This window comes from Ptychodera flava, chromosome 9, assembly GCF_041260155.1.
Source record: "Ptychodera flava strain L36383 chromosome 9, AS_Pfla_20210202, whole genome shotgun sequence".
Lineage (NCBI taxonomy): Eukaryota > Metazoa > Hemichordata > Enteropneusta > Ptychoderidae > Ptychodera > Ptychodera flava.
The window spans coordinates 31,663,400-31,735,277 of NC_091936.1; the positions used below are offsets into that span (position 1 = coordinate 31,663,400).

General features: G+C 38.5%; 6 protein-coding genes across 9 annotated transcripts; 2 read left to right on the forward strand and 4 right to left on the reverse strand.

Moving 5' to 3' along the window:
* Nucleotides 1–1,635: 1,635 nt before the first annotated feature.
* On the reverse strand, nt 1,636–4,913 carry LOC139139659 (solute carrier family 35 member G1-like). Its single transcript, XM_070708527.1, has 2 exons — nt 4,646–4,913; nt 1,636–3,358 (listed from the first exon to the last, which is right to left on the reverse strand). Exon 2 carries the CDS (start codon nt 3,315–3,317, stop codon nt 2,598–2,600), a length of 720 nt encoding a protein of 239 aa, XP_070564628.1. The 5' UTR covers nt 3,318–3,358; nt 4,646–4,913; the 3' UTR covers nt 1,636–2,597.
* A 1,271-nt stretch (nt 4,914–6,184) lies between these two features.
* On the reverse strand, nt 6,185–10,089 carry LOC139139660 (solute carrier family 35 member G1-like). Its single transcript, XM_070708528.1, has 2 exons — nt 9,966–10,089; nt 6,185–8,947 (listed from the first exon to the last, which is right to left on the reverse strand). The coding sequence occupies exon 2, from the start codon at nt 8,904–8,906 to the stop codon at nt 7,809–7,811; it is 1,098 nt and encodes a 365-aa protein (XP_070564629.1). The 5' UTR covers nt 8,907–8,947; nt 9,966–10,089; the 3' UTR covers nt 6,185–7,808.
* A 4,108-nt stretch (nt 10,090–14,197) lies between these two features.
* On the reverse strand, nt 14,198–31,519 carry LOC139139661 (ly-6/neurotoxin-like protein 1). The gene is made up of 3 exons (XM_070708529.1): nt 30,984–31,519; nt 17,169–17,311; nt 14,198–16,140 (listed from the first exon to the last, which is right to left on the reverse strand). The coding sequence occupies exons 1-3, from the start codon at nt 31,018–31,020 to the stop codon at nt 15,799–15,801; spliced, it is 522 nt and encodes a 173-aa protein (XP_070564630.1). The 5' UTR covers nt 31,021–31,519; the 3' UTR covers nt 14,198–15,798.
* Nucleotides 31,520–42,609: 11,090 nt separating this feature from the next.
* Nucleotides 42,610–48,498, forward strand: LOC139140675 (ADP-ribosylation factor 1). Of its 3 annotated transcripts, none has more exons than XM_070710053.1 (5): nt 42,610–42,752; nt 43,702–43,892; nt 45,318–45,428; nt 45,697–45,821; nt 46,906–48,498. In XM_070710053.1, exons 2-5 carry the CDS (start codon nt 43,745–43,747, stop codon nt 47,065–47,067), a joined length of 546 nt encoding a protein of 181 aa, XP_070566154.1. In that variant the 5' UTR covers nt 42,610–42,752; nt 43,702–43,744; the 3' UTR covers nt 47,068–48,498. The 3 variants fall into 3 exon arrangements, with proteins under 3 accessions (XP_070566154.1, XP_070566155.1, XP_070566156.1); XM_070710054.1 differs by having other exon boundaries at nt 42,631–42,821; XM_070710055.1 differs by lacking the exon at nt 42,610–42,752 and adding an exon at nt 42,807–42,839.
* A 3,756-nt stretch (nt 48,499–52,254) lies between these two features.
* LOC139140674 (multiple myeloma tumor-associated protein 2 homolog) lies at nt 52,255–57,012 on the reverse strand. 2 transcript variants are annotated; one of them, XM_070710051.1, is made up of 7 exons: nt 56,834–57,012; nt 55,281–55,431; nt 54,817–54,862; nt 54,528–54,610; nt 53,771–53,929; nt 53,468–53,584; nt 52,255–52,920 (listed from the first exon to the last, which is right to left on the reverse strand). In XM_070710051.1, exons 1-7 carry the CDS (start codon nt 56,868–56,870, stop codon nt 52,302–52,304), a joined length of 1,212 nt encoding a protein of 403 aa, XP_070566152.1. In that variant the 5' UTR covers nt 56,871–57,012; the 3' UTR covers nt 52,255–52,301. The 2 variants fall into 2 exon arrangements, with proteins under 2 accessions (XP_070566152.1, XP_070566153.1); XM_070710052.1 differs by lacking the exon at nt 56,834–57,012 and adding an exon at nt 56,723–56,745.
* A 223-nt stretch (nt 57,013–57,235) lies between these two features.
* On the forward strand, nt 57,236–64,936 carry LOC139140673 (26S proteasome non-ATPase regulatory subunit 11A-like). The gene is made up of 11 exons (XM_070710050.1): nt 57,236–57,386; nt 58,525–58,626; nt 58,954–59,078; nt 59,595–59,724; nt 60,083–60,194; nt 60,705–60,787; nt 61,279–61,423; nt 62,098–62,221; nt 62,706–62,867; nt 63,527–63,578; nt 64,378–64,936. Exons 1-11 carry the CDS (start codon nt 57,305–57,307, stop codon nt 64,518–64,520), a joined length of 1,260 nt encoding a protein of 419 aa, XP_070566151.1. The 5' UTR covers nt 57,236–57,304; the 3' UTR covers nt 64,521–64,936.
* Nucleotides 64,937–71,878: the final 6,942 nt, after the last annotated feature.

Below are 71,878 nucleotides of genomic sequence, written 5' to 3' on the forward strand. Positions count from 1 at the left end.
GCTGTCAGGTAGACTGATTGTTATGGCGCACTGAGTTTGGGACAGATTTTGATTTACATCTTGACTTTACGTGTCCCCAGAAACGTTTACTTAGAAAGTTTTCACTTTGATTTCTAAACGGGGTCTAATGTAAATATAAAACTCAAGTGTGTAACATTTTCCATACGTGCTTGTAAACATTGATTTGTTTGTACCGCCATCACATAATCTTTTGGGAGTACAGAATCTGTAGAACACGTCGCGTCCTCTTTATTCCGGAGTAGAACCATGTAATAACGCTGGCCTTGGTATTTCAGTGCGTTCAGCAGTTCAGTTGTGCGTGTAAACTTTATTCAAAAAATTCATAAGCTCTGAGCAGTGTTGAGTTTCAAACCTGTTGTTGATAAAAAAGCTGGTTGACTGTGATTTACACCCTGGAAAAGGTCAGAAGGGTCAAATGCATTAAACCACAGTCCCTCTATCCATAGAGGGATAGAGGGTCAATGATTAAACCTTTCCGCACGTGACTATCGGACACCACACACTACACTTCCTCATAGCGATCTCATTAATATTTTCCATAAAATTATTGACTTCTTAATTTTAAGGGAGCTTTACATTATATAGATGGTTTCCCCATCTAGCCTATTCTAGATGAAGAAATGAAATACAATGACATACGTTTTCGTAAGCAATTTAAACATGGTGGTTCTACATTCCCTTTTGACATTCCCTGTTGATAGATTGAAAGATCCGTCGCTCGAGGGCGCTCGTAAGGGGAAGAGTAGAGAGCGACTGATCTTTCAGTGTGGGACCCTACGCCGTTTTGGCCATTCTGTACCTGTACAAGTTGTTTTGGTGAATTGATTTACGGAAACTTTCAGAGGGCCTGGTAATGTTTGCTTGTGACGGGTTCATAGATGACGTGTGTTGTTTACACGGTGACAGGAAGTTCGGTTGGTCTCACCTTGGTATTTACCAAGAGTGTCTAATTATAGAATGTAAATACAACGGTACACCTGCTACATTTCGTAAGATCTATATTACCATTGAGGGTGGTGTGTTACTTAACAACCTCTTTTATAAGAGAGAGAACTTTTCTTTCTTTATTCTTTGGACGCCAGACATCTCTGGTAATATACAATCACATATTTTTTCATGTGGACAGTAGAAACAATCGCATGTTTTTACGGCATGTTGGTAGAGAAAAGGTTTTAGAGACATGGTTTCCACTCAAGAAATACTGATATCATCAGAAATTCTGAGCGGCTTTAAGTGAGGTGGTGTCTGATCAACACTTCATGAGGGCAACAAGATCAGATTAGAATGATTTGAATCCCGTATATATATATATATATATATATATATTATATATATATATATATATATATATATATATATATATATATATATATATATATATATATATATATATATATATATATATATATATATATACGTATACGTATACGTATACGTATACTTGAGATGTAGCCTACACATAGCTCCCAGTGTTGTTCGTAGCGTGGTTTGGTAATAGCGGATGAATAAAATTGCACACGTTTACTGATCTGCTTGTATATTTTCTGTTTATTCTGTTGGTAATTTTGATACAACGTTTCGTCCTAAAAGTATATTTATATATAATCCCCCCGTATTCCGAACGAGTGTGGCTGCGTCGCGGACGAGTGATTCCCCGTGTAGCGGCCGTATCCCTCCGAGCCGTAGGCGAGGGGGGATACGGCCGCTACACGGGGAATCACGAGTCAGCGACGCAGACACACGAGTGAGGAATACGGGGGGATTATATATTTATCACATGCATAGACCCAGTTTTCCGTGAATAAACCTTCCAAAAATGATAATTACTGGGAAAAAACGAGAGGGAGTATTTTACAAAAATTCATACGCTAGTGTTATGCGGTCGTGGCTGGGTCACAGCTGACTTGACTGCGGTCAGCTCAACATGTCGAGGCACAGGGGCTCATAAGTGGCTATTTAAGTCAATATTACAGCGGTTTTTCTTTCTTTTTCAATGTTAAAAATAAACTAGCTGAAGAGCACAAAACTTGTTGGAGCACCGTCAGTGTCTCGTCTATTTGCTTAAATCCCCACTCGTATCAATATCTTTACTCTCGTGTCGGTTTTCCCTGAATGCTGCCAAGAAAGCTAAGAGCGAACTGAAAAGAACGAGGGCGGCTCCGATTAGTTCAAAATGGGTAGTAAGTTTGCCAAACAGGAATATATCAGCTAAAAAACCGGTAAAAATCTGCAAGTTGAAGAGCAGGGTGACTTTGGCGGCCGTCTCAAGTTGGAGAGCCCTATTGAAAGTATATAGGTAAAGTATGAAGGACGCAATCATTCCAGTCAAAAACCCGACATTGTTGGGATTACTTCGAAAAGCTTCAAGAAGGGTCATCGTGCTGAAGAAGTATGTTGTCGGGGCTGTGACCACAATGCCGCATATTCCGTTAAAAAGAATTACCACGAGAAGGGAAGTACCGTCGCTCATCATTTTGGTGGTTAGTGCAAGATGCGAGGTATAATGATATTCAAATATGCAGATTACACTAATGAGCATTGTTTCGGTATTAAAATTCTATGCTAATGACCCTTAATCAATGTGGAATATTCATGTACCTCGGATCTTGCATTGTATTCATTTTGGTGGAGAGTGCACCCAGTGACAGCGTCACTGCCGCAGCAAATGCTAGCAAGTAGCCCAGCGAGTCGTACTCCTTATGCGAGGCTTCTTTTCCGAAGACGAACTCTGGACGGGAAACGAGCACAATTCCGGTCAGATTGATGATGGTTATAATCATGTCCGTCACTTTACACTTCTCGGAGAGACAGAGACAGGCCAACAACGTTGTCATGATGGGTATGCACCCAACGGCGATGGTTGTCGCGTCGCCGATACCTATGTAGACTAGCGAGTAGTTGAAACATAGAGTGTTAGCAGCTTCCAAGGTGCCTTTCAGTATATTCAAGATAATGTCTTTTCTTTTCAATTCCAGTACGTTAACCGACTGATACATCATCAGAGGAACAAGTATTATTACCATGACAATCGATCTCACGAATAGTTGCTGAATGGGAAATATTCCTCCTTCATTACAGTACACCACAAAGACATCAACTGAGCCGAGGGACAAGCCACCGAGGAGCGCGTAAAAGGCACCAGCAATGGCACCCCAGCAACCTCGCGGTCTCTCCTTCTCAACGTTTCCGCTCTCTTGGTGATGCGAAGGCCGAAAGTTCTCATTTCCATTAAGGATGACATCGTTTTCGGTGGGTTCAGAAGTATCGCCATTTCTCCTACTAGCAACGTCACCCATACTTCCTTACTGGTACACCAAATGACATATACTTGACCTTTCTGTCAAAATGAAAAATAAGAGTTTTATAAATAATACTCACTAGTATTAAAAAATGCCATATTTCGCAAGTTTGAGCGTTACTGTTACAAACACAATACACAGGTATAGCATGCTGAGTACAGGTGTGTAGACTTATCAATTGGTGTACCCTTCATAAAATGGATTTTAATATTGACGGAACAAACGATGAAGCGATGATAGTATAACTTCAGAAGGAATGGAACCGAACACATTCCATTAGGTAATTATGACAAAGGTGTAGAAATTGTTCACTCTTTCGACCTTCTAGGCACGATTCTTTCGTAAGGTTTGAATCGGGGAAATAATATTGACCACATTGCGAAGAAAGCACAACAACGTATTTACTTCCTTTGCCGTTTCACAAAAGTTTGGGTTTCACAAAAGTTTGGGTTTTCACAAAAGTTTCACCAAAGATATTTCTATTACATTCTAACCATCTGTAATCGAGATAGCTGAAATAAGTGCAGCCAACACGACAGGAAAAGCCAGCGCACTGCCCGTCGGCTACAGTTATTGCAGCTAAATCGAGAGAGTTTTCTAACATTTTCAATCGAGCTATGGTTTTTAAGCACTACTCCGATCGCTCTAAATTAAGCAGATATTCAAACCATATCGCATCTCAATGGCACTGAACTTCAATCTCAATTATTTTTCCGGTGACGGTAAAAAGTCAAAAATGTATTATCAAGGATGTAAAACAGCCATCACACAAATTATTTGATATGCTTCCGCCAGGTAGGCGATAAAGATCACAAAACAAAAACGAATAATCTCAAAATCACTTTTTATACAACAGCTGTTCGCTTTTGAAATGAAAAGTAGCGTCCGTGTTGTCTTGTGACTGTATGCGAAAATATTTTTGGGATATTTTCAACCCGTTGGTGTTTTTACTAGATTTTACAAGATTTTCCTGTGGTATAAACAGTCACCTTGCATTCCAATCAATATTTTTATACGCATGGCAAATCAAGTACACAGTCAATGTTCATGTAGAAAGTGTAACAATAAGCATGTTTCTGGTCTAAGTAATTACTTTTAAAGTGGAATCTGGATAAAAATAATGGCTAAGAACAACGCTGGTACAATTTTCTGGCACATTGTACTAAGCATAAAACTTTAATACCTATACAAGAACGACAGACACAAGCATAGACAATAAACCAAATTGAAGAGAGACTGCAATGGTGCTTGTAGGTTTTTCGTAGGAGTTTCTCTCATAAGTTGCCGAAAGCCGCTGTTTATCATATCATCATACGCTCACCTACCTGGCCAGTTTCTTTGAAAAACCAAAGTTGATAGCGTTACGCCTGAAAACTTTCCTCCCAGCAGGAATTGTAGTGGACAGAAAGGGTATCTTTCATTTGTACACGTACGTGACTTTTGACCAAACTACCATACATGTGCACTCAGAATAGAGAGTGAACTCATTATGCGGTAGGTGTATGAATAGCATACAGTATTAAGGATGAAAGAGGCCTTGACATTTCATTCACGTCATACTGTCAAAGTACTTTGACCAGCGTCACTTCGAATTCAACAAATGGAATAAAGTTTCAAACGGACTATTTATGGATAATTCGCCTGGTTCAAATATCATATTTCAAATAATACGAGTGACAAGGTGTCTTGTGCTGAAATTTTTTCATGAGGTGTACTCTTGGTAAAAATATGACAAGGTCTGACTCACTCCTATTTTAATTTCACATATGCTAAAAATACCCATGTTGCAGCGTTTCTAAGTCTTCAAATAGCATTCTTTATAGCACAACAACATTGAATTTCGTTTCGAATAAACTAAAAACAGGTCGATAAAGTTTGCTCTTATCCAGACACATTCCGGGTATAGGTTATCATAAAATTCGACCATACAGATAGATCAATGCTCTACATATGCCCACTTTCCTTTTTATCGACAAATGTACTGCAGACAGCCGAACGATAGTTCATGACTGACGAGAGAGAGAGAGAGAGAGAGAGAGAGAGAGAGAGAGAGAGAGAGAGAGAGAGGGGTTGTATCTTGTTTCAAGATTAAAGAAGCAACATTTTGCACGCGTAATAGATGGTTGTGGTAGTTGCGGATCAACAACTCTCTTCTATATGTACACAGGTATAATCGCTAGAACGATTCTTCTTGTCAGGATTAGCTGAGGTCGCATATAACCATACATCAATAAGTTTGATATCTTGCGGCAACTTTTTAATTTACTATAACACTGAAACATAACTGAATACAGCATACGGCCATTCAGAATAACTATGAATCGGTACCGCATTTGGGTGTTCTAATTGGCGTATTTTCAGTACTCTAATTTTGATGGCTTATTGATTGTTATGCTAAATGATATTTAACCATCCGGATATTGAAAACTTGTCACCATGAAAGTCGGCATGTACAGTCATGTAATGATGCATTGTCGACTGTACTCTACAAGCAGACAACACGCAAAGTACCATAGAGTCAGGAACACTTTTTCGTGAGACAACGCACGGAAATGTATATCAGAAGACATTTTCGCTCCGCTGACCTATGCAAAAATCAATCGTTTGACGGGTAGCGCTGAGTTTTTGCCGTAAAGAGGCGCGTGGTTTACGACGATGATCAGACGAGAGGAAACATCGGACCTAGGCCGTTGAAATTGAAAACCGAGGCCACATGCATTTTCATTTGATTAAAAGCACAGACTAAAACAATATATATTAATTTTCATTGCTATGTCGCTGTTTTCACAAGATACTGGCCGTTTGATTAAAGTTGAGTTGCTTTTACGTGCAGCCAACGCATGCCGGTGCGGTGACAGACAGTTAATGTGATATCTATTTGGGCCAAAATTATCAACAAACTTACAAAAAATCAATCAATCAATAACATTTATAAAGCGCCAGGGTCACTAACCAAGTTATTTTCAAAGGCGCTGAGTTTTAACATTTGTGTTCATGCGTTTTAGCAAATAAATATGTCTTTGAGTTTTTGTTTAAAAAATTTAACACTTTGGGCCTGTCGAATGTCAGAATGTAGAGCATTCCAGAGTTGCGGTGCAGTGACGGAAAAGGCACGTCCACCATACATTTTAAGTCTGTAGTTGGGTACACACAGCAGGTTCTTGGAGTTAGAGGGTAGTGAACGACGGGGCCTGTATGGCTTGATAACATCCCGAATGTAGAATGGGATAAGACCGTTGAGATCTTTGTAAGGTAGCAGTAGAATTTTGTGGTCAAGTCTATACTGAACTGGCAATCAATGGAGACTCCGAAGTACTGTTGATATGAGATATTTTTTTTATTGAACGGGTGACGACTCAAGCTGCCGTATTTGAGCTGGTTGAATCAGTCTGATATTGGATCTCGGGAGTGAATTACAATAATCAAGTTTTGAGGACAGTACAGCATGTATTAATATCTACAAGTTTCCTTACTCAGATATTTCCTGATAGATACGATTCGACGTAGATAAGCATAGATTGACCGACAGGTTGATTGGATGTGCTTGTTAAACATATGAGTATCGTCAAAGATGGCTCCAATATCAAGGGCTGCTTTGACTGGTGTAATCACACTTGAACCAATGGCTAATTGGTCGACAAGATTTTGGGATTGGTCAAACTTCGAACGAATGACAAGGACTTCTGTTTTTGAGTCATTGAGTTGTAGTATATTTTTTGTCATCCAGTGTGTTTGATGTCACAGATACTGGCCTCAATAGAGCTGACAACTGACATGGAATCATTGTGAGAGAAAGACAGGTACAATTGATTGTCATCTGCATACTGATGAAATTCCAAGTTATGTTGACGAATGAGTTTCCAAAGTGGAGAGACAGACATAGTTAACAAAAGTTGACCAACGACTGACCCTTGAGGTAGGCCAAACTGAAGAAGATAGGGTTACTGGTAGCATTTTCAATTGTTACTGACTGGTGTCTGTCTGTAAGATATTATTCGAGCCATTTATGGGCAACAGCTGTAATGCCAAGGTCATAAAGCCGGTTCAACAGTACGATGTGGTCAGTGGTGTCGAATGTTGTCGATAGATCCAGGAGGACAAGTATAACACTCTTACCGGCATCAAGAGATAAACAGATACCATTGTGAACTTTCAAGAGAGCTGTCTCAGTACTGTGATATTGTCTGTATACAGCAGATTGTCGGGGCTATAGTAAGGAATTAGTAGTGAGATTAAATGAAAATTGATGAAATGTTGCATTAAAATTTTGGTTGGAAAAATTACGGCACTCAGAGATCGGAGAGTTAATCCTTTCCGCGCGTGATTTTGGGACATTACACACTAAACTTCCTCATAGCGCTGTCATAAGTGTTTTCCATGAAATTTTTGACTTTTAAATTTATGGGTGCTTTATAATACATAGATGGTCCACCCTGCGGGATATTCTTGATGAAGAAACGAAATATAGTAGGACCGTCAGTGTCTCGTCTATTTACTCAAAGCCTCATTCGTTTCAACATCTTTACTCTCTGTTCGGTTTTCCCTGAATGCTGCCAAGAAAGCTAAGAGCGAACTGAAAAGAACGAGGGCGGCTCCGATTAGTTCAAAATGGGTAGGAATTTTGCCGAACAGGAATGTATCAGCTATAAAACCGGTAAACACCTGGATGTTGAAGATCAGAGTGACTTTGGCGGCCGTCTCAAGTTGAAGAGCCTTATTGAAAGTATAGAGGTAAAGTATGAAGAATCCTGCCATTCCAGTCAAAAAACCGACATTGTTGGGATTATTTTGAAATGCTGCAAGAAGAGTCATCGGGCTGAAGAAGTATGACGTCGGGGCTGTGACCACAATGCCGCTTATTCCATTAAAAAGTAAAATCAAGAGAAGTGAAGTACCGTCGCTCATCATTTTAGTGAAGAGCGCCCCCAGTGAGAGCGTCACTGCCGCAGCAAATGCTAGCAAGTAGCCCAGCGAGTCATTCTCCTTATGAGAGGTTTCTGTTCCGAAGACGAACTCTGGACGGGAGACGAGTAGAATTCCGGTCAGATTTATGATGGTTATAATCATGTCGGTCACTTTACACTTCTCGGAGAGAAAGAGACAGGCCAACAACGTTGTCATGATGGGTATGCTCCCGATGTCAATGGTTGTCGCGTCGCCGATACCTATGTAGACTAGCGAATAGTTGAAACATAAAGTGTTAGCAGCTTCGAAGATGCCTTTCAGTATATTTAAGATGATGTCCTTTCTCTTGACTTTCAATAAGTTGACGGAGTGATACCTCATCAGAGGAACGACAACTATCACCATGATTATCGATTTCACCAGTAGTTGCTGAAGGGGAAATATCCCACCTTCAACGCCAAAGACCACAAAGACATCAACTGAGCCGAGGGACAAACCACCGATGAGTGCGAAGAAGGCACCAGCAATGGCACTCCAGCAACCTCGCGGTCTCTCCTCCTCAACATTTCCGCTCTCTTGGTGATGAGAAGGTCGAAAGTTCTCTTTTCCATTAATAAGAATGGAATCGTTTTCAGTTGGTTCAGAAATGCCGCCATTTCTTCTACTTGCAACGTCACCCATACTTCCTCACTAGTGCACCAAATGACATATACTTGACCTTTCTGTCAAAATGAAAACATACAGGTATATATAATACTGAGTATTTATTACTAAAATATGCCAGCATATGTTAGCTAACTTTGGGCAATATACATAGACAATGGATACTCCTCTGTCACTTGGTGCACCCGTAATAAAACTGATTTGAATTTTCTATACGTTCTAACCATCTTTTATCGAGACATCTGAAACAATTGCAACAAACGCGACAGAAAAAGCCGGCGCATGGACCGTAGCTACACTATTGCAGCTATAATCGAGAGTGTTTACTGACTCTTTCAATCGAGATTTGGTTTGGAAGCACTACTCCGATCGCTCTAAATTAAGCAATTATAGTCAAGCCATATCGCACCTCAATGGCATTGAACTTCCATCTCTCGACTGAATTTTTAAATCCGGTGCCAATAGAAAGTCAAGTGTGTAATATTAGGGATGTAAACCACCCACCAAGCTAAATCTCGGATATGCCTGGTAGTCATGATAGATATCCCAGACCAAAAACGAATCGTCTCAAAAACACTTTTTATCCAACAACTATTCGCTCCGTCAACGAAAATGGCGTCCAGCATGTTGTCTTTTGATTGTATGTGAAAATGTCAGTGGGATCCTGTCCAACCCGTTGGTGTTTCTACTAGATTTTACAAGATTTCCTGCGCTATGAACGGTCATCTTGCATTCCAATGAATATTTTTATACACATGGCAAATCAAGTGCCATTTTAGGTACACAGTCGATATACACGTGGAAATTGTAACATTAGGTACGTTTCTGGTCTCCTATATGTAATTGCTTTTAAAGTGGAATCTGGATAAAATAATGGCTCAGAACAACTCTTGTGCAATTTTCTCGCGCATTGTACTAAGCATAAAACTTTGATACCTATACAAGAAAGACAGGCACCAGCATTGACAATAAAACCAAATTGAAGAGAGACTGCAATGGAGGGTGTAGGTTTTTCGTAGAAGTTTGTCTCATAAGTTGCCCGCCGTTGTTTATCACTATCATCATACGTTCACCTACCTGGTCAGTTTCTTTGAGAAACAGAAGTTGACACCGTTACACTGATAGCTTTCCTCCCAGTAGCAAGTGTAATGGACAGAAAGGGTACCTTTCACTTGTACACTCACACAAATTTTGACCAAACTATCATACATGTGCTCTTAGGGAGCCTTCGGTAATCACAGTGGGGGTGGGCTTGGGGAATTCAGTGCACACCTGTACTGTAAAACGTGACCCCTCCGTATCCTCGTGTCTGAAGTGTGACACCCCCCTGTCCGACATTCTAAAACTTGCCCTCCCCAACCACTGCAGTTTTCTCCCCTGGAATTTCTGAAACAGTATAAGCTAATTTACATAATAATTTGTTTAATTGTTATGTAAGTTAGGCACAGAAATTACAGGGGGAGGGCCGGCGTTTTGGGAGGTAGGGAAGGAGGGTCACAATTTTCCACGCACGCATTTTTGAAGAGACATGATATTTGAACATGGCATTTGCGGGACGGTCACCATATTTTGCGCACCTACGGTTATAAGAAGGCAAGATGTAGTTGGTACAGTGCTTCCTTAAAAATCAAATCATAATACATGAGAGTCTATCAGACAAACTATTGACAATTTTCCCTCACACAACAAACTATATCTGTACATTTATATATGTTTGATAATATATGTAAATGTACTTTGCTGGAAGTGGGAAATAAAACGTCCACAAATTGGCTTCCTGAATTTCATCGAATATGTTGATTCGCTACACATGGTAGTCTATGAGAGAACTATGAACAATTTTTTTTCCAAAATAAAACAAACAATAGCTTTGTATTTATAGACGTTTGATAATTCATATATAAGTGTACTTGATTAGAATAGGGTGGTTGCAAGTCCATATGTGTGCAAGAAATTTGATTTTTGAATTTCACCGAAATGTTGATTCACTATACATGGTAGTCTATGAGGAAATTATGAACATTGTTTCCAATATAAAACTAACAATATCTGTGCATTTATAGACTTTTGATAATTGATATACACTTTGCCACCTGTCCCATATGCTTTTGTCTCTTGCTTTTCGTCATTTTTAACTGTGGAAGACGTTTTATGAAGGATACCACTGCATCTTCTTTGCTTGTGAAGCTTGTGGATAATGTGTATGTATTTAAAAGAATCGATATATTTCGTTAGTGATTTCCTATTCAGGAAATATAACACGGACAATAAAAGGTTAGGCTGTAAAATCAGCTTCTGTAAAAGTGACCCCCCCCCCACCCAAGATAGGTTTATAAAAGTGACCTCCCCCTTTGGCAGGTTTCTAAAAGTGACCCTCAACCTTATTCCCCCGGCCCACCCCCTGTAATTACTGAAGGCCCCCTTAGAATCGACAGTGTACTCATTATGCCATAGGTGTATAGAATAGCATACAGTATTAAGGATGAAAGCGGTCTTCAAATTTCATTTAGGTCATACTGTCACAGTAGTTTAACCAGCGTCAATGCGAATTCAACGAATGCAACCATGTTTCAATGGATAATCGATAATTCACCAGATTCGACTATCATATTTCAGAAAATACGATGACAAGGTGTCTGTCTGCTGATATTTTTCAAACCAGTGTACTGGGCATGACTCACTCTTATTTATATTTTACAAAGCTTAAAATACTCTAGCTGCTATGCTCATAATTCTTCAAATAGCATGCTTTATAACACAACAACAGGATAATTTCGAACAAACTGCAAACTTTAGACAGGTCGATAAAGGTTACTCTTATTCCGAGCATAGGTTATCTCAAAATTCGACCATACAGATAAGAAAGCTAGATCAATGCCAGACCGGGTATGTCTGTTAATGACTGTAAATGAACCCACTTTCCTTTTTATCGACAAAATCTACTGCAGACAGCCGAGCGATAGTTCATGACAGACGTTTACATGAAGTCACATCAACAGGTGATCCCCGGTGTAATGTGCCACATCGTCATGGCCAATAATGAGGCCAAGGTAGACATTATTACTTTCGCTTATTTTGTCCAACTTGACCAGATGCCGACCAATATAGCTCAAAATTCCATAGACCCACTAGTACACACATCTGAGAGAGAGAGAGAGAGAGAGAGAGAGAGAGAGAGAGAGAGAGAGAGAAAGAGAGAGAGTAAAGTTTTTTCTTGTTTCATGTTTAAAGAAGCAACATTTTGCACGCGTAATAGATGGTTGTGGTAGTTGCGGATCGACAACTCTCTCCCATATGTACACAGGTATAATCGCAAGAATGATTATTCTTGTCAGGAATAAGCTGAGGTTGTGTAACCATAAACCATATGTCCATAAGTTCGATATCTTGCGGGAACTTTTTTAATTTACTATAACACAGAAACATAACTGAATACAGCATATAGCTATTCAGAATAACTGTATGAATTGGTACCGCATTTGGGGTTCTCTTTTGCGTATTTTCAGTAGTCAAATTGTGACGGCTGATTGATTATTATCATGATTATGCTAAATGGTATTTTACTATCCGGATATTCAAAACTTGTCACCATGAAAGTCGGCATGTACAGTCTTGTTGTAATGATGCATTGTCGACTATACTATACAAACAGACAACACGCAAAATACCACACAGTCAGGAATACTTTGCCGTGAGAGATGTTGGTTGTTATAGTCGCAAATTTTCAAAACCTTGAAGCGAACAACATATTATAACTATACTTTTCCGAAAATTTACGAGTTCTATACGCTCGGCTGTACATATTTTGACTACCAAAATGCTGCCTTTCAAGTAATTCCGACAAAGATGAACATTTGATTCATATTTTAACATGTTCAAATACTGGTTCATATCTATACCAACAATGGAATGTGAGATCTTGTCGATGAAACAGCAATGAAACACTCGGACAACAGTACACCACAGTAGCTTTACGGTCAGCAATCGAACAAAATATAGACACATCCACACTCAGGCTTCACAGCAGGACTTAGTATACTGGCAGGATACATTACGAATTATTTCTTGACAGAAAGTTGGAAACATGAATCCAGGTAGCGTTGACCAAATCTTTAAGTCGGCGCAAAAAAAACCCGCCAATCATTGAGTTTACGGGTGCGAATGAAGCTCCATGCACTTTCTTGGGTTGATCTTGCTAGTTGGCAGATGTCTGTGGGAGATAACATTTACCATCGACAAGCCATATACCTCACACGCACTTGCATTAACTGTCAAAGTTCAACGGCTCCTCAAAACTACACTCTCCTAATTCTGAGTGGCAACGAAATGATGAGAATGTCTGATATGCACTTGAAAAGGTTAAACAAAAGATATTGGCCAAAAATAGTTAATACCATGCCAAAAGTCTGTCACAGAGGTCATTCACTTTGTCGTCAATTCAGCATAATGATTAATAATCATCAGGTTCAAAATTGTTAATTATGTGCGATGGCGATACGTAATTAGAGAAATGTAGCAAGTACATAATTGTTCTGGTGTTTATTGTCTTGGACATTGATAGGTACCTTAGCCATAAATATGTAATTATTAGGGAGAGACACTTATGACGAGTTTGCATTTCAATTGTATGTAAATAACCACTGTAAAGATTGTATAAAGGAGGTCTTTCCACGAACATAGGCATTCAAGAGAAGGGACAACACCTGGCAGCATGTAACATCTTTGTATAAGAAATAAACGTTAATTTTGAAAACTATGAACCTCTACGCTGTTTTTGTATCCCGGCGTCCTCTTGCTAGCTATCCCCGGAAGGGAGATTATAAGCGGTAATATGTTCTGCATATGTTTCAAATAAGTCAAACTGTAATACCATAAATACAAATGATATTTGTAATGTACCAGTTTTACGTTCGCCGTCCACTTTTAACCCATTGCACAGAAGCACAGTGTCTCTTTGACGCTATTTTTACACTGATGCCATCTAGATGACTTACATATTATCTGACAGTAGCAGTTTAAATAGTGGCAGTAAATTGGTGGTGATGTAGCTGCTGCTGACGATACTAAAGTGAGGCATGCAGTGTGTACTGCTATTGAGAAAACAACAGTAAAAAATCCAGGAAGTCGTGTGAAAATGTTTACATTGTTGTTTTGGGACTTCCAGAAGCTTTATTCATGTCCTGTAGCACTAATGTGCATGATAAAAATGCCTGTTCCAATTTGACTAGAACTTGTTGATCAGCTGGTTTATCCAGTTTTATTGTAAGAGGCCAAAAATTTGGCAAATGAACTTACACAGAAGAGTGTGGTACAGATTTGTGACAAATTTTATTGGTTAATTTTTGGATCAGCTGAGAAATAAATCTATTCCACAGTATGCATACAATTCCGTGACAACTAGAAGCGAATAAACGCCTATGTAACTCTTGGTCTGGACAATTTAAGTAATGCCAGTAATAATAACCAAATAAGTAATATCAACCAATTAGCAAAAAATTGAAAATTAAATTCATTGATAAAGTGGATATAATTATTAGGCGACGGGTGCAGAGGGAAACAAGGTAAAAATATATATAAACTGTTCGAGACTATTTTAGAAAAGGAAGTTATCTTATTATAAACGAAATAATCTCAATTTATGAAGATTGACATCAAAATATACAGGTAAGGAGATAGCGCTAGCGAACATAACTTGGAGACTGAAAGTGTCAGTAGCAGAAATTAACGATTCCAAACAAGAGGTGATTTCGCATAAAAACCCCCACGGAAGTGATTTTGTTACAGATGAAATTAATGATTTATTTGACTCTCAATTTTATGATCCACAATTAGATAAAGAGTCCGCAGAAACTGCATATTGCAAAAAAAAAGCCAAAAACAATAAAAACAACAGTGAAAGAAGTATGTTGAAGGCTATCATCCATTGCAGCTTCGCTATTGGAGCGTCGAATGAACTAAATATTTAATAAACCGCTTGTTTTTATAACAAATTGGAAAGATATCCACGGTTTTAATTGATACTTATACTCTTGGCGTTAGTACATCAAAGAGAGAATATTTCAATCGAATGTAAAGCAGAGTCATTTTCGTTATATTTTTTTCGTTTGTTTTAATTTTGCAATTTCACTCTACTTCTCGGTGGGTACAACCTTGATAAAGCCTTACGGGCCGACAGGGAGTGTGGCTCGACTGATTTCGAGAGTTTACCGATGGGCAGGGGATATACATATGGCAAAGTGATGGCCCTGGGAAGCATTTGGTAGGAAGAGTGGAAGAGGGAGGTATCCTGGCGGAATGAATTCTTTTGAACTCGTGGCGGAAGGGCAGTCGCGAAGCTATTGCTTTCCACTTTAACAATATTTTTGGTTACTTCTGAATAGCGTATTTCTGTGTAAAAACAGCAATAGTTACAATTTCTCAAAATCGGTTGATTAGCTTCTCCTGAAGCTGTAACAAACTTCTCTGGGAACTTCTCTACAGCATCTACATCTGTGCATCTTTCACCACGGCAATTATCAAATCCTGCAATTTACAGGCACGGCTGAACTACTGAGACGTCGTGTATGTAGATGGTAGATTTGACATAGCATATGCGTTGCTACTAGGAAGTAAATAAAATACTAATATTAGAAATGTTCAATTTGTCAGGGAGATAACAGGTTCCCATATCTACTGTGCAACATTTTGTTTCGCTGTATGAACCCTGCTAGCTAGAGCTTGTCAAGTATTGGTGTCCCATCGTAGAGTGCTCATTCCCAGTGGCTTTTCTCGGTTATTGCCATGTACAAGTAATCATGATCTGCTCCATTACGTAGAATAGAATTAGGAACTTTTAGCTGGATAGCTCGACGCGATTCAAATGTGCTTGATTACTAACATCGGTGAAGGGTCACTTTTCCTAAACGAAGTATTAGCTCAAAAGATTCATGTAAACCCCAGCTGTACAAACGATGAACAAGACAACGACTCCCCAGTTTGATGTGTGATGTGTCATAGCGGAATCCCTGTCTTCTGATCTCACTTCTGGAGCCGTTGGCTGTGGAGTTGAAAGAGGCACGGTGGGCGGGAACGGGCCGTCTGTTGCCAGCAGAATTTGTCGGTTTGTGGCGGGCTTGCTGTTGCAATTGTCCGCCTCGCAGCAGAAAGTACACTCGCCGTGTTCCTGCAGGCACGAGTAATGGTTTTGTTCACAGGTTTCACTGCATGCCCGGACAACCGAGGAGAGTTGGTCACGTACGAATGCAACCCTTGCCTGAAAGCAAAATTGAAGAATTTTATTGAACTTTCCCATAAGCTTAAGCTATAGTTTCGTGAGGCCGATCAGAAGTGTCAAATAATTTGATCAAAATTATCAGTGTCACTAACTGACACAAAAGACGTTTTAGTGTCACATTTGAAATTTAAAGTTGGGAGAAAAACCCCTTGCAACGTATGCGTAGACTTTGCGTATGGCCTTTACAGCTTTGTGTAACCCTATTGACTTTTGTGCGAACTTTTGTACGAGAAACTCCCGAAGGTTGCTCTCTGTTTCGTATTATGTGTAATGTACTCAGCGACAAGAGAAATGTCTGGAACTTTGTACTCTTTCTAAGTTCTTGGTACTGTTTAGCCAGTTTAGCCATCGACAAAGCCGTTTGTAAAACATATTTTCAAGTTCTTGTTCTACATCAAAACCGTGCACAGGGTTCATCTTATCAAAAGAGACGATACATGAAATGATATCGTATTTGAAAACTGAATTTAGTTCGCAAGAGAATCTATTTGTCAAATAATAACATGATGTACACAATGCACCGTATTGACGAGGCCAGTACTTTATATTTTAGCATACTTAATTAAGGTAGAACGCGCCTCGGGGACAGATATTTGGACCCTCAAACTTTTACAATTCTTTTCTAGTCTACCATTTGTGAGGGCTCATTTCAAAGCTCTTGGTGTAAGAAAACTTTCCACGGTCTTAGTGTTTCCCAAATCGAAACATTTATTTTTCCCCGAACAGTTAACACGGGGATGGCGGACATTTTGAATGTCAAATATCGGTAAATCTTGGGTAATTTGTTTCTCTATTACCAATAGCGACCCCCAATTTTTTTTTTTTCATTTTGAAAGAGAATGGTTGAAATATCCCTGGAGAACAGTTTAGTAAAAAGTTTATAAGTCTTTCACTTTCGAGGTGCAGATTCGTCGAATACAGATGTTTTACCATCTGTATGTCACTTTGCCGTTGTTAGAAATTAAAAGGCGCCCATGCATGAAATTCAAATCGAAAAACCGACTCACCACGCAGTAGTTGTCCCCTGTCGCCATGCATACCTTCGGGCTGTTTGGGGCGCTCTCACACCCGACGTTATTTCCCAACACGCTTTCACAGACATGGCAAGTCAGGGCATCAACGCTGTCAAAAATCTGACCATAAATCGTCGCTGCATGAAGAGGGAAAGATGTACATGTAAAATCTAGTAAGGAGTCACCTTCAGTAAAGCGGTTCTTGTTCGATTAAAATATGCCCTTTAGGCGAGAAAAATTGCATCATGTTATGCCTTTGTAAGGTTCGTGCGCAGTTCATTAAAAGCTTCATTCGTGCAACTCTTGGTGTAATTTCCTTCATTTTGTTCGTCCTACTTGATACGTCCTTATTCTGGCATCGAAATCACGTGGAAATTCAGTGTTCAACTTTTCAATATCGTCTGCATGTGCAATTTGTGTAACGGTGTTGTTCACAGCGTTACTGATTTTAAGTCTGGAATAAATAATATAATATAATATAATATAATATAATATAATATAATATAATATAATATAATATAATATAATATAATATAATATAATATAATATAATATAATATAATATAATATATATACATATAATATTATATATATATATATATATATATATATATATATATATATATATATATATATATATATATATATAATATATACAATATCATTTTAACTGTACACAAGTCATCGAATTGTGACAAGGTTGAGGCTTATATTTCAACATAATTTAGGAAGTTGAATCTGGTATGTTTTACGACACAAAAATAATGAAAACATCTATCAAAGGTACAGCTATTACCCCTTAACACAAAGCTCTACAACTTCAAGTTCATCCCACTGAAAATATTTTATACTTCATCACGCGGTGTAAACCAGTCTTTCAGTGATGCTTTTCATTGTTGTTTAGAAATGTCGACCAGCTAAAGAAAGCAGATATTCTCGTTGTTAATTTTACCGTCTTCGTCTTTGCTTGACATTCAAATAATTATTATATTTCGCAATGCTTGTGTATATATGTCTACAGGACTGAAGATTTAGTTGTATGTGGACGCCCATGGGCCTCCAAACTGCAACATTAGAGTTGAGGGTCCCTGAGCGCCCGCACGCTTTTGAGTCCTTCAGCAGCTGAAATTGTATTCGAGTGGGTGCTCTTTTTCAAGATTAAAGTACGTGCAATTCAGACCCACGACACTAAATCGTACATACCATGAAGATAAAAAGAGACTCAATGTACAGACGAAGGATTAAGTGCTCCGAGACATTAAATTCTTCTCAAGAACTCATTCATAGTACATCTGCTCTAGCATGAATTTCACCTTGTAATTTTAACTCTTCGCATGAGCTGCGGGTTGTCTTAACTGAAGTATAACCGAAACAGCACATCAGCAGTACATTCACATAGTTTCAGTGACACATCGATAGCACTTTGTCTATACAAATTCCGGTGTCCAATGTTAAACCCAGAATTGCTTACCTGTTCTCCTTTCAAATAACAAAATTTGCATTCTAAGCGACCGAATGATTGCAGCGGTCTGATACCTGTGCAGTCAAAATAGGCATTAGCCTCACACGTCAAGAGATAGGACTCAGTATGTGAAAAGATTTGAAGAAAATATTTAATTGCTATTTTCTTTTCTTTGAACTAATCTGTTTTATAAGTCGTCCCATAGGCTTCCTAACGAATGTCGGGAAGAAAGTATACATAGTATACGTCTTGCCTACAGAAACACATTGCGGTCAAGACGCGATGCTATCCTTGACAAATGAACTCTACACTGGCGTTAATCTGGAATTCAAGCCTAGAATTCTAGACTAAGTCTAGACTAGAATCCATCTGTCGATAAAAACATGGAACACTACAAATATGCAGCCGCTATGTTGACTAGTTAAACGCTACACATTTCGACATTATTTTGAGCAGAGCAGAACAAGAAACTACATAATACAAACAGAACAAATTTACTAAAACATATATCAAAAGTTAATTTCATGGAACTTTTAAGTGAAATGCACTGCTTCCGCCGTCATTATTTCGCTGTTGGAACAGTTATTTTGATGGAAATAATCGCTTCAGTGCAGAATATAGTGAATGAGACGAAACAACGTTGACATCAAGCGTTCCTTCCTTCGACACTTGTACTTTACTTTTTTACTCATCTTCGACTCTAATGTCGCGAATCCAACGTTGGGGTCTCATTAGGTCTTCTTTACAGATTCGTCGAATCATGGCAAATTCGTCAGTATCATTACCTTAGCCAACTTCGCTAACTTCGTTGTCGTCATTATACTAATGATGATCATGATTGTAAAGAGCATGATGATGATGATGATGATAATGGTGATGGTGATGATGATGATGATGATGATGATCATCATCATCATCATCATCATCATCGTCCTCCTCCTCCTCCTCCTCAAATAATCACCTTATTATTAAAAGTGAAGGATTGTACCACAATGACCTGCATTTCCTTTCGTGTATGTAAGTTATTATCCAGAGAGGTCATTGGAGGTCATTCAGGTCATTGGAGGTCATTCAGGTTATAACTCAATGTCAATGCACGGACGCTTGCCCAGTCTATGTCCTCTCGCTGGAAGGGCCTATTTAATATGCATGTCAGATATGTCAGATATGCAAAGCAAATCCAGCCATAAGTTAAGTAACTTAAGTAAGCATTTCATGCAACCAACACGGATTAATAACCTAATGAGATGTTCTGGAGATATAGATAATGCTGGATTATATGTAGTCTCGGTTACACGGACCCGAATGTGAATATGGGTCTTGAGCAAGTCAATAGGAAATTCTCCAAGGCAATATGGCGTCTGGGTGTATCAGTACAGTTGTTAGCAGGTGTATCATAATGGAAATAGAGTATTGCCCCTAAAATTATTGTAAATACAAATAAGTCTAGTATTAGGTAAAACATATTACTGCAAGAAATCTTCTCATTAAAAACAAATACATCGCTAATATGAGTTTCACAAGTGACTATATAGCCAAGATGGCGTCTCATCTCGGAAATATTTCCATTGCGTTTTCCAGGACCATTTTCGGGTCTGCCATCCTTAGTTTCCTTTTTTGCTTCGGCAGCCTCGCTTTGAGTCCGGATAATGGAGACCAGCTTACTTGCAGAGCAGGACAGATACGTTCATGAGCACGTCTCCATATTTCCGTTTGAAGAAGAAGTGAAATTTTTGCCAGCTCACTTTACTTACATATATTCTTACATGTGTTTCTGAATACATTAAATAAAGCCTTAGCGCCACTTGGACAGGCCTCCTTGACAATCGGAGCCTAATACAGATGACATAACCAGTGAACCATTCAGCACAGGAATGGCGTATTACCGAGTTCCCACATGGTATATGTTTGTTTTACACGGTATGTAATATCCTGTCTAATTTCCTGGACTCAGAACAACCACTTTAAAATGTGTTATTGTGCTGGTTTCCATGACAACCTATGCTTCGCAGCAACATCTACGTATGACTACACATCACATCCTTCAAGTCTATAGACTATTATTACTATTGCAGAATATTGTATAAATGATTTGTGTATTGTCATAACAAATATTATTTCTCGCACTAGAATACCGTGCGCACAATGGCACGGGCATACGTGTCGACAGGGATTGCACTTATGAATTTCACTCGACTCAGCTGCTGTGTACCACCAAAAGCTTCTCACACAATACATAAGTAATAACTGATTCAAAAAATGCCCCATCTTATTTATTGTCTTGTGGTTACTTTGTATCACAGGTTTATATAAGAGAGGTAGAGAGAGAGAGAGAGAGAGAGAGAGAGAGAGAGAGAGAGAGAGAGAGAGAGAGAGAGAGAGAGAGAGAATTAGACGTTGCAGTCATGGAATCATGGAATAAACGATCTTTTTCACAAAGATAATATTGCACATAATGCATTCTCTGGTAAGGATCATGGAAATATCTACTAGAACGATTCTAGTCCATGAGATCAAACTGAGGAAATATCAACAAAGCAAAATCAAAGATGTCAAATGTGATGGGACGAACAGAGAAAACTTGTCAGCTAATAATAAAGAAAGACGAACTCTATCGAGCTGACAAATATGATTTTATGTCTGATTTAAAAGATTGTCGTGACTCTATCTGCTTCAGTGACGCAAGTAGAGAATTCTCAACTGCACAATTCAGGATGTATGGAGTGATTCGAAGTGTTGTGGTAGGGACTCGAAGGTTGCCACTGTGTGTTGTGTGCAGGGGAAAGTCAAATAACGCTATATATCAAAATTGTTATTTTTTTGGTCAAATACAAACATCCATGAGCAATATTTTGATAAACTCATACACGGTCAAGATATTGAGCTTGGGAAACAAGGGCTAGAATGAGTACAAAAATCTGCCCATTGGCTTTGGCCCTTCATAATATCGGCATAACTGAGACAAGGGTATTATTTAACACTGACCACTGTAAGACATGACACGTAGACGCAAAGACACCCTCACGGCTTTCTCTCGTCAACTTTTGTTCTCTGCAATGAAAAGTCTGTATCCATGGAAGCGGTGCACTGAAATATATTTAAAGAAGTTCATGAGATCGGCGTTTTCTCTACTCCAGTGCATACGACCTATAAGGAGAGAGGTGCCGCGATGATTAAATTTCTGAGTGAGTGTAGGCGTATAATTTCTTTGACGCCAAAGATTCGACGGGAATGAGTTCCCAAATTTCATGCTGTTGCTGTCTTCCACTCAACCGAGTTAAACGGTACACTGTTGCGATCTGCGGCTAATTATTCAGCTTCAAGATGGAATGTTGCAGGTGTAGGGTTTCTCGCAAAACAGCGAATATTCAAAGCCTCATCACGAAGCGATATACATCCGCAATATGCAAATATATCATAAATATTCATAAGTGAAGTATATAATCAGGTGAAACAAAGACACAGTGTCAAACCTTGCCCAGGAACGAGATAGAGACATGGAAGCTGCTCGGCGAGATACTACGACCTCGACCTCCAATGTGACGGCTTCGGGTGCTACTTTTGTGCAAGCCCACACACCAACCACCGCTCCAGGCACTGGCCAAGCGCAAGCACGGACCTCAACAGCTCAACAGCGTGCATCTACTGGGGCAGGAAGGGGTGCTTCGCAACCACCAGTTGCAGCTACGTCTGCTGATAACCAGAATTCTGACAATGCTCAGTCGCAGGTATGCAGCATATTGTATTTTGCAAGAGGGTTCCATTTTATATCGATAGTCACCGTTCACTGAACCATTCTGCAAAATGTTTGTATTTGGGGATTAGAATTTGTAGCCTGGGCTAGTTGTCGTTTATGGAATTTATTGAAGGTCACACACCTGTATGTGGGACAGGTGCGAGGTTGAGTAATGTGTAAATGTGTGTGCCTGCGTGTATGACTCTTTGTTGCGTATCTTTCAAAGCTTCCTGCTTGGGGTTGCTGTTAGATTTTGCATTCGGCTACTTGCTATTTTACCCTTAAACACTGTACTTTGCTATTGGTTAGGCTGCTTTCCTATGGATTTGATGCCACATTCTTTTTTTAGAGACACGCCCACATTCACACGAGCACGCACGCACACACACTTCATTCTATTTTACTGCCGTAAGGAACGCTGAAGTAAAGCACCATCTTCAGGATGGAGCGGGTGTAACGTGTGGGGGAGTGCTAAACTGGAGGGCACCGAGTAATGACAAGGAGGAATAGTGCTATTGGCGGAGCACCTTAGGTATCGATATAGTAAAAGAGTGTTAAAGGGTGGAGAAGTATAGAATATGACAAGAGAGAACGAGTGCTTGGAGAGCACCGAGTATTGATAAGGTATTAATGGAGAAATTGGAGAGCACGGAGAATGGATAAAAAAAATGAGTGCCAATTCACGGGGCACCTGTGGGTATTGATAAAGGCAACGTGTATAAATGTGAAGGGCACAGAAAATGTGGTCAAATGAATGAGGTGTGTCAGAGGACATAATGAATTAGTACTGAAAGAGTGCCAAAATGAAGGGCACCGGACATATGGGGAAAAAAGAAAGGGAAAGAAAGTAAATTATACAGAGCCTCACGTAGGTGTGGTTATTGCATAATGCCCATACTTTATTCAGAAAGTTGCATGCTGATTGTGCGCAGATGTCATGGCTGGTGACAGCTGTAGTCATTGTTATGTAAAAGTTGATGAGGGTAGGTGATTTGTGATTACCTTCCCCCTCTGTGTGTATCTTTCAGGTGAAAGATCAAATTGGACAGATCGTGAAGAAGGTAGAGAATATGGAAAAGATGGCGGGGACAGCCACGGTAGAAGAAGCCCTTCAAAAGTTCATGGAGATAGCGTACATGCCAGAGTTTGTGTCCAGACAGCAAATATTGAATGCTCTTAGAACACTCGTAGATAGAGCAACAAGATCAGCTCACTCTAAGTTAGCCCGTTTTAGGGCCGTATTATCGCAATTTGAGGCCAACGATTTTGGCAATGATGCTGGTCGCCTAATTGTGTTATTATTAGGTAATAAAGAGGAAGAGGAAATAGCATCAAAGGTTGCAAAATTTATTAAGAATAGCACGAGCACCAGTAACAACTCTAGATTTCGACCATATCCGGAAAGGCGGGCGACTTTCGGAACTCGACGTTCCAAAAAAATGTTGAGATGTACGGGGGTAACTAGTGTGGAAAGATTGGACACTTTGCGAGAGAATGTAATACCAAAGCTAACGAAAATTAGATAGTTGTAACGAGCAGCTAGGAAGTTAGTGTCTATCTTGGGACCTGTACTTTTGTGTAGCAGGATTGATCATTAAAAGGCATATAAAATTGAAATGATGAGTCACATCTCATTTATTTGTATAACTGCACCCCTGACAGGGGGCCTCAAATAGGCCCTTTGCTTTCTGCAACCTGCCATTCGCACGGTCCTGTCCAGGGGCGCCCCCTTGTGAGAGATGTTGAGAGTAATTATCCCCTATGTAATGTTGATTTTTCAGTTCCATGTACCTGACTGGGAGATGGAATACACTGTGAACCCAGATGTAACAAAACGTCTCAGCTATGGCTGGGTGACCCTTGGGGTGCCCCTCGGCAGGGCCTTGCTAGCAAACTACCTTGTGTTGAAATGGTGGCCAATGGAGACAACTTTGCAACGCCCGATGATCTGTTCTTTAGAAACCCGAATGAGTTTATAGCGGGCGAAGTACACAAAAACTTGGAGACTTGGGATGAACTGGCCGAACTTGTTGGTAATAAAGCAGAAATCTTGAACTGGATAAAACACAAAATCAGCATATCGGACTATTTTGTACATTTTAAGGGACGGTTCAAAGGCATGTCATATGACCACGAGTTGCTGCCACCCAGAAAATTTTACAATAACGCAGTTTGTGGTAAATTTGGTGAGTTCATAGCAAAAACTATATCTGATAGAATAAGATCAGGGGCAGTCTCAGTTTGGGGCATTGTTGGGCGAGACCCGCCGCCTCACGTAGTTATGCCGATTACCGTGGAACCCACTAAGCCGAGAATGTGTATAGACATGAGGTATCTCAATTTATGGATTAAAAGTATACCTTTCAAGTTGGACACGCTGATAGAAGTCGCCAGATATGTAGAACATAATGACTATCACTTCAAGTGTGACGACAAGAGTGGTTATGACCACATTCTGATTAAACCGTCAGAAAGAACGTATGTCGGTTTTGAGTGGGCGGGTGTATGGTATGTTAATAACACTTTGCCATTTGGTTGGAAACTATCTGCTTATATATACCATACCATTGGGTATTGTGTGACCAATTATGCTAGGTCACTAGGAGTCCCGTGCATCCAATATATTGACGACAGGCATGGGGGAGGTTTGGCACCACCGGAAGGTTGTAAATCTAACACATGGGACCCGTTACAACGTGCGCAAGCCGCAGCCTACATATTATGCAGATTAGTGATACGGGCTGGTTATTTTTTGGCTATAGAGAAAAGTGTTCTGCATCCAACAAGGTCGTTAGTCATGTTAGGGTTCACTGTCAATTCAGAATCACAGTCTTTTGCTATTCCTGATGCAAAGAAAGTTAAATTCTTGGAGATAATCGATAGTACATTGTCGCAACGGGCAGTACCATTGTCCGTCGTTCAAAGAATCATGGGGAAGTGTGTCTCTTTTGCTCTAGCTATACCGTGCGCTCGGCTGTATATAAGGCAGATGGCCTTTGCCTGCACTAAATCCGAAAGAGATGCTAAGATACTGATACCATTACGGGGACTGCTTAAGCAGGAAATCGAGCAGTGGAAAAGTATAATTAAAAAGTCGGGAGAATTTAAGTGGCCGGCTGAGGGTCACATTGGCGTGAAAATATTCACAGATTCCAGTGCATATAAATGGGGTGCAGTCACACATTTAGATGGTAGGAAGATAGAGGTAGGAGATATGTGGGAGAACGACTGGAAAGATAAGCCAATAGTTAGGAAAGAGGCAGAGGCTGTCTTCAGAGCACTCATGGCGATTAAGCAGTATATCAGTGATAGGAGGGTAGATGCGTTTGTCGACGCACTGCCTGTTGTGCAGTCATGGAACGATGGCGTTCCTGGGGCACGAGCGTATGAGCTGAATGAGACATTAAAACGTATATTCAATTTTTGTTTTGATAATAATATACGTCTCACAATGACACATGTAGCATCCATTGATAATGAAGCCGATGCGCAGTCACGAGACACTTCGCTAAGTAATGCGATGTTGTCGGACGCAGCATGGGGCTGGGTAAACAAAGAGTTTGGCCCGCACCAGGTAGATGCTATGGCAAATTTTTCCAATAGGAAATTACCAAGATATGTGTCACAATTTGGCCAAATTGGATGTATAGGAACAAATTTCTTCCAGCACAATTGGTACCAGCAGTACTTAGGCATATCATTAAGAGCAAACTTAAGGCTACGGTTATAGTACCACGATATCGTTTCTTACAATCTTATTGGCCACTAGTAAGATGTCACGTGGGAAGGGTAGAAAAGTTGGCAAACCGAGGAGACAGAAATGTCATAATGGCCCCCTCGCGTAAAGGATATATTGATTGTTCACTTCCTTGTGATTTATATGTAATGTCTTTAGAGTAGTAATATGAACCCCTCTAAATAGACAAGGGTCTTTATTGTTGGATAAGTTATTGGTTATGGCGATACATGAAGAAGCAACTAGCTTCTCTACTGTAGAATGTAATTGTATTCTGTATTGCAGAAAATGATATTAAGGAATTAAAATTGTTTATCATCTGAGGATGTTCCTTTGATTTCTTGTACGTAGATATGCTGGATATGTGGAAGTATGAATCACCCCCTTCTAAAATCATGTAGAATGTGCGGGTCAGCTATTATGAGGACACAAGACACAGAGGATGATCAGCCTATTAATGCTATATTATTCAAAGCCTCATCACGAAGCGATATACATCCGCAATATGCAAATATATCATAAATATTCAACAATAGAAATATCCTTGAGCGGAGTGATGAGGCTTTAAATACTATATCATTCTGATCGTGTGCGTGGGCATTATAATGTCTGCATGGTCAAAGTCAATCGATGCTATTGCATGATGGGAGTATTATTCAAGTTTCCTACACATGAATATGTAGAAATGCCGACATAAAAAGTGACCCTCAAAAATGGCAGTAAATTATTCACCATCAATTTGACACCAGCTTTTATTTTATTTTAGGTCTTTGTTCGTGATGCCATACTTGTAATGTTTCAAAATATAGTATCAGTGTTACTCTGTATGGCAAGTATGCTGATAACTTACTATCTGTTATCGTTAATTAAAGCCCCAAGGGACTGGTCAGTTTCTTCGGCCTGGGGGGGGCGGTGGATTATTTTTTGCTGACGTCAAAAAGTGGCTGACCCCCCCCCTATTCCAAATTATGAAAACAGGGTAACCCCCTATTCCAAATTTTGAAAACAGGGTGACCCCCCCGCACGCGACAACTGTAATATGTAATAATATAATACTGTAATATATATATATATAGAGAGAGAGAGAGAGAGAGAGAGAGAGAGAGAGAGAGAGAGAGAGAGAGAGAGAGAGAGAGATAGATAGATATAGATATATATATATAAATATATATATATAAATATATATATATTGTAAATATATATATATATATATATATATATATATATATATATATATATATATATATATATATAATATATTTTACGTACATTTATATTTTAAGTCATTCTGTGTTTTAATGAAATTGTTGGCATGTCAGTTGTAAGATAGGAATTTCAAAGTGTCAATCTTAAAGTTTGAATACAGTACATGTTGAATGAGCTGTGAACGTATTTCACACTTTCTATGCTTAACCAGATGTCCTGAACTGTTGTACAGAAATGGATATCAATCATTAATATCAAACAGGAAAAAGCAGTAAATCAAAAACTTTGATGGGTGTTAAGACTTGCCAGCCATCCAATTAAATCTCCTGAGGAACCATAGAGAGGCATTTTAGCCAAATCTGATGTTTGCTGAGTCTGAGATGACCTTTTCTTGTACCATTGATATTTGTGCATGTTGCTTTCTCATACTGAATTCTCATAGAGAGAACAGAAAAGTATCAGGAATTTGTCATGCTTTTCATATGAAATGCAGATTTCATAATAGTACACTTTCACTTAGCAAACATCAAGATATCTCTGGCATATATCGTTGATTTATTAAAGTATGGCGCCCGAAGGGCGTGGAGAAAAATATGAAATATTCTGATATCTCTGATATATGTCTTGTATATTAAAGTCATGCACAGGAAGGGTGTGCGGAAAAATGTCTGATATATTAAAAATTATGCGCTTGAAGAGCACGCTGAAAAATATTGAACATACATATATCTCTGATATATGTATGCCTCATATGTTAAAGTTAGGCGTGCTGAAAAATATGTCTGATTATTAAAGTCACGCGCCCAAAGGGCGCGCCGAAAAATGCAACTGGATGAAATTTGTGGCTGACACGATGCATTTTAGGCAATGATGAGCCTGTGTCGAAATTCAAAAACACACTGACCCCCTATTGGGCATTTCAAAAACATGGTGACCCCCCCTATCACCAAAGTCAATAACAGGGTGACCCCCCCCCATGAATCCACCGCCCCCCCCCCAGGCTGAAGAAACTGACCAGTCCCCAATAGCTGCAAATGTTTAATAAACCAATCTCAAAATACCCTTAGTTTTCAAAGTTTTCTTTGAATAAGGCCCGTTAGAGATTGAAAAAGTGTATAACACTGCTATGAGTGTCAAAGTGGCATGTAAATTCAAAGGTTTTAACGTCATTTTAGATTTCCCGCCATTTTTAAAAACTCATCATATAACAGAGAAAATAACGATTACAACCCCAAAATGTTGGCCATCCTGTGTTGTGCATTCAAGTAAATGGCATCATACTTGTTTCTTGTATGATCACGATGTCTATGTGCAGGAAATACTGTTTTTTGTATTTTCCTGTGAGGGTGCCATTTTACGGGTGCAGCACCCGTTTATTGTTAAGCCTGTTAAGACGTGTAGGCATGGTCCAAATCAGCGAGCAGTAATACTTCAATACACGTCCTTCAGTTAGCACATTTACACAACTCAACTTTTGTTTGAAAATAAAATCATAAAAATAATACATAAAATTACAAGCTATAAGGGCTTTAACAAACAATAAATTGACAAGGGCCACAGCGTAATCGAATATTGCAAGGTATGGCAAAATGTATATGTAAGTACGTAAGAAATCCGTTGTTTGAAAATAATGCCACCTGATACTTGCAACCATGTCAAATCTAACTCCCAAACCGGAGAGAGAGAGAGAGAGAGAGAGAGAGAGAGAGAGAGAGAGAGAGAGAGAGAGAGAGAGAGAGAGAGAGAGAGAGAGAGAGAGAGAGAGAGACAGACAGACAGACAGGGCTTAGAATTACAATGTAGACGTTGCGGTCATGGAACCATAGGTAAACTTGTGGCTTTCAACACCTCCTTCAAGAGTATTGAGTTTAAAGGAAAAACATGTAATATCGCTGCTGCGATATAACATTCCGCGATTCTGTGACACCCGCTGAGATCACGTCCATTTACAGCGCGGTGTTCTGGGAAGACCATTAAACATAAAAAAGAGATGTATAGGTTTCAGCCATTTCCATGGCAACCATCTAAGGTTGGCTCTGGCATTTAGGATCAGAACCGGCGGCTACAATGTCACCTGCCAAAACCTACACGGCATGTAATACACAGTAACTAGTCGGCTTTAATATGACACGGTTGAACTAACGGCGCAAGGTATGCAGACACTCGACGACAGAAACACGGTGTTTTCCCCCTCGGGAAGCAGGAATCGAATGTTCGGAAAAAGGTAGAGCCGCGGGCCTCATATCACGAGAAAACTCTTATTGCGATAATCAAGCGCCTTGCAGGTTGCCTGCGGGGGAGTGAATAATCCGATAGATGCTATAAGAAATTGTGTTAAAGGTCCACAAATACGTCTTGAAGCAGGTTTTGTCTCCCCGCAAGTCTTGAACAATCTAATAATGTTTTTCATCGCATCGTGTTACAGACGTTAAAATGTGTAATATCTTAAGTCAAAGCCATCAATAGAATGTTGTTTTCGGTCGTCATGGCAACCTGAAATTGGTTTGAATCGGAAGCAATTTTTTTTTTCGCCACACCATACCTTGTGTGATTCGGATATTTATTACAACAATGAGATCAGGTTGGAGTAATTAAAATAAAACTCTGTCTGATAAAATGGCGCAAATTACAGTCCATATTTGGAATCTCTGCGATAGCACATATAAAACTGCTGAATATTTTGACTGATAGTACATTTCCGGTGAGATCTTTCTCGACCTTGGACAATGCACGACGTACGGTTTACTGATGCAATCAGACAGCGGTAGTGCACTTTCAAAGATTGGACACGCAGTCTTCTTTCAAGAAACACGTAAAAACCTGGTCGGCGGTTTTTAATTAGCGGTTGCTTGTTCCACACTATGTAAGTGGGTCTGACAACATCGAACCGCAAGAAACGGAATGCCGTCAACGAATAATGCGGATGCGAGTGTGTTCGTAGATATAGATAACAGTAACACCTTTTGGTTGCTGTAATGCCCTAAATTTGAGTCAATTTCTTGGATAACCTATAGTAAAACACAGGAAGCTACAGATTCAAAGATAGAATGGCAATGAAGATCTCTGTCGCTGACTTTCATCGTAAATTTCAATCGTCAGTCGAATACACACAGTGAGTAAAACGTATCCTTGCTCTTTTGACAATTAAGAAAAAGGTAAACTAAAAATCGACGCTAAACATTCTCAATATATATTTCCGACCAGAGACCCTTAAATCAAGACTATGGCCTTTGTCAGATTCTGGGAAATGTAAGCAAATGGTCACATGAATACGTTTCGTAATCAATAAATTCACTTTCAAGGTGCACCTGTGTTTTGTATAATTTATCGACTGCTGGCAGCATCATTGACTTCTACAAAAGCTATATATAATAATTACATTGGAACAGCACAGTCAAGTAGACAAAACCTCGATAATTATTCGTCTGATACTTTCCGAACCTTCGAAAACGGAAACAGCGTCTGCTATACATGCAGACGGGGGGTGGAAGTGGAAGTAGTCCCGCCGTTACGATTAGATTAGTCGGCTCTGCATTGGCTGTGTGGCGATCGCTGATCATACCAAAGTCATTACTCATGAATGTATAGTACCTTGAAGACTGTTGAAGAGACAAGTTGGCGACAGATACATCCCTGGCTCCTATGGCAGTAAACAACTGTAGTACTCACCTGCGAGGACAGGGAACCAGATCGAAGCCAGCATCATTTTGCAAACCTGAGTGTGTGCCGTTAGCCTCTGTGTAGCTGAGGTTCTCCACTTCCCAGCAATCACTGTCTTGATACAGTTAGGGGTTCTCCGACTGGAATCGAGCCGACAGACACTTTTCTAGGGCGGTCACAATTTCTAGGAGAGCCACTCGTAGGAGGAAAATAAGCCTGTATATATGTTTTACTCGAGCCCTCTTTGCTGGCAATTTTGGGACAGTTTTCTCGCAACTAATGGCAGCGCTGTTAGAAATGTTATAGAAACGCGATTCTTGTCTCGTATGGCCGCTAAAAGAGCTGTTCTTTAACTCAACTGGCGAAATTTTGTTTTTGCTTGTGTCACGATAGAAAATTTATTGGTGGGGGCACGTCTACATTTGTCTTGGAGGAACACCTTCTTTTGACGATCCCCGTTGCTGAGGTAAAATCACTTGTCGTATACCTTTCCAACTTTTCAGTCTTACTTACGAAGTACATGTATTTTATACAGGTATGACGTTAAGACTCCTGTTCGCTACCTCCCATACACGTACACTCGTACTACTTTATACTACTATAATTTACACCTGCGTAATCCTGAGTGGCGATAGAGCGCACGGCACAGCAATTAATTTCAAAGACATCTGTTTCCCCCTTGTATTTTTTATTTCATGCCAAAAGGTCAGGTGGTTGTCAGGATTCTCGATTGAAACTGACCGTCCTTGACATTTTCATCCAATTTCGTGAAATGTGCATATGATACCATCGCACAGGTGGGGCCACTTATCGAGGAAACCTTTAGTTTTGAAATGGATGAAGTGTATAATGGTTTGGATATTCTTTTCTAGTGCTTATTAGAAACTTTGCAGCTGTCCACAAAGGGGAAGGACCTTGTTGGACAGCCAAAGCACACGGTGGGACCCTCAAGAGAGAAATGCCGCCAACGGATATGCACCATCGTGACATCAACGCTGAATTCGGGAATACTTTTCTAATTTGCTACGGAATTGAAACGAAAATAGCACGATCGAACATGCCGACATGTCAGGGACTTTGCTAGAAAGAAGGTCGGTTCATCAGAAACGTGAAACCATATAGATTTCATGCAAATTAATTTCCAATTAATTTTCCATTATAACGGGGCACATTGTTTCTAAATATAAATCGCATCGGGGGCAATGAGGTCATTCGGAATACAAATTCAACGGATAGCTTCTCTCCATGGTCCGCCGAAATGATTAGTCTTTTCGGAAAAAGCACTCACACAAACAAGCTAGCATCTAAATTGCTGTGATTTCTGTTATTAAGAGATTGTAACATAAGAGATTTGTCTTTTTTTTTTCTACTGCGTAACCTTCATCATTACCTATTTTCTGAATATTCCAAAGCTTTCGGCAACGTTACATTACGGTTTGGTCTCATCTTTGTGTCAGTACGAAAACTTCGTTGCCCGAGGATAGGAAATACCCCGACGATTTCCAATCTAAATTTCGCTTTTACACCGGAAACGCCAACAGCACCGCGAAGGAACACTTGAACTCAAAACTCGGCTAGCATACGCGGTAGGTCTTTGATATTCTACCGCTCGATGTTATACGCCACCCATCCTGGGTCTTTAAAAGTATCACCTGTTCCAATTTTGCCACAGTTACCATGGAAAGAGAAAATCTAACCAATCACAGATTTTAAGTGGGTGGGCGCTTTTTAAAATCAGCGCCCTCACATGGGCATTTTCGAATACCAAGGAACGCCCCTTTGACCATGTATGGGTATATTTAGATTACAAGTGACTATAAAACTTTAATTTTATGTCATTCACAGCAAAGTTAGGGAAAATGACCAGTGGATAAGGAAATGCCTTATGTTATCCTAATCCAGATCTCATACTTTTGTTCCCATTGTATTCAAACTTCTTCAAATATCGTTTGCATGCAGCAGATCGTAAGAAAGTCAAGAATGAAAATCAATATCTACGCTATACCAACTCACCTTTGTAGATGCCTTTTAGATGCATTCTACCTAATGGATCATCTTCCAAACAGTCCACAAGCTGGCATCTTTCGTTGAACAGTTTTAACATAATTAGAAAGATAGAGCGCAGTCAAAATGCGATGCATTTCTGAGGAGTGATTTCATCAAATAAACCACCAAAAGAACAACTACATCTGGTTCAATTAACTTTACTTTTTTATAACAAAAAGTAACGTCTATATGAATTACCGTTGTCACTGTACAAATTGCCTGCATAAGTGTTTACACGATAGCATATCCTGGTTGTTAAAATGCTTGTCACAGAAATGACTCATCAATATGCAAAACGAAAAATAATAGGATACACACACCCTGTACATACATGTCTATGTTACATACATACATACATACATACATACATACATACATACATACATACATACATACATACATACATACATACATACATACATACATACATACATACATACATACATACATACATACATACATACATATACGACTTCAGTGTGAGGACGACGTTTGGCATTCACTGTAGTCTCTGTCAGTGCTCCTTTTGTTTTCTTTCTCCACAAAAGATGAAATAGAATTTATTGTTCAAAAAAAATCGTGTTTCTACATTTCACTTTATTCAAGTGTTACACACAGCTATAGAGAGTGTCTGCAGGAAGAGCCGAGAGGCAATTTCCACAGAAGTGACATGTCATCTATCTACAAGCAATGCTAACACGAGATTCACTTTATCTCCATGGAAACTATGTCAGAAGACTGTGATTGAATACTCATCCTAAAATAACACCGTGCAAACCATGTACAAACTATGCAATGACGAAACGATATCCAAGTAACACACACCGTGTAGGAATTCATCTCCTTTATAGAACAACGCTCTTTTAAAAATGCCTGTTTTTCTTTCAAAAAAGACAAAATAGCCATTACATCTTCCTCAAACCTTTCGATGGTGATGTAACGAACGCACACCGAACAACATTTGAATGTCATGTGTGTACGCACCTTCATGTATAATGGCCCCTTTATTCTAGCTATATCCGCTGTCTTGTTCCACTGTAATCTAGAATCTAGGTTGAACAACGCATATATATAAGTACATGTCATACAGGAAACAGTGGCGAGAAACTTAAGGTGTTTCCGCCACCTTAAAGTCAGCATAAGGCCTTGCTTAACTTCAGTGATAGTATTAGTCTCTCTCTCTCTCTCTCTCTCTCTCTCTCTCTCTCTCTCTCTCTCTCTCTCTCTCTCTCTCTCTCTCTCTCTCTCTCTCTAACGGCACAGGAGATCCCATTTGAGACTGCACTAGAACGATTTACGAATGAATGAATATTGCGGGAGCTTCTTCGGGTACATCCAAAGAGAGCAGAAAATTGTACAGATCTCTGTGCGCAAAATGATATGACAAAATTTGAATTTGCACTTGCTATATGCGGCAAAAACAGAAGTTTGATGAATGTCCTGGAACTTGTAATATATATATATATATATATATATATATATATATATATATATATATATATATATATATATATATATATATATATATATATATTATATATATATATATATATATATATATATATATATATATATATATATATATATATATATATATATATATATATATATAATGCTACAGTCAACATACAAATATACACAGACAGATATCCTGGTGGGAAATTAGGGTGCTCGATGCGAAAGGTATAGCGTTATAAATAACAACGCGCTTCAATGTATCAGACCCTGCCCTGACGACAGGCCTTAAGCTTATAAGCTCGACATGCATGCAATTTAAGGCGCCATAGCGGCAACTTTATTCGCATTCCATCACAAATAGCAATCTTTGTGTGCTGAAAATCACTTGAAATTGACAAAGATAGTGAAGTAGTTTCATATTCTAGTTTCGAGTCATACACTCAGCTTCCCTGCTTGCTTGGTTGAGCTCAAATGTCAACCAATTTCAAGTTGGAAAATCATGGCCTACTTCAACCGATATTCAGTGTGAGGAGAGAGGCCGCCGAGCCACAGACGTCTCCGCAATAGTCATTGAGTATTTGGTTCGTAAGCCTTCTTGACCTATTTTGATTTTGACCAGCAATTCCTAACGATTGGTCACACAGATGGGGAAATCTCTTAAACGCGCGTGCTACAAAACCGTTTGAAAACCTCCCAGGTATCAGGGAACCCCACCCCCACCCCCGGCCGAAACTAGGCCTTTTGAGCTCGACATCTACTAGTAGTACTACGTATAGGCTAAGTACAGGCGTTTGTGAGCTGGGTTGTTTGCTTGACCGATCGATCGTCTGCTTGTTCTACCGTAACTAAAATACGTTAAGGTATGAAACAGAATCACTCACTTCGAGATGATGGTTAAATTTGTGATTCAACAAGGTATACGAAAGTGTAATTCTGAACATGTTGTGTGAGCGGACGGTCAGTTGAAAAATCGGATCATGTGTAAGATCGGAGTGGTTCTGTTTCACAGTGTTTCATACCTTGTGTATTTTAGTTACAGTAGAGGACGGAGCAACGAGTACGCGATCGATAGATCGAGCAGACGATCGATCTATCAACCAGACGACCCGGCCACAAACGCCTGTGTATATAAGGCAACGGCTTCACTCACATTTCCATCACAAATAGCAATCTTTCTGAGCCGAAAATCACCTGAAATTGACGAAGATAGTGCCAAAGAAAATAGTAAATTGTGAATTTGAATATTGTCCCCAAAACGCCCTAAGTAACTGTCTCACCTATGGCAATTTTTTTTCTATATAAAATTAATTGACTCTTTTACAGCCTATAAAAATTTGAAAGAACATCGCGACTGACTCTCTGTCCCTTAAATTATAGAATCATATGTGAACTTGTAAGGTAAATGATCCGGAGTCAACTCGCGTCATCCACCGTTTTGAGCATTCTTTTGGTGTACCGTGCAGTAGGCCTAACAACCCCCCCCCCCCCCACCTACTGGGTCTTATTGACGTGACATTTGTAAAGTAAAGTAAAGTAAGCCTTTATTGAAATCGTATCCCAGTGGGGATCTTGATCATAAAGTACAATAAAGGTTTTGCAAAAAACAACAATGAAAGAGTATATATAATATATATATAAATAAATATCTATACATGAGGTCAACATATTAAAGGTTCATAAATAGTTTACTTTGTCTTTTTCATTTTGTCTTGTCTGACTTTAAAACAATGACAATAATTTGTAATGATGATTTTGCATCATCAATATTACTTAGCATGTATCGCTCCTAACCCGTAAATTTCCATCCATATAAAGACTGAATGGAAGCCAGAGAACACCGCAGAATCATGCGCTATATTAAACATGGACTTCCGAAACCCATCCTCATTCTACCATGGTAGATGATGATTGAGGGCGATGATTGAGGGCGCAATTGCATCAACGGCTCGGGTGTATCAACTGCAGTTTCTTGTTCTTCTAACCACAGCATGGTAGAATAACAAATGTTCTGTTTGGCAAATTACTCTGTAAACTTATATGTGTAAAGACAGTAATCATTGTTATTGATGAAAAATGAATTCTAGTCCGGACTTGAATTCAATTTTAAACAATAACAATGCTGACTGTACACGTATGGCTGTGTTGATATGCTAAAACCTTGACTTTGATAACACTTTAGGGAGTAGAACAAGATACTGCAATAGATACACAAAACGAAACCATCAAAAATTACCCCAAAAATGGAATAAACGATCACTTTTTGGTCATGTATATGGCATATTACTGAAAGGCCAGTCAGAGTGTGTATTCTGTTCCGTTTGTGTCCTATTATAAGTGACCCGGCATGATTTCCACTGTTCCAGTCCCAACGTATGGAAAGGGGGTCCCACAAGTTGTTTTCAGTACGGTTATCAACAGTTGGCATTTAGTCTTACAACTGTAATCTCAAATTTGCAGATTATGAATAATTTCTTGTGAATTCATACTGTATGCTTTGCCAATTGTGAAAAAAAACCCTAAAAAAGGCCGATGACTCAGGTTGACCCCAGGTCATCGAAATTACAAGTTTACCTAAACTTCTATAATTTCAGGGAGGGAGATTTCCCAAGACGTTCTTTCAAATATTTTATAGGCTGTAAAAGAGATCAATTTATTTTATAAAGACGCTTAGTACTCAGGTACTGTGAGTGCGCCACCAACGATGACGTACGCTGCCAGCCTCCTCTGATGTATGCAACATGATCACCGGTAAGACTCTTTCACATGAAAACAAAATCATAATCGGTGTAAAGCATATAAAGAAATTTGCTGATAGTATTCCAACATGTCTAATGTTCATAAGTATACTATTATCAAAACTATCTCACATGTAAATATCACAGCAATATATCGGTCGCTAGGTTACTGGTCGTTTTTTGGTAGTTTATAGTGGACACGCTGTATCAAGTGCAGTATATATTGGATATGCCATAAACGACCGTGTCAAGTGTAATCCATAGGCGTTTACAGACCTTTTAATGTACTGCAAAGCAGTTAGGAAGCTTAATCCATACAATTGAATACGCTAAGTGATATTTCAAGAACTGGTATTGCAGACCGTCCAAGCTCAACAATGATCTCAGTAATACCAATCTGATTATTTTAATTAACAATATTCACATTTCATAACTATTTATATTTTTCATAGACAGCAAATTCATTCTCCGCCCGTGACAGTGTGACACTTGTAGTGAAGTTGTATTCTAAAATTTTCACACTGTTTCACGCGTAGCAATACTGTTTTTAATATCCAAGAAAACAATGAAATCCCTTACAACAATGAGCAACACCTGCAAACGTTTTTGTTAAACTTTATTTTTGTGTGACTTTTGGTCAACATTTTCCCGTTCTGATACTTAGAATCAGGGCACTGTTTTTTCAAGCCCCCCTCCCACTTTTCCGTCCCAAGGTATCAATTTTTAATTAAAGTCCTCCCTAACAAACCCGCGATTTTAATGCAGCCGAACATCACGTTAGCTCCAGTACTTATTCTCATTCTTATATATTTTCCAACTCTGCTTTTCTTCATGCTCTGACTGATCAGAGTCAATAAAATAAATGGTTTATATAACCTAACCTAGCCTCTGTGACTCTTTATTTATTTTACACCCCATTATACAAGGACGTTTATCTCTCATGGCACCCTTGTAATTTATTAGTCAACACAACTAATTATGCTAATCCGTGGACTTATCAGGGATTTTATGGGTTAGTCAACATTGCGAAAAACAGAGATGTAAGTGGAAAATGTAGACACTTTTTCCCCAAAATTTCCGGATTTGCAATATTTTTATAGCGTCGTGCTAGTGCGTCGTGCTCACTGACAAGTTCTGGGGCGCTATTGTCTTTCGCGGGGGAAATTTTCGTAAATTTTGACGTTTTTGGGGGGGGGGTGGGTTTGTTGATAATATAATGTAAATAACAGACTCCGCCCTGACCATTAACGTTTATTTATGGGCAAAGGCGAGAGGAAAGCCAAAAATTAACGGGCGAGGCTTTCCTCCCGCCCATAAATAAACGTTAATCGTCAGGGCGTCGCTTTTTATTGGTATGATATACTGGCATTACCATTCACTGTTATGCGTGTAGAAACAAGATAACTTAAACATAAGCTTATACAGTGTAAGCTAATGTTGGTCCATCATTTTGTCTCAGGCTTCAATTTCTACACGCATAACAATGAATGGCAATGCTGTGTTTTATGTGAAATACTGTACGGTTCGTATATAGGGTGAAATAAAATAATGACAAGCCATAGAAATATTATCTACTTTCTATGAGCAAAAGCTATATTAAACTGTTCCGGTTTTACAACTACTTCCTCATAACGTTAAGGTTTGTTTAGCCTTTTTTAGAATACCAGACTGAAACGTAATTTTCTTCGCATATAGTTCCGGTTTAATACTACCGTTGTTTATACTTTAACACGTGCAAACACGTGGGATGCAAAACAGGCGTCTTTGAAATTTATTATTCAGGTTTGATCAAATTGTTTGCCAAAACGAGAAAACGTACCCTAAAAATACATTAGTGTGGACAAATCTGAATTGAGAACATCTCGGATCTACAAATAGAATTCAAAAGTGACGAGAAGTTTCTGGTGACCTTTTCTTGAAACTGCAGAAAATCACCCCCTCAAAAATCCATGAAAAAACGAAACTGCAGACATAAAAAATAAGATAAACAAAATATCAAATCAACTGGACCGGTTGTATGATAGTCTGTTTCAATGTTTCAGACCACTTTCACATTGTCACTTACTTATTCAGATGATATTCAACACACTCAGTTTCTGATGACCCCTTTAAATTGAAGAAATTCACATATCAAAAATCCTAAACTGCAGACATATAGAATAAGAAATCTGTAAACAAAATATCGAAGCAGTTTGACCTGCTGCTCGTATAAGTCTGTTTCAACGTCATCATAATACACAAATGCAAAAAAGTTTGGAGAGAGACACACGACATACAAACTATAGACCTCTGATTCAGATAGGTCTTCTCGCCACGCGTTCAAGTAAATGGGAATTCTATATTATATAGTGACTACGACGGAAATTTAGAAATGATTGTCTGTTTTAACACGTACAGCGTTCGACTCATCCTTTCAGGCGATAATAGTATTAAGCTTAAAGCGATAAAATGAGAACTAGAAACAGCATAAATCCCTGGAAGCTATAGACCTTGAAGGGTCCGAAGATGATAGTGTAGTCACCGCAAGTGGGCCCTTTCAGGGACCATCGGAGGTCATAGGCTACTATTCTAAGCTGATTTTGTGATGCCCGATTTTTTTTCCACAGCCTCCCCGAAGGTTACTTTTGTCTCCTTCCATTCCTCACCGTTTGTCAACAATATTTTGTTCAAATATCCTCCTTCTTCAACCCCCTGGTTATCAAAATGTTCACGTACCCCCTGCATATTCAGAGAATAATATCTATCAATCATTTGGCCGTGACAGTTTGTTTTTCACAAACTTTCAGCTTCCCTTTACGTACCCTCACATTAAAAATGTAGTATAGATCTCAAAGTACTTCTCAAGGCCTGTAGTACAGTGTTACCCGATATCATAGTACAGTTAACGTTTGTGACATTCATGATGACCTGGAAGAAATCATGAATCCTGCAAAACTACCGAGGCCAGTTTAGAACATCTAATCAGGATGTTCTCATTGGTTCGCGATGAAAACTGTTAATGATGATACCAATGATTTGTACTTCCTCAACATTGCAAATTTACATCATAAATGTTAAACTTGGCACATCGACAAGCTAAGACCGGACGGCCAAACGAACGTATTTCTCTCTTCCGCCACACCCTGTCTATCTGTCTGTCTGTCTGTCTGACATACGAGACTGTAAAGATGGGTAAAGAAACTGTGAGATCTGCTTGCCTGTCTGTCTGTCTGTCTGTTTGTCTCTGTCCCTCTCACTTTCTCACACACACACACACACACTCTTCCCCCTCTCCCTCCCTCCCCCCCTCTCTCTCTCTCTCTCTCTCTCTCTCTCTCTCTCTCTCTCTCTCTCTCTCTCTCTCTCTCTCTCTCTCTCTCTCTCTGACGTACGAAACTGCAAAGCTCCCTTTGAAACACAGGCGAGGACTTATTTATTGTAATGTCACTTGTGGCGAACTTTGCGCACGAATGCAGAAGACAGTCGTTTGTTCCCGCCGCAGCAAAAATTATCTCTATGCTGGAGAGTTTATTTTTCACTTTTACAAAAGATCCCGTGGATTGTGTTTTATGATGAGTCTTTGCATTTCAGTCGAACAAAACAATATCTATTTTCGATACTTTACCCCTTGCAAGCAACGTTTAAAGTTGGCATTAATTGACAATGGAAGATCATCAATAAAAATCATAAATAAAAGTTGGCCCAAAATGGAACACTGTGGTACATCAGTAACATGAAGACGATCAGAATTGCAGCCCATGTAACTGACAGTTTGTTGAAGATTTGACAGATACGACTTGAACCATCCAACTTACACTATTTGATAATTTATACATAGATAATGTCTTCAATAAACTTTCATGGTTAAGAAGATCAAAAGTCTTTCACAGATCTAGCAAAAGAACATCATTAAAGAAGCCATTATTAATTAAGTTGAACAACATTTCATCCGTTAAACGTGTTTGGCAAGGATAATGTTTCCTGAGACTTGATTGATTGTCTGAGAGTAAGCCAATACTGGAAATGTAATTATAAAGGGCATTATATATGTCTGTCATACAAGGACTTTCGAGATTGCCGGCAAAATTGAAATCGGCTGATAGTTAAGCTAAACATGTCATTTATACTTCCGAAGAGGCTTTGTAAAGAGTACTGTGGCGCATTTGTAAACATTAGGAAAGACAGACAAAGTCAAATTCATCATGGTAGATCGCGCCTCGGGGACAGATATTCAGACTCTCAAACTTGGTTGGACTCTCAAATTTCTACAATTCTTTTCTGATCTACCACTTGTGGTAGCACATTTTGAAGCTCTTGGAGAAAGAGAAACTTTCAGCAGCTTAGGTTTTTCGAAAACCGAAAATTTTATTTTTTCTCCGTAGAGCTAACACAGGGATGGCGGTCATTTTGAATTTCAAGTATCGGTAAATCTTGGGTAATTTGTTTCTCTCGTACTAAAATTTGCACGGTGACCCCTGATTTTCATTCTCGATTTTGAAAGAGAACAGTTGAAAGATTCCTTAAGGAAAGTTAGAGGAAAAGTTTAAGTCTTTCACTTTCGAGGCGCATACTACTTTTAAACAAATAGGTCGGTGTATCAAAATGACACTAGCACTAATTCTAAAGAGTTTGCAGTTCACATTATCTAGACCGAAATCTCTCTTTAGGAGAAATCAGATAACACGCCATTCAGCCGGAAAGTGCGGATTTTCAAAGTTTGCGGAACCACACGCATCGGTACTATTTCAGAAATCCTTTTAATAATAATAATAATAATAATAATAATAATTGTATTGCCATATGCATTAAAATACAATGGAAATTGATTTTTCACGTGCGCATCAGTGAAAGAATTAAAAATATCATAAACTGGAATAAAAATACTAAAAATAAACACACGTTAAAATACAAAGACTAAAAATACGAAATGTGAAACAAATATATTACATTTGATTTAAAATTCGAACTGCTGATGGATAAAAACTCTTGCGAAAGCGTTCAGATTTTGTTCCGATGCATCGATAGCGCAGCTCAGAAGGTAAAAGTTCAAAATATTTATTGGCTGGATGATTTTTGTAGAATGTCTACTGAACACGTCTGCTATAACTGGTTCCTTCATACGAAGATTGTTTGACTTCTTTGAATTTTGTCACACTTTTGTAAACGCCAAACTTTAGCAGGACTGGGTCGTCGGAGTCATCGATCAGAACATTGCTGAAATAGGTAGAGTTTTAATTGGAATTAAAGGTGCATAGCCTTATAACGATTAATTTTATATTCAAAATTTGGAGTTGAAAGTGTTATTTAGTAATGGCATCAAGAATTACACCAATCATCCATATGTCCGTATTTCGTGGAAATTCGCGAACGTCAGTACCTACTGATGTTGATCTTGTGACGTCAAGGGAAGAACAGAAGTCAAAGGTTGCGATGACATCATTCGGAGGGGGAGTGGGGGTGTGTACAATGGCATTACTCATATCCCTATTGCCTAGGCAAATGACGTGGCACATGTAACGTTATTGGTTCCACGTCCGCCATTTTCAAGTCAGCGAGACAGGTTGGTACCGAATTGTATTGTATTTAACGTATTCTTCTCACAAACAGGTAACATTCTAAGAGAGAACAGGTAAGAGTGCGTTTCGCGGTAAGGAACTGCTCCAAATAACTACATGTCTTTCGTACCTGAGACCGTTATTTGTTCAAACCCGGCATTTCAACTTTTCTCCGGCCGCCATTTTCCACATTTTCATTGCCGTCTTTCATAGAATACACGGGTAAAGTATCATGAATGGTTATCATTAAGCACATCGCTTCCCCGCCAGAGTTGTTTTTATCGTTCATTTTATTGTAAAGGAGTATTACCACTCAGTAATATTGCTACATGGTCAAATCTATGCCAAACTGGGAGCAAGTATTCGTTTTTGGTCGGTCACCGCCGTCGATGAACCACTTCCTCCTCCTGACTAGTATATATATCCGTCGTATCGTAGCGCAGGGCTTCGTCTGTACACTGAACTTCATGACCGCATTTTTTAGTCATATGACTCGTAGTCAATCAAGTAACTGAACCTAATGTGCCGAAATATTAGCCCATGTATTCATTATTATCGACATTCATTGTGAGATTTCGAACTTTCTCGTAACGATCGCGCATGAAATTTCAAATCGAAAAAACTGATCACCGTGAACAAGGGGATATTTGATTTCTCTCCTTGTTTGTCTGAAGTTTCGTGGGCAACGCCTAGTATAATTATAAGTCTCCCCGAGGAAACCCAAACCGTGTCTGTCTTTACACCACTAGAAACTCCGTCAGAGATCAGTGTTTGGAATAACATTTCCAGATACTGGAGCCTACTACTTCATATTAGGAGCCGCCTGTACTAAAGCCTAGTTACATATTAGGTGTGGTACTGGTAACCAGCTCTAGTAGGCCTCTACAGACTTGTTATTCTCACATCTTAACCGTATTACCAGTTCATTAATTCTGTGTCCTCTTTTTTTTTCAGATTTCATCTAGTTTTGTAGCCAATCAACCAAATATATCTGAGCATGGGGAATGCCTTCACAAATCTCTTTAAAAGCCTTTTTGGCAAAAAAGAAATGAGAATATTGATGGTAGGACTTGACGCCGCGGGTAAAACTACAATTTTATATAAACTCAAATTAGGTGAAATTGTTACGACAATTCCAACAATTGGTAAGTATTAAATCCTGCCAGTAATTCTGCTGTCACATGACTAATGACCCTGTCAGTTTTCCCTTTCACTTCAGTTAAGCAAGTGTTGAACCATTGTCCGACACTCGAAAGGAAATGATGTAACGGTTAAGATTCAATGTGTAGGATTGCATCAGTCAATCCATTGCAAACTCCTCATTCATTTATTGACGGGAGTTCAGTACCAAATCACAGCGTGGACAATTGCTTTCAGGGAAGGGCAGTAAATGTGAATATAACAGTGTTTGTAAGTACCCAAAGGGAGAATTGTTTCACGGTTTCTCATATCATTCTCTGTGAAATAGATGACATTCAATTATGATATGCAAGAACCATCTGATCATGATATCATACCCTGCAATGAATCAAGTCCTTCGAATTCATTCTACAAAAAATGTTTGAAATAAATATTTAGTATTACACAGTCTTCTTGCTATGGCTATGGGACTTGCATATGTGGTTCTGGACTCTGGGTGCCATTCCTAATACATCCCTGTGTAGCATTGCTATACCATAGGGAACGTGATTTGGTAAAGTTTTCCCAGGCACCACTCATAACAAAACAACTGTCGCATTAGGTATTCAGGGAAGTGGCTGTAATTAAATGTGCAAGACTGACCAACTTTCTTCATGCTCATACTTCTCTCTTGCCGATGGTTCAGAATATTCAGATATGCAGTTGAAATTGGACTAAAAGTTTGAAGTATTGTTGAAAAATCAATAATCAAAATCCCCATAGCCTATTAGGAATGATATCATGATCATCAGTTGTGATATGAAGCAATTTATTTTTATGATATTTTAGTCCTTTTCTCAGAACTTGTTGAAAGTTTCTGGATTTTAAAATGTAAATCTTACTGTGTGACCCCAAAGCCATTGTGATGAACAGAATGTAAAATAGAAGTAATGTTGCCTGTGGCCTGAAATAACATTAACACATACATACCATGCACAACCACAAATAGATAGGATTGGAGGTGTGCTGTATTTGCCAAGCACCAGCTGCTAGTCAACCATTTTTCGATACTAATGGTGACACCATGACCATCTCTGGAGTACAGCTCTTTCAACAACTGTCAAAAATATCACTGTCTGCTTGTGGGATTTTAGAAAGGATAGAGTGCTAAAAATAATCTAGTAAACTTTATCATGCAATTTTGTCCATCATTGATGCAGTGGGCTTTGTTTATTACTTTATTGAATAAGTTCCCAGTGAACCTTGGTTGAGTTGGGTATGTCCCTGACCCGACAACTAACAACTCTTGCTTTCTTATTACAATCATACTTTTAAGATGTTGTCACTAAAGTGTTGTGTTGCTATGTGCAGAGTTTCCTTACAAGCATTGAAAATTAAAAAGACATGACATGTGCGTAGTACAACTATTTCTCTCTCTCTCTCTTTTCCAGGTTTCAATGTAGAAACTGTTGAATACAAAAATATCAGTTTTACAGTGTGGGATGTAGGCGGTCAGGACAAAATCAGGCCACTTTGGCGCCATTATTTCCAGAATACACAAGGTAAATAAAATATCGTCGTTTTATGTTTAGGAATCCTGGAGACAATTTCTGCACTTTGTGAGATGTATGTTACAAATCTAGTCGTTCAGTCAGTTGTGCATGTATTGTAAGTTTGATTGAGTGGACGCAAAAAATATGCTTGCCTCTATTATCACAAAATGTACAGTACATCGTGATGTGATTTTGCAATCTCTGGAGGGATTTAACTTTCATGCCAAACATTGAATGATATTAGAAATAACACAGAGACCTTTTCTTCCCCGTGCAGGTTTAATCTTTGTAGTAGACAGCAATGACAGGGAACGTATTGGAGAAGCAAGAGATGAACTTATGAGAATGTTAGCAGAAGATGAACTCAGAGACGCTGTTTTGCTTATCTTCGCAAACAAACAGGTATGTGGAATTACTCTGTGGCATATTCTTATCTTCCTGTGATGATCAGAATATGTAGTATAGTTTTGACATATCCATGAATTTACAGTGCATGGATATGTCATGTGGATGTAGGAAACTTACCTCATTCAAAAAGAATATTATCGTCTTCCAAACATGTCAATATTGTGTTAAAAGTGCTACATACTGTCAGATACTGATTAGCAACATTTGATCCCGTCAAAGTGTCAGTCGTGCTCCAAGACACCCCTGAAGATTTTTCATGATAACATGATCTTCTATTCATGGAAGAGTGGACACCTTTGAATATCACATGGAAAGTGGTACTAGGTGTCACATACAAATTTGTCATTGCAAGTCACATACAAATTTGTCATTGCAAGTAAATTTAAAGCATTTTACTCTTTTAGGGATGCCATTGTATCATAACATACCAAAAAAAAGTTTTTCACAGGATTTCTAACTCTCTGCAGTCTTTTGTATTATCTATGTCCCTAGTTTAGCTTGCTACTTTGGGTTGTAACTTTCTCAGACAATGGTCCTGCATAATGACAAGGATAGGCGTGCTCTTAGGTTTTGGCTTCACAATACATAGGGTCTGTGCCCTCTTACTCACAAACTCTCTGACACTCAATTTATGGAGATTCTGTATGTAGACCCTGTTTTAGCACGTGTAAACTGGATAATTTCTTTTACCTGAGCTTTGGTAAATGGTGTCCGAAGGATGAAAATGGGATTAGATGTGATTGTTGGATGAAACACACAAATTTAGCCCAACAGGGATATTTTGAGTGATTTCACTTAGCCATCTGATCAGAGTGACTACAAAATGCTGAACCCCTCTTTACCATTGCCAATTTTATTCCATACACTGAAGATCATGCAAACATCAGATCTTGCCGAATTTTCCGGCACAGCTGCACTCAGTGTTTATAGTAATTGACTATGGTGCTAGAACTTCTGGCTTGTTAGGTAATTCCTGGTAGTCATAGGGCTGTAGAGATCAGTGGGAGAATTATACCCAGTCAAAGATAATTCACTAGATATTTGTCTTTATATAACCGTAATTATTTTTGTGTTACAGGATCTACCAAATGCAATGACTGCAGCGGAAATCACAGACAAACTAGGACTTCATTCGCTTCGCAACCGTAGCTGGTACATCCAGGCAACATGTGCCACAAGTGGAGACGGTCTTTACGAGGGACTCGACTGGTTATCAAATCAGCTCAAGAATGCTAAGTAAAAAAAATGTCTCTGACTTAACACAGACTGAGAAAGGACTTCTCATACCAGCAAAAAAAGGAAGAAAATATCGAAAAATGTTCAATATGTACAGAGGAGAAAAACTGACAGAAGTTCTTAGACCAGTTCCTGGCCCTCATCCTGTTAATAGGTACTAAGGTGTTCCCCGTGTGGATCCTTACATCAATGAAAATGTCAGGTTCCCTGTAACTTTTTCCCCTTTTTTTTATCTGTATTGTTATTTTAATTAAAATATTGGACTGAAACGGATGACGACCAGGAATGGACAATAATGTGGGGATGGGATCATTTACTTACCACGGGTCTAGGGGGGTTGGCAGTGAAATTGTATCCCTTTTGTAGTTTTTTCATGGAGAATATAATATGGTAAACTTGAAGAAGGCCATTCACTCAGAACAAAACACGTCCTACAATGGGCAGCTTGTATTCCAGTATTTATGCTGTATAGCCCATCAGAAAATTTAATGATACCTGCTGTACCTTTCTAACTTGAAGAATTTGAATAATCACATAATTTATGCCTGTATAGGAAATACAGTGAAATTCGTACAGAACTTTTAGTTAGCACTGTTCCAGAAGGCATATGCAGAGACATTTCATACCCTTGAGTGGTGTTACACACGTTACCGCTTCAGCTCAACAATGCATTCACCAGTGACAACTGAGTAGCCAAGATTTCTCACGCCTGTCCTGGATGCAATTATATCTGGCCATGGCTAATTATTTACTACGTTCAAATCTAAGAAAGCTAGGACGAAGGTTGTGGGAATCATTATGGAGCATCAGTTACACAGAAGGGCTTCAGTATTGAAACCAGGCAGCAGCAAACCAAGTGTCTCTCTTTTGGAAAAAAAGTAAGAGGGAGATATTTCAGCGTAGGTGCACTCTTGTGTGTCTTTTCTGGTTGAGAGCACTCCCTCTCTTCAATTCAAGTCAATCTTAATTTGCATGTGGTCGTGTGTGTTAGGGCACTATGTTCTTGGTACATTCCTTATTGTGCGGGGGGTCTTTTGGAGGAGGCAGCAAAAGGAAAAGGGGTTCTGTTTGAACAAATACAGGCCATGTATGATAAAACATGACTATTTCCTGTGTATACTCTGCTGTAGATAAAAAAAAACACAAAGCATACTGTCTTGTAGGTTTCAGTAGCATTGTAGCTAGCGGTGAGAATTCTCAAACGTGTAATAACTTTATATTTGAAGATGCTTTGTAGAACGGAACAAACTACATCAAGGGTAGTATTTTATTTAGATGGAAACAAGTAACAAGTTTAGCATTGTGATTTTGATAGCAATCTTTCATCTGTCTTTTCCATTTATGTTTCAGTGAAAAAAAAAATGCAGGTTTGAATTCTACAAAATGTCAAGTGCAGTTTTATGTTTATCAATCCTAATAAAATATTCTAAACCAGCCTGTTTTTGTATGTGTATTTGATGTAGTGTTCCTGCTTGACATTGTGAGGAAACAGTTTGTGTGAAGTCCTTGTCTAATGTTGGAGCTTTGATGTACACTGGACGTTAGTGATCACAAGTGATGACAGCAATGGAATAAGTTGAACCATTACAAAACTAGTATGAACTAACCAAAACTCAACAAATAAACCACACTGCTATGCACTGCAGAAAGACTTTCAGAAAAGGGTAGAGAAATCCTACCTGATTGAAGGGATACTTTAGTATCTGCAACTGCAACCAAATTACTTTGGTTTCTCGGAAGTGTAAACCAGTTTTCTGTGAAGTTTACATGATGCTGCTGGCATCATGATGATGAAGCGTTCACTCTATAATTTGCAAATCTGACTTTTGGTGAACAAATTACTTCAAAATGTTGTACTTGCAACGTGTAGCTATGCACAGGATGAATATGTAGAAAGGAACCATTCATTGTGAAAGGGAGTAATTTGGTTCTGTTTGGACCCACTCAAAAGAGAGCGGGTCAAAAAATTTTATTGGTAACTTAACATTTGCTTGATTGTCTCCCTCATTCAAGAATTAAAGCAGAAATTTCTTTTTCACCTCTGTAACATAAATGGCATTCTGCAAGTGTGCCAGGTGCCTTATACATGTTTATAATGTACCCCTTCCCAACCCATAATGGACAAAGCAAAATGCATTAAACAATGTTTGAGGTGAAGCCAAGTACATTATTGAGTGAAAAGTTTGCTTGAGTCCGTTATGGACTGGGAGGGGGTACATTATTGCTATTATTTTGTAGTTTTGGCAATGCCAGTGAATTTGTAGATCTAGAAAACATCTGGGGTCACAGTACTGGATAATAGAATATACATCAGTAATAATCTAGGTATGACACCACAAAATTCACTGGTATTGACATAGCTGAATATAATTGTAAATAAAGATATGTAGAGCGAAAAACTAGAGCAAAGTCCTATTCAAATACATTGTATTTTTCCCGAAGCCCACACAGTCTGCACAGAATAAAATTTCTCACTGTCTCACTACAGAAAGTATCGCCTATTGAAATATATATTTCAACTTGTGGATCATATTTTTGTCAGTTTCATTGTGTCCCATACTCAGTGTGTCATCTATACTATTATTACTGTTATATCCATGCAGTGAGTTACGATGCACACAGACTGTTTATAGTATGTCATTTCAGTTGCCCATTATATATCTTTTTGTAGGCTGTTCTTATGTCTAGACTCGCACAGAATGTTTTGGTTTCACATTGTGGTTCAGAAAACCATTTTCAGATCTTCACTCACAACTGTGGTGTTTAGAAGGACTGCAACTGCATTTTTTGATGACTTAAAGTATTTTCATTTTGTGTATCAACTGCAAGTTCTTGTTCTACCCTTCAAAGCATGCTGAAACGCCCACTGTTTAATAAAAGCTTGTCAACGCAGCATCTGTACATGTAAAATGTAACTGTCTTCTTTTAGTTTCAGTTCCAGTCCAGACCAGAAGTCACTTTCAACAATAACAATGCAGTCTACATTCGTACATGCTGAGTTGACAAGCTGAATACTGTGTCAACATGCTTTGACGAGAAGAACAAGAAACAATATTTGACATTAAAAAACAAAAATAGTGAAAAAATTATCAATAGTTATAGCTACCACTCATACTAACAAGCAAGTACCTTAAACCATAGACAGTGGAGTTCTCTACTGTCTTGCTGAAACCCGAGAAAGTATGCATCCCTTACATTTTGTATTGTCATGTGACTCATTTCAACTGCCCAAGGTCTCTGTACGCGGTACTGTTTGTTGAAATTCAAGATTGTTACTTTTGAATGTTGTTGACATCTTAAGGTCCTGTGAAATAGTTCTAAAGATCAGCATGAGATAGCACCCCCGTTTCAGCAGATAGACTTCCATGTTCTGAAATCAGTTCCACTGCCTGAAGTTATGCACCTTATCAGCCTATTCTTGCCTTTGGAATTTGACTTCGTTTATCATTTCTACTGAAGGCTAACCATGTTCCTGTTGTGGTATCTCCAGGTTTTAAACTTGAAGCAGATAGAGGCCCCAAAGCAAATGCTTACTGTATTGTCTGTAGACCATATATATATATATATATATATATATATATATATATATATATATATATATCTCAAGTTCATTACATTTATATTACTCATGCTTAGAAGGGTGTGGACTACATTTTATAAATACTGGAGTGGGGGACTAAACAACATCAATTACTGGTAATCCAAAATCCCTGTGTGCACACACTAATACTTATGCACACATCATATACCATTAAAAAAACTGAGTTTCAAATTAAAAGGCTTTAGGCAGTTGAAGTGCTGTGTTGTTCATGTACAATACATGACACCAGAGCTTTGGTACTTTGTGATGAGGTGATTGAAATACTGTGAGTGGTGACAGAGTGTTCAGTTTATTGCATGAGGTCATATTATTCTGGCATGGCCCAGCAAATTCTTAAAATCCAGATTACACAGTGTGAGAAGCCTCGGCCTGAAATCATGTCTTTACCCTAATCTCGATGGGAGAACTTAAATGGTGGCTGTATTGTGTCATATTGCAAACTCGACCAATACCTAGACCAGTTATAGCTGCATACAGAATTTCAGTGATCCTGGCTGAAGTGTTTGCAGTCTCTCTGGGCTTGGTACGAAAACTGTTACAGGTACAATCCTGCCGTATCTGATATTGTGTACATTTTGACAGGTGTTACTGGCATTCTTTGATACAAATCTCCGAGTTTCAGTTTTCTGAAACAAAAAATGCTTTTCTCTGTTTTCATTCACTAGGCTCCTCATCTGTCTTATTGTTAGTTTTGCATACCTCTTTGTTGCTGCGTATCTGACCTCTGAACTCTATCATTCCTGTATGGCCAAGTCATCAAGGCAAAAAGCTGGTCGCCCTTGAAATCTCAATTGATGAACGTCATCTAGATTTGTTTATAATTTGAAGTTCAACTTTGTCGCATGCTTATGTCATAGCAATGATGACTCGTCAGATTATTTGTTGCCCTAACCCTGGTAATACAGTGCAACACAAAATTTTGTCATCCCTCGGACTATGAAGTGCACTCTGATTGATGGTCTTCAGACCAATGGTGGCTGTGATCTCAAGAAGAGTTCAAAGTACAATGTTATCCATCACTCAGTCTCATTTTATCGAAACATCCAGGTATCTTCCAGTGTGTACTATATGAATATTTCATCAAATATTCAGTCCTTGAGCTTTGGCATTGGGCCATCAATCAGACTGGAAAGTCCACCATTGAGGGCGCTGCTTGCCTTTGCCAACATGAATTTATTTGCTTTGTTTGAACTCGTGTACAGTCCCGTGAAAGCTTTCCAATTAACTATCAAATATTTATTATACGCATTTATATGACAGCCTTAAATAATGTGAACGAAACAAATTAATCATAATGCTGTCAGAATATCTATTGGAAGGCTTCCAGAATATCCAAGTCCGTGGCTGTTGATTATGTGAGTTTGTTAAGCGCTGTTTTCATTTTGAATTGCACTGTCATATGGTACTTTAATTTGTAATACTTATCTGAATATTCTGTCATCAACTTAGAATACATGTGCATATGTAAGATATTACCTACTTGAACAATGGGCAGTGGTGCTTAAGTTTTCATACGGGGGAAACATCAAACAGCTACATGTGTGCAACCTGATATAGTTAGGTACAAGACATCAAATGGCAAATGGGAGCTAAAATGTACTTTGAGTGATTTATTGTGATCAATAAAAGAAAACACCCTAAAACAACTGAACAAAACAAAGTCCTGAGCAGTGTAATTTTTTTTCAGTATTTTTCTCTGTAATCCCTCCTGTCTCTATCACCTCTTCTACGACTACTTTGTTCATAGTCCGTTTTATATTGTCTGTGTCTATCATCGTCTCTGTACCTCTGATATGATCTATCTCCCTCCCCATACTGTCTCTTCCGCTTTTCAAAATCATCACCGGATGAATCACTATCATGTCTCCTCCTCTCTGTTTTCTGATGTTCGGAGTCCGTCCTCCATAGGGAACCCCTGTCAGAGGGGCTATCATCACGATAGCTATTCCGTTGAGGAGATCTGTCCCTCCTGCTCTGTCTGTGTCCTCGGTCTCTGTCATCAAAGTGTCCATCACTCCTATGGTGACTAGGTCTGTGTCTGTCACTGTCTCTGTCACCCTAATGTCACTGTATTTGGACTGCTGAGTGTCATCATCTGAAGTGTCAGAATCATGTCTCTTCCTGCGGGGCACATTTCTTTCTTCTGATGAGTCGTGTCTCCTCTTCCTAGAGTCTACAGTGGGTTCATCATCAGAGGAATCGTGCCTCGGTCTCCGTCTTGACTTTGGACTGTCATCTGCATCACTATCATGTCTCCTGACAAAAAAAAAAATCAGAACTAATTTCTGACAAATATCGACACTCCAAGAATGGAATGTAGGGACAAAACACACATACGTGTATTCAGTTGAATGTGTCTCTTTCCTGATGCACATATTAGTAAAGCAAGCCACACAAAGAAATATGTCAATTATGGTGACACACTCTCAGTGCCATACATACAAATATTTATTCTATTGTATGCATGTGTAAAAGCGATACTAAATACTGAGAAACTCCACTGTATCATTGTTGTTTTAACTTACAAGTTATGCTGGGGGAAAAAATTGCAGTCATATTGGCATTAAAATTTGTTTTTTACAGTTTTGCACCATTATAATGTACAGCAAAGTCCAAGTTACTCAGTCGTAACCAGGTTTTGTCCTTATTTGTCAGACTTGCATACAAAACTAAGTATGCTTCCAGTAATTCAAAGTTCAAAATTGCGCATAAACGTTCTAAAAAAATCAAGATCGTACACAAATGTTCTAAAGAAAATCAAATTTGGACAATCAACATATTCCACTATGAGAGTCTGTTATACCTTTTTCTTGGCTGTGGGGATTCTGACCCACTTGACCGGTCTTTCTGCTTTTTCTTTTTCTTCTCCTTCTTTTTCTTTTTCTCTTTCTTGGCTTTTTTTTTCTTTCTTGAAGTTTCCCTTAAAATGAAATATATTGACATTAAACAGTATGTTTGATGTAAAGGATTCCCTGATTCCATTGCCTTTGAAACATCCATGTAGAGTACCTTAGTTATAAGTAACATTGCTGCGGAGTAATCTATGCAAATTGCAAAACTGCAAACACAGAAAGCAACACCAATGCTGCCTTTGACCTTGACTTACCCTTGGGCGTTATCCTCTGATGAGTCTTGTTTTCTACTCCTATGCGCGTGGTCAGGTGTGGATGATGCAGAGCCCACTTTGACATGTTCAAACACCGTACCACCCATCTTCTGGGCCTCCCTGTCAGCTTTGGTCTGGCCAATTCTTTGCATTCTTGAACTGTCAAACATTACAACGAGAGGACTTTATGTCGACTGAATAGTGAAATTTCGGTTATGTTATTTTTGAACAAACTCACTTTGTCCCCAAATCTAATTGGTTAAAGAGCTATGGTCTTGTGGTTTGTGTCTATAGCCACAGACTTTTTTTGGTCAGTTGCTCTGGCAGTGAACAAACATCAGCATCATCTGAGTTTCTTGTCAAAAGACTGAGAAACTACAAAGGGGCAATTCTTTTCACCTTCATTCAACGCATCACATTTTGCACATCAACCCATGAAATACTACATACCATAGATGTTCACACTGAAATACTTGTAAACTGTGAATGTATATACAGAGACCAAAGTTGAATGTTATTGCCATTGCACAAGTTTTAATCATTATTGTGAACATTAAATTGTGGTAGAATGTGAATCAATACAGATAAAAGTCATTCAGTTCAGGTCAAAAACAAAAGATTTACAAACACTCTTCTGGTGTTGTGCTTAAATGGATGCTGAATATAATTAGGAACCTGGCAACCTGAACGCATACAGAGTATTATTATTCAGAAAATTCTTCATGAAGAGTGATAAAATAAAAGTGGAAGATCATACCTTCCGTAGCCCATCCCTTGAACTCTCTCAATGTCTTGAGAGTCTCTGTCCGTTGCTCCTCTTTGACAAACTTCTGCAAGTTCCTAAACACAATGAGATGGACGCACTTTGATGACAACCACAACAACATGAAGATTATCTCATGTTGGTATAAGAACAGATATACTTTGCTACCAGAGATATACATTTAAGAAAATTATTAGGCCATCAAGAACTGACATCAACTATGCTGTCAGTTGACGAGACAATGTATAGAATACAAGTAAGGAAACACAGTACTGGTACATACCTGTTGTGAAAGTCCTTGTGTCTGCTTTTTTACTACTTTATGTTCCCTGCACAATAAAAGAAAATGGTGGAGAACAGTCTTTTCTTTGTCTTTCAAGGACAGCATGCATGCATACAGGCAATTCATACAAAAAAGGAAAGTGTTCCTGTTGTGGAGGTATGCTTGCAAATTGTGATGTCCTTCAGCAGGTTTTGCATATTGTTTGTAATTGAAATTCAGTGCAATCATGTTGCAAGGAAACAACATTTGAGAATTATCATGTACATTGGTGTTACACATACTCTGTTTGAATGGTGGCAAGAATGGAAATATTAAACACTGAACTAACTTGGACTTAGCCCGTCATCTTCCTGCTTTGATAAAACATAAAAGTTTTTTTCAACATAAAGTTAGCCCTGCATGAACTTCAAAATATGGCAACTACAGAAATAAAAGATCATCAATAATGTTATCCACCAACTTACAGTGCGGCCATCATGGCTTCCTTCTCTGCTTGTTTGATCATGGCCAACTCTTCTGCTTTGGATAGCCCTGGTCCTGATTTCTTCTCTTTGGAATACCATGTCAAATCTTTGCCCTTCTGCCAGCGACCTACTGGAGCCTTCAATGAATGCCCTAGAATAAGATTGAAGAGAAACTTCCATTAATACAATCTGCACAACACAGTTACCTATAGGTGGTGTAATACAATGCATTTACACTCTCTTTCAAGTATGTGCTACTTTCTGAATATGGATTACAACTTGTAACATTTGATAACTTCAGCGTTGCATCACACAAGTTATAATCTAATATTAAGAAAGTACTGTCATGCAGGGGGAGTCTTGGGAAGCTGAACACTAGAAATCTAGATTATCGCCAATTTTAGTATTTCATGATTCACTTTTCCATATTTATGAATCTTGACTGGTGTGGTGCAGTATATTGGTTTGTGGAGTGACTGTCATTGGATGTACATAAACATTTCTGCAGGGAAATTTTTCATTTGTGGATTATGGAGATAGGGTAGTATAACCATGGAAGATTACTATACAGTGTCTGACTTGATCTCATATCACGTCTTGGCTGAATAGTTTTGAGCAGATCAGAGATGAAAAAGTGGATCCCGATTTTTCCACATTTTCCCTGTAATATTAGACTTGGTTCAAGTCGGTGAATTTTTAAAAAACAAACTCATTTATAATAGTTTCTCTTGTGTCTCCTATTTTTTACAAACCTATTCGGAATTTGGCAGCCCAGGCCAGATTTTCTAAGCAACTGAATGTGTCACCTTTGAGTCTGCGCATGAGTTAGTTTCTGCCAGGTGATTCCGGGTGAAACTCCCCTGTATAGCGTTCACCCCACTCATTCGTCCACTCCACTCATTGTGTCCACTCCACTTATTGTGTCCACTCCACTCACATGTTTCACATGAAAACAAAATACAAATCATCACGTTCACTCCACTCAAATATTCACAAATCACAGACTTGAACCAAGTCTACTGTAATATGTACATGATTAGCAGTGGGTTGGAGTATTAAATTCAATATTAAAAGCCATGGTTTAGAGGTGGGATTTGTGACAGTGGTAGTACGTGTGCACCCAATCAAAACTCTGTGATAGTGCTCTCGATCTCCTGGTGTTATCCTTGTGAACTTCAAACTGATGGGCACAATTTTTGAAGTAGAAAGAACAACCATAGACAGTAGAGAAACATTGTCTATGGCACAACCATGGACCTCCATGGCACAACAAAGGGCTTTGCAGAACAAACAGAAATGTCAGAGCACTACTTGCATTAGCTGCAGTACTGAAGCTTCAGATTTGCATGGAGTAAGGGTTGGATGGCAAAACGATATGGTTTAGCTGCCTAATCAACAACCACCGGCAAAACCTCGGCTGGCAAACCTGGAAGCTGCATTACCAGTGTTTTCTCCAGAGTGTCAAATTGCCCAATGCCTGCCTATATCTAAAACACAAAGGCCCCGGAGAGTGTACGGTCGGTCGAGATACCCATCGAGCGGATGTTGCTCACCAAGGTAGTTTCTCTCTGTGTTTGTTGGCTTTAACATCTTCCCAGCTGAACTGATCTGTCCCACCACGAGTTCCGCCTCGTGTTGGGTGAAACATGATTGTCAAGAGGTGTATATTCAAGAACCACCTATTACTTGACTTTCGCTGGTACACTCCGAAGTCAAACAACTAATTTTTGTGGAGCTTGAGAGGTCTTACAGTCTCTTACCAAAGAAGTTTAAAACTGATATCTGTTGGATTTTTTGACCTGATAAACACGATTCAAACATTTACAGTGTAATGATATATTCTAAATATATTATGTGGAAACTTGATTTGATAACAAACACAAAAAGACTACACTCACTATTAAAAGGGATCGCACTTATTACTTACAGTCTCCGAAAGAGGGTAGATTATCCTTGTGAAAAATCAAAAACCTAGTGGATCCAAAACCTTTCGCGCTGTACCCTGGGAACTCACATGGTGCAAGATGGCGGCCGCCGATCTCGAGAGAGCTCAAGCACTGGCGAAGACTGATCCCAACTCTGCTATCGGCATATTACATGCTATTGGTGAGTGACCGGGCATGCTTTCATAATTTATAGCCAGTCCGGTTTCCATGGAAAATGGACTTCGTTCCCGCCCCCTCAATTGTCCATAATATCGTCCACCAAGGGAGCCACACATCGTCCAAAGAAACTGGCTGACTCACTGTTCTGTCACACAAACACACACTGTATTTCATGTATCTCAATGGCCTGAATATATGTATGTTAAATCCCTCTCTCATTGATCTAAAATCATGAATGTCAAGCTTTTAGCGTTTTTCCATTAATTCCTATACTGTAATGTAAAAGCCTCTTATTGTAGAAGAGTAAGAATGAGTAATACATTGTAACAACAATGAAATTGAAATATCACATGTGAACTTGAATGAAATTGCAATTGTCAAACAACAAATATTGATATATTTTTTCATGAAATTCATCACAAGGAAACTCGAGGTTCATCTACGTTGTAGGTGTCCAACATTGTTACACTGGAATTATTTTTTTAATTATAATTCTTTCGTGTTTGTCACACCTCTATTACATTCAAAAACGGTTACAAAGTCATTGTCTGTGGTCAAAATTTTTTTTCACTTTTTGTGTCAGTTCCGAAGAGTATTTTTGGTATATCAGTCAGACTCTTGAAACATGCCCAATGAGTTATCAAACAAAATATGCCATTCACCTAGCACACTCATACACATAAAAGTACAGCCTCTAGGCTCTTCCCTCCTCTCTGTAAAAAGATAAAGAAAAAATTGACATAATAAGATCATACTATTAAGCATAAATATCTGGCCTCTACCATAAATTAATACCACTGTGCAAATAGCTTATTCTGTAAACCTTGGTATGACTATGATAGAGCTGATTTTATCAGACTCTATTCATGCACAATAAGCATTGTCTCAGTCTGCAGGTGTATGGTTCGTCCATAAACTATGGTAGAATATTTTGAAAAAGAAAATTAACAATACGCTGTTCTCACTAAGCTGTCTTGTGGCAAACTTCACTATATACTGAATGCATAGAGAGTGATGATCAGTTGCATAGAAGAGCTTCGTGCATCGCAACAATAAGAGAGTCACATTTAGCAGTGACAGAGCTGTTTCTTTCTATCAGGAAGAAGATTCATCATCATTTTCATATTGTCATTTTACAGTGAAGCGAGATGTAAATGCTGAAGATGAAGAAGGTTTACGTGTGAAAGAGCAGAGTGTTTTAGAACTAGGCTCACTTTTGCAAAAGACAGGGCAAGCTGAAGGTAAGTTGCTCCCATGAGCCAGTGTTATTCAACTGAACCAAAGTTCTTTTTACAAATTACACTTTTATGTATGTAAATTGATAAAATAAAAAATTCACTTTTTCTGAGTTGTAAAACAACAGTATTCCTTCAGTCATGATTTTTCTTTTCATGTGTCAAAATCAAATGCATTATCATTATTCTGGTTCAATGTCCCATAAAATCTTAAACTACATCAGAAATAAACAAAAACTACCAAAGTACTATTCTGGATAAATCAGACTCTTATTGAAATTGGATAATATTTCAAGCAGAACAGAAAATTTCACTTTTGTCTTCCTTTCACAGAACTTGCTGGTTTAATCAAATTCACAAGACCATTCCTAAATTTGGTGAGTAAAGCCAAAGCAGCCAAGATGGTCAGAGCATTAGTTGATCTCTTTCTAGACATGGAAGCTGGAACTGGCAAAGAGGTAAGACACTTGAAACAGTTCAAATTTAAGACTAAGTATGTTTTGATCTGACATTATGGAAAGAAATGGTAACTTTGTCAATGAGCAAAGAGACATTTCACTTTTCCAAGAGAATAGTCAACAAAATCACACTTTTAAACAACAAACATGAGGAGGTTCGTAGCTGATTATTATGGCATTTTTGAAAGCACTAATATTCTGAGAAATAATGCGTTTATGCTCACTGTCTGAAAGAAATAATTTTTCGCTTACTGCAGTCTGAATTTATCAGTGATGTAGAAAATAGCCAGCAGCTGACAAAAACAACCGGCTGATGGCTAAAATTTGCCGCCTGTGAAAATTAAGTTTTTAAAAATAATCAGGACATTTTGCACCAACTTTATGTGCACATATACTACTTGTAATGGCCTGTACTTTTGTACTTTTGCCGCATGTAACCAAAATTTTCTACATCCCTGTTTACATTTGCTAAGATGATTTACATTGGTCTTTTTCCCCAAATGACTCAACTTATAGGTTGACCTGTGTAAAGAGTGTATAGAATGGGCGAAAGATGAGAAAAGAACATTCCTGAGACAGGCATTAGAAGCAAGACTGATAGCATTGTACTTTGAAACTATACAATACCAAGAAGCACTTCAGTTAGGCAAGTATTTTCAACAGTGTTTTCATTGTAGGGTGAGTAATGACACTGTTTTGACTTTGTCATGTAAACCATGTCAATATCAGAAAAGACCTCCGCAGCATGGCAAGTGCTGAAATGTCCTTGAATTTCTTCAAAGCTAAAAGAACTGAAGCAATTCGTCTTTACTAAGTTGATCAAAGCTTAAAGGCAATTATTTTGTTGAACAATGTACATTGTGACACAAATAGCCAAATATTGTACTTATGGTAAATTGATTGAAGTAAAGGCTTGTTCTTGAAAAACTGGTATATTCTACAATGGCATGAAAAAAATTAACAGGTAGTTTACAAGTTCCTAAATATTTTGGCCACTTTTTCAGGTTCTGCATTGTTGAAAGAATTGAAGAAAATGGACGACAAAGCATTGCTGGTTGAAGTACAGCTCCTAGAAAGTAAAGTCTACCATGGTTTATCAAATCTACCCAAATCAAGGTATGATATATCTTTGATCACTTCACTTTATGACAGAAAGCACAGGTAGCACAAACAAGGCAAATTATGTAAATTGCCTGTCCGCATAAACAAAGCCTTAGAAAAAGTGTCAATAGAACATTTGTTTGATGTTCTTATATTGATTGTATTTGTAATGACTTTGAATTGCTGTGGTGGCCTCTGGGGAGGAGGGATAATGACGAACAAACGAACACGCTTGTTGGCATGGCTTTTCCTTGAATTTTACATAATGTTGCGTATTTCAATGTACTTTACCATCTGAAGATTGCTCTGAAACATAAATGCGTGAACAACTTTTTAGGAACTGTTCCTGCTAAGTCATACATTGACATTATGAATTTTTTGTGAATTGATAATATGGTAATAGGTTATGTCAAATCACAGAGATGTGCTGGTCACAGTGATCTCTCTTGGTACCTTGACTTCTATACTGATTTGGCATGTTTGATATGAAAACTAAAGTGTGTATTTGTTACTTGTTCTTCACAGAGCTGCTCTGACATCAGCCCGTACAACTGCCAACGCTATCTATTGTCCACCTAAACTCCAAGCAGCCTTGGATATGCAGTCAGGTAAAGCGAATTTTAAACCAATGCACAAGAAGAAAAGAAGGAAAAAAGGTTTTGAATTGAATACATTTTCAGATGCTCAAAATTCCATGCACACTTATACACACAAATAACTAGAATTACCGGTACTATGAATGTGAAATGAAAATGAAAAATAGACCACCATTATTTTTAGTGTAATTGCTTCAAGTCAAACATAACTACAACCTCCAATATGAGAGTGCCAAGGAGAGAGATAAACTGTAGACACATTTTTGTAAAGGGATTAAAGTATGATTAACTTAACTGATAGTTGAGTATTGTACTGATACACCTTCATGACAAGCTAAGTACTGTAACCATCAGCTATTGTTGACTTTCAATCTTCCCAAAATGAAAAGACTCCAGTAGAGTTGCACAAAATACCATCTTGGGTCCCGTATATGAACAATATGTAAGCATCAGAATGAGTGTGTTCCACAGGTATTACAATTTTCTGTTCCATTTCACCACAGGTATACTTCATGCAGCAGATGATAAGGACTTTAAAACGGCATTTTCTTACTTTTACGAAGCCTTTGAAGGGTACGACTCGGTAGACAGTCCAAAGGCAGTTGATGCACTGAAATACATGTTACTTTGTAAAATTTTACTCAATAGGTGAGTGTAATTTATGCAGTCAGTCACACACAGTGATTGCTTCATACATGATTGTACCAATGTTTGATAGATTTGTACCTTTGAAATATGCACATGAGCTAAACCTCCACGTGCGCATATTTGGGCACTGTAGTTATTGCTTTCTGCAAAATTGCAAAATACTTCAGTCATCATAGATACATATTTTCATGCTGCTCCAGTCACAAAGATACTGGTGTTCACAGTGTTTGTATACATGTACATGTATATTGCTAGCTGAAATATTGTTTTGAGAAAATCTGATTGTATGTTGCCATTGCTAATTTTCTTTTGTTGGTAAAATGTCTACCATATATGTATAAGTAAATAATAGCACAGCCTTTATTCGAGGTAGTCAAGTAAAATGTTCATTATATTACCACCAAATATCAAGTCTGTCAAAAAAAAAAAAATGATAACAGGGATAGGCTTTGATTGAAACCAATGTCATTATGGTTGTTTTGTTATCTGCTTTATAGTTGCAATGGCAAATGTCATTTTCCAAAGTCTGAAGAGTATCAGTCAAAAATCCATATGATACAAATGACATTCAAATATTAATTGCAGCTTCCCTGCGAAGGAGCTTCTGAATGGGAAAAAATTCTCCCTAGAGTTTTTAAAATTCATTCTATTGTTTTCTGTTTTCTCCATCTCAGTCCAGATGATGTACAGTCTATTATCAGTGGGAAGCTAGCATTGAGGTATGCAGGCCCACAGGTAGAGGCAATAAAAAGTATTGCATCAGCCTACCAGAAAAGATCCTTGTCAGAATTCAAAAAGGTAAGTTGATCAAGGCTTCTATGTTAGCTCAGAGACTGAAGTCTTCTATGTAACTTCAAAGACTTCAGGTGTGTAAGGATGACACACTCTATTGCAGTTTATGTCTTGGTTAAATTTCAAGCACACACGTCTTTGTATAGGCTTGACTCAGGAAAAGTTGAAGTTCTTGCTAAGTTGTGTAAAAAAGACAGATTTTCTTTCTAATGCACCATATATCAGTGCAGCTTTGGAGAACATGGATACATTTTGAAGTCCTCAGTTATGAGACAACTAGAATCAGCGGTTGAGATGTGATAATAATAGCATGTCAGCTGCTCAGCCAGTATTTGTGTGAGTATACCATCATAGTCGATCTCAGTAATGAACTCTACTCAGATGATAACAGTCTCTGTAGATGTCAAGGCATATCAGGAGGCACAAAATTGACACAATACTGACAACCCCCAGAAAATATCACTTGTAATTTTTGCATCTATTGGTCCAGGCATTGGCAGTCTACAAGGAACAGCTAGTTGATGATCCAATCATCAAAGCCCATCTAGATTCATGTTACGACAACCTGCTGGAGCAGAACCTCTGCAGGATCATTGAGCCATTCTCCAGGGTACAAGTACAACACATAGCCAACATCATCAAGTTACATCTGGTGAGTCCTTTGCTCCCAAATCTTGGACAATATACATGTATGGCATGAAAGATACACGGACAAACTTATATCTTGACAATGTCTTTGTGGTATATACTAGACAAGTGAAATTGCACTGATCGCAATTGTATGTTTGTAACTACATATAGCAATGCAAGTGTGACATTTACTGCTGCCAATGCATATTTGGACAAAGTTTGTTTTAGTACATCTCTGTTTATGATCGATACTTGTTATCAGATTCTTTTGCTGTGTCATTGAAAACATTGATGGTATCAGAGTATCTGAATCTAAGATCAATTTCCTAAAGTTTCCAAAGATTTTTCAGATAAATGTTTATTTTGCATATTTAGTTACGGATCTCTGACATCATCACAAATTGGTCCTATTGTGTGCTGCAAAAAAGGCTTGGCAGCAGTGAGAATTTGGTAGCACCTGTATGGTATGGTATGGTTAGTTATCAAAGTGGTCAAGTTTCCTTGTCCTCCTACCCTCATGAAGAGTATGTTATCAGGGATGTACTACTGTTAATTCATTGGAAGTTGCACATGTGCTGTATGAAAGTACAATTACAGTAATGCTCATACTTGCTCCATGAATGTCTGGTTTAGTTTAGTAATCATAAAGACTTATTCAAATATCTGTTTGACCTTTTTCAGGATGTAGTGGAAAAGAAACTGTCACAGATGATTCTTGATAAGAAATTTCACGGTAAGTGCCTCTTGTGCTAAAGCCTATATTATGAAATTCATCTTCTTGAGTGATAGGAGCTTTGTGTATTCATTCTTGTCAATATTACACAAACTTTGTAATTGAATTCCGACTGTGAGGTTCGGTATTAAACCTGGCTATGGTTGAAGATGTTATAAACTTGCTGCATAGAATAAGTTGGCGATAGAATTTTTTTTAGATACATGTATAATTGTGATGGACAAAATGAGCAGAAGGAACACTGACAGAATAAAGCACTGGTCACAGTACTAGTTGCACTGCCACAGATTCATGCCACATCCAAATATCGAAGTCTTAAATTTACTTTCAGTTTGCGGGAGAAAAATTTCACACTTACAAAACTGAAATTTAAGTCAACAAATCACCATTGCCAATAATAAATAAATAATTAGACAATATGAATGACTTGAAGTGATTCGCAAAAAGATTGTTCTGGATATAGTGTTATCACTGAGGACAATTGCGTTGTGAGTCTCAGAATGCCTCCTGTGTGTGCTTTGTAATTTTCTCTATACACATCTATTTCTCTGTTAAGTGGATTGTGTTTGGAAAGGTACTCAGGCCAAACAAATTAAAACTCAGTCATATTCTCTGTAAACACAATGCATATACTCTGTACTGTCTTCAAATGTCATCTACATCCACCAGAGACTAACAAAATGTGGCGTTACATCAAAGTTGATCTTTCTCAAACAGTTTGCGTGGCATAACATAAAATTGGTACATGAACTGTGCCCATTGATTTTGACAAAAACCAACCCTCTGACTCCGCCAACAGGTATCTTGGACCAAGGCATGGGTGTTTTGATTGTCTTTGATGAACCGGTTGTGGACAAAACGTACGATAACGCGCTAGAAACTATCCAGAACATGGGCAAAGTAGTTGATTCACTCTATAACAAAGCCAAGAAATTGTACTAGGGTTTCTGTAAAGAGCGCCCTCTGTGGCACGTTTTCGAAATCAACTGCAAGCCTCTCCTACCATCAAAGTCTGGTATGCTGACTGTCTGCTCTCACTGTAGGTTCTGTGTTTTTCTGATACATCCAGCAAAAGGCAAAACAATGATGATTTCAGAGGCTTTGCTCTTCAAATCCACATTATGCTTACTATTAAGTAATCAACAGTCTTAATGGGCAACACATAATATTTATTTTTTCCTTAGTACTTTTTACATCATTATTTTCATAGAATTCTGTTATACAAAGAATAATAGTGACCACTTGTTTCTTACCACTAGTAATTGACAAACACTGTTTTATGCTTGTACAGTTTAAGAAATTGTAATGTCCATGAACCACAACATTAATTTTGTCAAATAAATCTTTTTTCTGTGAAATATTTTGATCAAATGAGTCTTTTTGAGCAAAGTCAAAGAAAAAAAAACTATCTTTGAGCCTTACGCTTAGTATATTTGACCCAAGTGCATTACAAAAATTTTTTATTTTAAAATGGACCATAAACGTAATGTATAACTACAGTATTTTATAATCCTACGACAAAATCGAAAGAATAGAGACGACTCTCCATATTCATGATAATCTACAAACATTCACACTGATACACAAACACTCACAATAAAACAAGAGACATGTCAGATATAAGCTAGACTCTGAAAACGACATACTTTTATATTTTGGTTATATTGGGCAATGGGAGTGTGTCAGTGAAAAGGATGAGTTGACTGGCTGCCATGGACATGTAAATTTTTCACCTGGCTCTTGTTCTGTTGGTCAGGAGAGGTTGTTTCCAAAATGCTGCTGCTACTTAATCTGCTTTCGTTAAAAAAATAGAAAAAGATATCATTGCAGATTTCGTGTGTATAGCTCCTTCCAGGGTGGATCAAAGTCAGTGGCAATCTTACATGATGATGGCAAAAAAAACAGAAAAAAAACCAGGCCAATCTATTATTGTACGACCTATGCAAAGGAGGCTGTCTGCAAGATATTCACTGATATTCATTCATATCTCTGTATTGTGTTTGTGCATTTCGTTTCAAAGCCACGCGTCTGAAGCTACCGTGCTTTCTTTTCAACAGCAACTTTCACTCATCTGTAGTCTCACAATCATCTGCTGCGTACATAAAATCACACATGCATTCATTGTATTGACGGCCTACGTGCAGGTGTTGTGTCTCAAATTGTGAGACCCTTCTTGTCTGGCGCCACCTAGTGGCCAGATGTTCACCATTCTCCCCTCGACCTACATTTCCTCATTAGAGAGGTCGCTATGTCCTTGAACAAAGTGGATTAATTATGACAAGTGCGGACTGGGAAGCCCTTTACCTTAATCCCCATGTCATTCCCAGTAGTGCTGAGACTAAATTTCTTGAGAGGAGACTGGTTCCTTCAATTTGCCGCTCAACTTGTGAAATTTTTCACAAGCGAGTTGTACGTGGCCTTGCCAATACTGATTAAGATTTACTTGCACTTAAAACTGTGTCAATTTTCCCATCCTTCTTCCATCAAGTTTTCCGTTTTCCGGGAAAGAGAATGTTCTTGCATATTAAATACAGATGATGACCAAGCACGATTTTATATTCAGTGGAAATTTGTTCCTACAAGGTGACATTTTAAACCATGAATTAAATAATTTCAACGTAGTGAGAAATTGCTGTGGAAATTCAGCAGAGTGTGTTCTCCCTCTGCGTAATCCTGACGAAGCAAATTTTCTGCATGTCTTTTGTATTACTGTACCTTTCTTCTGGGAACGAATTTGAAGTACAGAAACTATGACAAATGAACTTTTTAATCGCAGATTTTAAAATTTGACCACAACTGTGCAGAAAATGAAGGAATGAGATGAAGATGTTAAGTTTCCAAGAAGGAAGGAGAGATTTATTGAAGTCTTCTCCAGTTTAAAATAATCTGTCCATTTGTAATATGTTATTATATTAACTCATGTAAGCTGTGATTTGTATGGTCAAAGTGGGATGCCTTTGAGATCTATTCCTTTATCCAACCATTAAGGGTCGGTGTTCCACTCACTCAGCTGCATCTGTACATCAGTGGCCTTGCATTGGGTCTGCTATGCTGCATGCAGGTGTGTAATCACGTTCATCTTTTTCTTACTATTATCAGATAAAACTATTATACCCTGGAAATGCCCTTGCCTGGCAAACCTACTTCTTGGAAGAGACCCCAAGTGATGCCATAAGCTGCACGTAGTCACCTCGCCACTTGTGTGTGTGTGTGTGGGTGGGGGGGGGGGGGGGGGGAATTCTCTGAAACCAGTCAAGGCTGTATTACTACAAAATTTTGCCCATTCTATCAAATCAACCTACACAGCCCCCTTTTGTAATAGTATTGCCTTATGGACATATAACTTGTATGTCCTTGGTATGACCGTCTACTGTTGAAGTCCATTACGGACAAGGCTGATGTAATAACCTGGGTGTAAGATTACCATTATCTCACAGATATAGTAACAACCTGATAAAAAAACCTCATCATTAGACCATTTTTAGTTTTAGACAATCTACAAAGGAAGTTATGCTCAACCACTAAAATCGTTCAATATTAATGAAGGAAATTTCAGGGAGCTGCTGTGTGTTCCGTGAATTTAAAAAACTCTAATCCGATTTCCTGGTTTGCCGTAATGCTCTAAAGGATTACCCGTCTGAGTTGAATCCTTTGTTTCCGAAACAAAAGGTCAGATCTGATCTAGTGATTGTCAGCATTGTGATCTACTTCCCTTTGAGATACAGACACCGGCATGACAAACTCTCATTCCACAGATGCTGTTGCCAGGCAACCAGTCTCCTATGACGTTAGTTGTATAACTGCGCCTGGAAGATATTGTACATGTACTGATGTACTGTACATCCAATGATGAAGTCCTCTCTTCATTTTATCCTTTCATCTTCCAACTATTCAAGCTTCCTTAGTTCTTTGAGGCGGAAAAAGTAAAAGATTTTGTTTGTTTCCAGTCTGTGTGCACATCGATTTAGACTGGCCACATCAGCGTTTCGTTTTCACATTTGCTTGGAAAAAATCAAATATAAAAAAAATGATTACCGTTTTGCTCGCAGAAAATATCAATGTGTGTCAGATGACACAGGTACACATTTTACAGCCCTGAACACTGGATCTATCATCATCATGTTGCTGTGAGTCAGTATTAACTCTGCAAGGAGTCTTGTGCTGTTGTATTCATGGCAATGGGTTGACCTCCTTTTCCAAAAACATAATTTGAAGTGGAAGAATATAAAAGTATGATGCCCCGTCATATTTGTAAGGGCCCAAGGATGAGTAAAACTGTGATTGCTTTTAGCTTATTAAGTTGCAGCATCTCTCTTCCATCGACTCAGTGTCAAGGGAAGGTTCTCGACATAGTGAAAAACACCTTCAGTGTACATGATTTAATTTTTGTATATTTTCTGTAAATGGCAGCATTTTATTTTTTAAAGGAAATAAAAAACTGTCAAATGAGCCAAAATTTAGCATCTACTACACACATCAATCCTTGGCAGATGTAAGGTAATATTAGCCATTCTTGTCTGAGCTGGTATCTGAAATAAAATGAAGTGGGTCTTGTCTGTGTAGTCCTTTGATTCACAGCTTCATGATTTCCAATGTGTGTACCATATGAGTTTGGCCGATGGAGAAAATGAAATATTAAAAATAAGAAGTGAGAAGCCAGATATTGAATGAGTGGCATGTCAAAATGAAATCTTGAAAGAAGTAAAGAAAGTCGAGATGTAATGAAATAATACGCCATTTTTAGCTCACATTTGGTATATGTGTATATACCAAAGAGAGCTAATATGTTAAGTCGGTGGCGTCTGTGTGTACTTATGTATGTGCGGGTGTATGTTTCTAAGTTTGAGTGAGATACTGTCCTTTTGATGATCTGAGTTGATTTCTTTGCCATTTATTAAGCCTACCACCCCATAATTCTGCACATACCGGTATGACCTCATACTCTGCTGAAAACAGTGGGGATATACCAAAGTCAGAGGGGGAAGGGGTTTGAAAGAATTAAAAGATTGTCCACCCTTTACTACCACACTGTATCATATGAGTTTGGCCGATGGAGAAAATGAAATATTAAAAATAAGAAGTGAGAAGCCAGATATTGAATGAGTGGCATGTCAAAATGAAATCTTGAAAGAAGTAAAGAAAGTCGAGATGTAATGGAATAATACGCCATTTTTAGCTCACATTTGGTATATGTGTATATACCAAAGAGAGCTAATATGTTAAGTCGGTGGCGTCTGTATGTCTGTACGTATGTATGTGCGGTGGTATTTTTCTAAGTTTGAGTGAGATACTGTCCTTTAATGATCTGAGCTGATTTCTTTGCCATCTATTAAGCCTACCACCCCATAATCCTGCACATACTGGTATGACCTCATACTCTGCTGAAAACAGTGGGGATATACCAAAGTCTAAGGGGGAAGGGGTTTGAAAGAATTAAAAGATTGTCCACCCTTTACTACCACACTGTAAAATTGCAGTGTACCAAATGTACCATAGACACATACTGAATCTCACCGAGATTTTCCTGCACTGTAGATATATGGTGCTAGAAAGTTTCTGCTTTCAAGGTACGGGCGGGTAAATGCGTGTGTGTGGAAGAGGAAAGCTATAGTGTCTTCCTGTTGAATAATAGAGGGACAGAACGAGAACTGGAGGCAATTATCAAAAGTGTGAAAAACGATGATGGCGTCAAACCTGTCCTCAGTGACAGGAGGAGTGACAAAAAGGCAGTGTTTAACATTTAGCAGTTGTATGCGTGATTTGCGAGTCAATGTTTGATGACCTCTGTTTGTAAATAGATTTTGTTGTGTTTGTTTATCAGAATTCACCTTGGTAACTTCTGTGACAATGGGTGATCAACAGATGCTTCAGTAGTGTTCGGTATATATATCTCAAGGTTTTTGGATATTTTCCAACATCCAATGCCTGCAATCTATTCCTTAATTACTTCAAACAGCAGTGTATCCCATTATTTGCTATCGAGTGGAATGTCTTTCTGACAACTGTAAATTCACCTAGTGGATAAACATTCAATAGGCGTACATGCGCTTCCACCCTCGCCTCCACTACGCCCATGGGTATATGTTAGTACACTGTCCCTCCCTACCCTGTGGTTCACATCAACCTGTTTGCCACCTTTGGTTGTGGGCCAAATCCATTGTTTTTCAGTGATGGTGGATCTGTGTACAGGGTTGTTGGGATAAAAAGGTTGAGCGCTTTCAGCATTGAGTAACTATACGTTGAACATGTTAACAAGGACTACCAGGAGAAGAAGAGAGTTGGTAGACTGGTAACAAATTCATCATATAAATGTCAAGAATTGCCTCCTATCGATGGAAAAACTGCCTCCTATCGATGGAAAGTGTTGCATACAAACAGGGTCAGTGCACTTATAAATGCACTGATAGTTTTTGTAAATTCTCAAATAATAGATATGTTTTCAAATGTACATTCTTTCCTCATCTGGGATGCTCCCATTAGCTACAAATGTATTGACTGGCAGCAATTTGAACAGCAGATCAATTTGTGTCTGTCACTGTCTGCCATCTTTTCTGTTGCCAGTACTTCACCATCCACATTTGACATGCCAAACCATACGCTCTGCGTATCTCTTGATTTTTACAAATACCCAGGTAGTAATTTTATATTGTAACTTGGTACTGGAAAATGACAAGGAAGATAACTCCTCTTGTAGGACAACCTTAATCATCATGTGATGTAGTGGCATATAGGACATTTTATGTGTTAGGACGGTGGCTCTTTTTCCAAAATCATTCGGTTAGAGATGGTTGCAGTGTATTTTTAGAAAGAAAGCTAAGCTGATCAGGAAGAACTTAACTTGTTCTTTTGAGAAGTCGTGACACAACAGCATTACCTCAGGATGATCATTTAGGCTTGAAGTGCACTCTACATGCTGATTCAGATATCTCGTTACGATCTACCATCAAGGACGCTCGAATTAGACATCGTGATTCGGTTTGTTGCTGTCAGCTGCTGGTGATTTTCTATTTTCTGTTTCGACTTGTTCACTGTTCACAGCTGAGTGTACCCCTGCAACATGATTTCAGCGGTCTGAGAATACATGTATATACAACCAGGCCACGTATGCACATGAAGGCTTTTAGTAATCGGTGCAGTCTGTTGCACAATGGCTCAATACGCCACATTGCGCCAACGGAATCTAGAGATTGTGCTTGATACATTGTACACGTTGCACACTTGGGCATGCACATCACCTACAAAATAATGCTGTTGTGACAGTCGAATCACATCTTGGCGCGAAAAACTAAAATTACCTGCCAATAATATTTTCCTGTCTTTTTTGGCTTTTACTTTGAGTGAGAATTGCTTCCAACTTGGAGATCGTATGATTGGATAGCATATCAACATGTCCCCATCTATAGCAAACTTGTTTACCAACATACTGTGTTACCACAGCAACAGTTCTTTGCGACTTTCTGGTAATGAAAACGATGGCCGACATCCTTTCCCCAATATCACTGTGATTTACCATCAGTTTGTTGCAAAGATGCAAAGTTTTCGCAACCAAGTGCAACATTTTACCTTTCTTTCTGTATGTATAAACTTTGAAGTTTGAATTTAAACCACAGACGTCATGCTCAATATTTTTATTCTCCTTATGTGGTATAATGGAGAATGATAACAGTATATTTAGTTCAGAGTGAAAGACTTTCCTTTGTAAAGCGTTATACTCTTGAAAGGTCACTGAAAGGTGCACAGAAACTGACATTGTCCGATGTCGTGTCTTGGTTATCACTGAACCCAGAGCAGACCAGGAATGGTTCACTTTAAAATCAGAGACCTCCAGCACCGTTCGTCCTAAATTCGATTTCATGAACTTTATTTCTATTCATGATTTGAGTTTATTTCACATTAAGCCTATCACACATTTTTTCTGTCAAGTTGACAAGTAATTTGGTTGTTATTCTGTGCTACAGTGAAAAAAGTCGCGATGGACTGCCAAGCTGCCAACAGCATCATTCAAAGTATACCTAATCCGTTTGACATCTCGGCGCGTGGCAAAATTATTGTGTCTGTTGGCACAATGTTGCATATTGCGCCATTGCACCACAGATTGCGCTGATTACTAAAAGCCTACATGAATGACGTGTACTAGGGTGTTATATGGCTATATTTGTGGCCACATTACGGATCAATTGTTAAGTTTGAATCAGATCAACAAATGGAAATTTGGGAAGGGTTAATGCCTGTTTTTTCCAGATTCCTCCTGGTTTCTTTTCATGACACAATCATAAAGTATTCCTGCAAGTCAAATGGCA

What these genes read in the sequence shown, in the direction of transcription:
- LOC139139659 (XM_070708527.1), bottom strand. Translation starts at nt 3,317, where the DNA reads ATGGGTGACGTTGCTAGTAGGAGAAATGGCGATACTTCTGAACCCACC.
- LOC139139660 (XM_070708528.1), bottom strand. Translation starts at nt 8,906, where the DNA reads ATGGGTGACGTTGCAAGTAGAAGAAATGGCGGCATTTCTGAACCAACT.
- LOC139139661 (XM_070708529.1), bottom strand. Translation starts at nt 31,020, where the DNA reads ATGATGCTGGCTTCGATCTGGTTCCCTGTCCTCGCAG. An exon ending in CTGGTTCCCTGTCCTCGCAG is followed by an intron (nt 17,312 to 30,983) that starts GTGAGTACTACA and finishes CTCTTCATGCAG; the next exon opens with CGACGATTTATGGTCAGATT. An exon ending in CAGGGGACAACTACTGCGTG is followed by an intron (nt 16,141 to 17,168) that starts GTGAGTCGGTTT and finishes TTTTGCTTTCAG; the next exon opens with GCAAGGGTTGCATTCGTACG.
- LOC139140675 (XM_070710053.1), top strand. Translation starts at nt 43,745, where the DNA reads ATGGGGAATGCCTTCACAAATCTCTTTAAAAGCCTTTTTGGCAAAAAA. An exon ending in TACGACAATTCCAACAATTG is followed by an intron (nt 43,893 to 45,317) that starts GTAAGTATTAAA and finishes TCTCTTTTCCAG; the next exon opens with GTTTCAATGTAGAAACTGTT. An exon ending in TTATCTTCGCAAACAAACAG is followed by an intron (nt 45,822 to 46,905) that starts GTATGTGGAATT and finishes TTTGTGTTACAG; the next exon opens with GATCTACCAAATGCAATGAC.
- LOC139140674 (XM_070710051.1), bottom strand. Translation starts at nt 56,870, where the DNA reads ATGTTAAAGCCAACAAACACAGAGAGAAACTACCTTG. An exon ending in CACAGAGAGAAACTACCTTG is followed by an intron (nt 55,432 to 56,833) that starts GTGAGCAACATC and finishes ATCTTATTCTAG; the next exon opens with GGCATTCATTGAAGGCTCCA. An exon ending in CAAGGGATGGGCTACGGAAG is followed by an intron (nt 53,930 to 54,527) that starts GTATGATCTTCC and finishes AATGTTTGACAG; the next exon opens with TTCAAGAATGCAAAGAATTG.
- LOC139140673 (XM_070710050.1), top strand. Translation starts at nt 57,305, where the DNA reads ATGGCGGCCGCCGATCTCGAGAGAGCTCAAGCACTGGCGAAGACTGAT. An exon ending in CGGCATATTACATGCTATTG is followed by an intron (nt 57,387 to 58,524) that starts GTGAGTGACCGG and finishes GTCATTTTACAG; the next exon opens with TGAAGCGAGATGTAAATGCT. An exon ending in TCTTGATAAGAAATTTCACG is followed by an intron (nt 63,579 to 64,377) that starts GTAAGTGCCTCT and finishes CTCCGCCAACAG; the next exon opens with GTATCTTGGACCAAGGCATG.